Source organism: Boleophthalmus pectinirostris, unplaced genomic scaffold (genome assembly GCF_026225935.1).
Source record: "Boleophthalmus pectinirostris isolate CB_2022bp ecotype Guang Dong unplaced genomic scaffold, ASM2622593v1 HiC_scaffold_19, whole genome shotgun sequence".
In the NCBI taxonomy this organism is placed as follows: domain Eukaryota; kingdom Metazoa; phylum Chordata; class Actinopteri; order Gobiiformes; family Gobiidae; genus Boleophthalmus; species Boleophthalmus pectinirostris.
The window spans coordinates 30102453-30163826 of record NW_026571140.1 but is presented as its reverse complement, the minus strand read 5'-3'; the positions used below and the strand labels follow the sequence as shown (position 1 = coordinate 30163826).

Here is a 61374-nt window from a genome sequence, read left to right as displayed (position 1 = left end):
CACAGATGTAGGTCGGAGAGTGCTGTAGGGCTTTTTTGCGCGTGTGTGGGTGCATTGCGCGTGTGTGGGTGCACTGTGCGCGCTCAGACGCAGACAGTGGGTGCGCTGGAGCAGTGATTGTGGCGCACGAGTTCACCGTCAAGGACATGTCCCGGGGCGGTCCGTCTCCCGAGCTGTCACATCACATCGGTTTGGACGGGACACAAAGAGGCCAGGCAGAGCGCGAGACCAACATGGTGATTTTACACATGGCCATAAATAAATTAAGAGCGTGTGTTTTTGTTTGGCGTTTTTTCAAAGGCTATAATTGTTTTTTGCCAACTAACGTCACGCTGGGCACTCAGAGGTTGCATAATTAATATTGTGGTGGTCGGTATCTAAAGGTATTTCCATGGCTTTTTACTGCCTTATAATGCAGAGAAAGTTATAAGAAATGGAAACTCAAAATAATGGATTGCTACTAATTTGGAGGGCGTTTTCTTTGGAGACATCAGAAATTCTGTCTCCTCACGTGGCTTTTAACATGTTAAATATAGACTGTGCATGTGAATTATACAGATCATTTCATTTTCATGGTCCCTCTTATTACCCACATCAGATTTGGCAGTTTGCATGTCATTTGGATCATTTTAAAGGTTCAGAAATCAGATAATAGCCAGATTTCAGTGTGCATGTAAACAATGCCAGTGTTGTTGTTCTTGAGCTTTCAATAAAAGTTATTTATATCTAGAAGTAGGATTATTGGCAAATACTCATTATGTGCCTTTTTATGTTTCCTTTCCAATAAGGAAATCTCCAACTAGCGAAAAAAGAGGCTAAAGAAGTGCTTTCTCTTTACATTGAGTAGAAAAACCGCATCACCATTTTCATACGATTGGCCAGCAGATGGAGCTAGAGCATTAATGTTAAGTATTTAAAGTATAACTTTGCAAACTTCAGTAAGTGACATCCTCTGAGATTAATTTATTTTCAATGGTGTCTTTAGCGTTTATAAATTACAGCATCAGGTACCAATGGTAATGTTCAATACAGATATGTAGAATAACAATGCCAAAAACAAAAGACATCAGTGCACAGTGAAATTTATCAACAAAACGACAAATAATTACTGGTATGGCATCGGTTGACATACAGTGAATATACAGTTCAGCCCAAATTTATTTATATCTTTGATCAGCACAAAAACTAAAGGGTTGGGTGATGATAAAATAAATACAATTTTAAAAAATCCTAAAATTGACTCAATAACACGATGTGGCATGATTTACATTTCAAAATTTACAAGTACTCATGGAAAAGATTTGAATAGTACTTTTTGGTAGAGATACACTGATCCAATACTGGTACTAAATATCAGCACTGATACTGACAAAATTGCTGGATCAGATATCTTTGTAATATTGGTTCAATCTATGTCCTGGTTGGACAGATACATTGATGTAATTAGTCAATTTACTGGTCATAGTCAGCCCAGAAAGACTCATAATGTTTGAAGTTTTATTTATACAAAGTTTATCTGTAATTACTTGAGTGATAGCATAATAAATAACAGATAAATAACACATTTGGATCACTTTTGTCTTATGTTAATTTTGTTTAAAGAAAATAAATACTGTTTTCAGTCATCAGTTGTCAGGTATCTTCATTTACTTAGAGTCAAAGTATCAGAATCAGTCTCAAAACTGACAAAGCCGGATCAGTGCATCCCTAGTTTTTGAAAACAAAGATTCATTTGTTTGTTTGCCTTCCACTAATTCCTTTAGGCGTCAATTTAGACACTGCTAACCAACCATTCCTTCTCACATTTATCCACTAGGGGGCAATACAGAATCATAAGTCCTCAGCACACGCCTGCAATTGTTTGGTGAAAGCAAAGAGAACACAATTTTGTACAATTTGAAACCTGAAAATAAGAAAAGTATGAATAATTTTGGGCTTAACTGTAAAGACAGAATGAGGATCCTGTGTGTTGTACATATAATCAAGTCTGCAAGCTTTAACATATCTATCTATATTTGTCTGTACAAGGACACAGCACATACAATCTAAAGTCCATGGGAGTATTATTATCATTTTCGATAGTGAGGCACTAAATTTCCAGCAGTCCAGTTTCTCCATTCTCTCTCTCTCTTTGTGAGGTCTTCCTGGTTCAGTCAATGTCCAGTTTGCATTGGATTTTAAGAGTAGTAAATGATTTCTGGGATCTGTCCGTCCTCCACTGAAGTGCCGTTGTTGTTGCCAGGGGAACTGAAGAAGAGGAACGTCGTCTTGGTCCCGTTCACCGACTCCTGAGTCACTTTTTTCAAACCTTTGGTGCCGTAATGAGAGTCTGGACCCTACAGAGAGTTATGGGAAAGATAAGAGTGGAATAAATCAGTGGTGTATTAGGAGTAGGGTTACCAAAAATATCAATATCCAAATACAAATTTATAGGGATGTAACGGTATCCTAATCTCACGGTACAATATTATCACAATATGGATCTCATGGTACGATATTTATTGTGATATTTTGGAGAGGCTGATATAATTGTAGATGGGACACTTTTTTGCTTTTAAAATACCCTCACAAGATTTTGGTGTGAACTATTTCCATCATAGTAGAATTCAAGTAAAAACATATTTCTGCGAGTTGTTTGCACTGAAATGAATCATGGGATATGCAGTTCCCTATATTTATAAACTGTTGCTACTATAAAACCATGTATTTAAGCAAAGGAACTTGTAATTCGATATATTGTGACAGCCCATGATATTATTGTGAGACTTTTGGCGATATGATATCACAATATTTCGGTTATTGTTACATTCTTACAAATTTATACTAAAACTAGTACTGAAAAAATATACTAATTTTCAATACTAAAACAATGACACTAAAGAACTAAATTTAACTTTCCTGAATACTTTTGGAATGTTGTTTTTTGCTTAATCTAAGATTATGTTAATCAAAATAAAATACAATTATGTTGTGTAATGAATTACTTTATTGTCTAAAATGTTTGCTACACTAAATAGGAGTGTGCAATAGTAACATAATTTTAAAAGTTATTTTCTACACAAGGTTTGGAGTTGGAAGATATTTAAAAAAAAAAATAAAAAATGAAGAGGTAACACTGGAAAAGAAATCAAATAAAAATACTGCCCTTAAGGGAGGAGGTGATAACTTTTACTTTTGTTATTATATTATCTTATTCTGATATCACATTTAAAATTAGGAACTGTGCAAAAATCCATCATAGTATAATGGTGCCCTAAAGATTATCCTGCATCCGACAACAAATGTATGTATAATAGTTTAATGAACTAGTTTAAATAGATCCAGTATTATATATATATATGTATTGTAGACTGCTTAATTGTGTGGCATAATTAACTATATAAACTGACCTTGAGAGTGGCACATGCCGTGTAGCTGATGTTGGGCAGGATCTCCACAGGCTCTTTAAACATGACCCTGAAGGTGGTAGCCGTTCCGTCACAGCTGAACCCAGTGTCGTTCTGACCCAGAGTCACACGTTTATCGCTCTCCATGATCTGAGGGACATCAATAAGAAACAAACAGTAAAACAATATGTATTTTACAAATCTTCTAAGATTTTTGTGCCTTTTTGGTGACAGCACGTTCCCCTTTGCCAATGAAACACAGTTAATTAGTCATTTTATTATCTTAAAAGTGCACTATGTAACTTTTCTGGTAGAGAGTCTGCCACCTGCTTGACTCCATGTAGAAGTTATTGTTTTTTCCTGGAATGTTCACCAGTATAGCATTTAATTGAACTATCTCCATGGAGACGAGCAGGCCACATCACAAGGCCAAGTTACTGGTCAGATTTGTGGAGAAGCGGGCCCACTCACAGTAAGAATGCATGTCTTTGCTGTAGTTTTGATAAATAAAAACACCTGTAACTGAATAAATACAAGATATATTTGTTTAATGCCATACTGCGGAACATCCCAGGCAAAGCTATGACATCACCAAGAGACAAGCAGATGGCAGGCCCTACACCAGAAAAGTTACACAGCGCACTTTTAATTCATGTTATGGGTTACTACAGTACTCCCCATTTGAAAAGTAACATTTTATACAATATGTCAATGAACACAAAAACTATTCACAAAATGTGCACAGACTCAGTTTAATACTGACTCTGATACTGACTCTGTTGAACGTAGGACAAAAAAACTAAGGTTAATAATATAACTTAGATTACATAATTTTCAGTTTTAGTCAAATAAGGGTGGTGCAAAAATGACAAAAGTTGACTCATTATGCTAAGCACTGTATGTGGGCAAGAGAAACTGAATTATGATTAAAAGAATAACATAAACAGCTTGCTCAGTGTTTCAATTACCTTGCTGTAGGGACTTCAGTTTAGAAATGTGCCCTCTCAGTCGAGTGTGTAGTAAAAACAAGATGTGACTAGAACCGTACCTGTATGTTGACCTGGTAATCCGTTGGCCCGTGTATTGAACCATATAAGCCGAAACCAACTATGGATATTCTTCTATTCACATTAAACCTAGAGACAAAAAAACAAACAAATCATGATTATTATAATTATTAGAATATCCTAAAGGCATGCATTTGGAACTTTTCTTACTGTGTGTATGCCAAGATAATCACAATACCCTTTACAAATATTTATACTGTTTTGTTTCTTGAATTTCCCTTGGGATCAATAAAATATCTCTCTCTTGAGACAAGCACCAATTTATATACATAGGTTATTCAAATTGATCCATTCAAAAGGCCTAAGAATCGATTGGAAAAATATGTAATGTATTGCGAGATTTGCAGCGTTTAAAATATAGGACTTCAATCAAGAGAATTTACAGTCTGAGAGAAGACTAATATAAACTGATTCCACTGATAAAGGGCATGTTACATAAATAATTTAATACATTTCAAAGGGCCTATATTGCACGTGTTGTTTTCTCATCACACACATATCTGGAGTTGTGTTTGGTTTCATTCACACATGTTTAACACACAAATCCTGCATATATGTACTGAGTTCTTCTCTCAAACTGAATACACTTTGTTCTACCTTGTGATGCAGGAAATGCACCACTGGCTTTTTGAACTCCATACACCTTCACTAGAATAATTTGGATAATTTCCTCCCTAGACAGGTAGCCGTTAACATGAAAACTACCACTTCATAACATTACAAGGTGGAACAGAGCATTTTGAGCTTTGGAGATGTAGACAGATTTATAATAAAGGATTACTCAAATCTGTGTGAATGAACATGATTACTTAAACATGTGTGAATGAAACAAAACATAACTCTAGGTATTTTTATAATGATGTAACAGCATTATAACATGACTTAAAGCTCACAAGTTAGTCATTTTGCATAATATAGGATCTTTAACAATACCATCCAAACTGTATTTCTGATTCAATTGTGATTAAACCTGCACACACATACACTATAGTAACAATCTAATACTAGACACAATAGACCATCTAAGACTGACCTGATTCTGTCGCTGGTGCCGCTGTACCCCCATCGGCTCTCCACCTGCTGGAACCTGTTAATGCTACTCTCCTCTCCACGGAGGCAGCAGCGTGGCCGGTCTATGTACTCGACTCTCGGTTTGGGGTTTACTGTAAAGTGTAAAAACAGATTTACCACCTCCCGATCGAACAATATCCCAGACTGGGCAGGCCCTGTTGCACAAGAGAGAATATGTGTGTCTGTGGATATTGAGCTGCAGCACTTTGGTTATAACAGTGACTTTGAGGAGATGGGCCTCATTCACAAAACCTCAGACAACACCAAATCTAACTTCCAGGACTGTGTAACTTTTTGATTAGAGGTCTGTCGCCTGCTTGTTTCTATGGATATGTCATTCGTCTGCCTGGAATGTTCCACAGTGTGACATTAAACAGCTCTACCTTACGCTTACTCAATTACAAATGGTTTTATAGCTCAAAAGTACCTAAAAAAAAAACAGGAATTCTGACTATGAGTGGGGTTATCTCTCCACAGATCTGACCTATAACTTGGTCTAGTTTGATCTCCATGAAGATAGAAATGTTTAATGCCATACTGTGAAACATTCCAGACAAAGCAATAACATCTCCAACGAGAAAAGCATTTAACGGAGCTCCACCAGAAAAGTTACACAACACAACTTTAACTGACAAGGTATTGATAATAATTTAATTCATAGTTTATTATCAAACTCTTTTTATTGGTTTACATTGTTTAGAAAAGGGAGTAACGGAAAAAAAAATATGCTAATAATTCAAAATATCTGACCCCCGTGGAAGACAAATAAGCAACAATGTAAGGCAAAAATGTTAAATGTGCACTGTGTAACTTTTCTGGTGAGATGCCTGTCACCTGCTTGTTGCCATGGAGACAAACGAGTAACACAACAGCTGAACTGATGAACATGGGGCAAGACAGACAAGACTAAAGCCATACTGGGGAACATTCTAGGCATAGTAATATCGTCGTCATGGAGACAACATACAAGCAGGTGGCACACTCTCTCCGAGAAAAGTTACATAGTGTGATAATGATGGAATGGCAGAGCTAAAAAAAAATAAAAAGGTTTCTGATGATAAATTAAAAAAACAAGAGAGCTTTAAATGGTGATGATGAAACTGGGCTTTGAAATGGATGGAGAATGAGTCGTGAATGAGGCCCATTACCTGAAATTAAACATGAAATGATTGTTAAACTTACCTGCAGCGAACTCCTCCACGGTCATGAGCGGGAAGCGAATGAGCGGCAGAGCTTTTCCTAAAACCTTCTGTTTGTTTTCGGAGGTGAGGGGAAGCTGTTGTCTGTAGCACTCGGCCTCAGCCCAGCGCACCACTGCCCCAAAGAGACGGTTCTCCCTGATGCTCAGAGTGTCCCTCTCCAACACAGCACATAAAGTGTCTGTACAAAGAAAAAACAAGAAGAAGAGAAGATATAAGCCTTAACCAATTAACAAAGACAACACATACTGATACACATGTCCAAGTAGAGGAGGCCAATATTGTTTATAAAAATAGTAGTTAAAGGAAGGCATTTCAAGTATATTGTCAAATTAAGCTACAAGTGATATTTTAGCGCTTTTGAGGTCATTTTAACAGTAACATTTACGTGATAATAGAACCTTCACCAAAGCATTTACTACCACATTTAAGCAACTCTCTTGTAGATAACCAAAATATGATGACGATTTGAAATAACATTTTACCAAAAAAACAAGGACAAACCAACACATTTAAAACATGTGCCAAGACTATATCAACAAAGTTATAAACAGTTTAAAAATAATATAATGTAAACATCTTAAGAGAAAAAACAAACAAACAGAAACTTGCAGAGTAACCTTCCAAAACACAGACATACTTCCATACCGACTATGAGTCAGTCAGTACATGTTCACATGATGTTGACACTAATTATAGTAACGCTCTGATGGATTGCTAATATGATAAAATTATAATCTGTACAGTAAAAGAAACAATTTAAACTGTACCCCTACCTCAACCCAAAACAGATGCTCAAAGAATAAAACTCTTACCTAGGTCAATATCTGTGAAGCCTTCTGCGTTTATTGCATCTCCAGTGCTTTTGTCTATAGTGTCCAAGCAGAGGCTCGCCAACTGAGGCTCATCAAATAATCTGGCCTATAGAAAATCACAAAAAACAGGAAAGAAATACACAGTTAAATACACGTAACTGTACAGTTTTTTATGCTGAATTCACAAAGCATTCACTGGAAACATATGAAAATATTTTACATAGTTGGGGTAAGCACAAAACCGGCTCAAGGCAGAACAATAGTTCAAGCATTTGAGATTCAAAACAGGTACTTACTACAAATATTCAAGACAGACATTGATACTTTAAAAAAACTGCATAGGACATGATATAAAAATGTAAAGCTAAATTTCTATCATGCTTTAATTAATTAATCGTTGCATTTATATGGCGGCTTTCAAAGCACCCAAAGTGCTTTACAGAGCATTATTCATTCACTCCAAACTCAGTGATGGTAATATACTATTGTAGTCACAGGTGCCCTGGGGCAGATTGACAGGCCATTGGCCCCTCCGACCACCACCGTAACTCACACACACACATTACTTTCATACTAGGCAACATGGGTGAAGTGTCTTGCCTAAGGACACACCAACAGTTTTGCCACTGGCGCCTCACTGTGGCACCTGGAATTCTGAGGCTCGGCCCTGCTTAGCTTCTGATGTCTTTGTAGTATATTTTTGCCTCCAGTTTTAATAAAACACTATGCAATAAACAATACACAGGATTATTATTGTTATATTTTAATAAAGTCTAAGCTGTGAATTACCTGAGTAAGAAGCATGAAAGCATTATCGGCTCTGAGATGTTTGGTGAGAAACTCCACACAGTGACTTTCCAGTGCAGGGACGGCGTACTTCTTTGCCGTGTACAGCGTTGTCATAACAGTCTCCGGACCAATATGGACCTCGTCAGAATACAGAAACCTAAAAGACAATTTATTATGTCATTATCATTTCCAATAATAGGTCTATGCATGAAATGGGAGTTGAGCAGAGGGAGAGACATACAGCAAAACTGACATAACTGGAAATTAATTGTCACAGCACTTTTCAACCTTCAAAAACTCAAAAGGCTTTACATCAAGGAACCACTCACCCATTCACACACACATTTACACACCAGTGTACAGAGACTCTGGGGGTCAGGTGGGTTAAGGATCTAGTCCAAGGACACAAGGACAGCATTCATCTGTGTCAGCTCCAACATGTTTATGTTGGGAACCAGATTCAAACAGCCATCCTTTGGGTAAGAGGACAAATATTCTACCAACTAAACTACTAAGACCTGTTATAATCTTGGTTTAGTCCCAGTTTTTATATGGTGTGTGGGTATTACATATTTGAAACCACTCCTTTAGGACTCCCGGGCTGAACTAGACAGAAATTATATTTTTTTCCTTTTTCAGGGTCATGAAAATCATATCAGTCTACCTGGGATCCTCTGCATCCCCCTGTCCTCTCTGTAAAGAACCTCTTCAGTATTTCTTTAGGTCCATAGTACAGTTTATAATCTCTAATCATTCTTCTACTCATGCTTTCACAGTCAGTTTGTCCACTCCGATTTTGTCACTCTGGTAAAGGTTCTCTTCTGTTATCTGATTTGTCAAAACATCTAAGACATTGAACTGCCTGTTTTGTTGCCATCCTCACCAGATAATCAACATCTCAAGCTATGCCTCCTGTACCATACATACACAGTCTTATTTACTTACTTTTTGTTTTTTTAATGCATTTTCAATTTTTGCTATAACTTTGACACACCCATCCCTAATGAACTTGACAAATATTTTAACAGCAGCTGTAAAATATGAGTTGTACAGGCGGTTCATAAGTTATTCATAAGAAATGATTTATGAGGGTAATTTCTTGGCTGACATAAAAAAATGTGACAGCTGCAGTCTGTAATTCATATAATACTGGTGAGATTTTCATCACTGGGTGGAGAATTACTGTCTAAGAAAACTTATGGAGCCAATAAAAAACACATCTGCGTGGAGAAGGAGGAAAACAGTGCCAGTACCATCTTGAGTTTGACTTTTCTCATTTACACAGTCATTGTAATTTCAAGTTTATCCGGCCTCTCAGTTGAGAAATTGTGCATTTATTGAAGCTCACTATAACTAGCTGTGGTTATGCACACTCTAAATCTGATTAAAATGACATGTTGCAAAACCATCGCACTCTTTCTGAGCATGTTTACTTGCAGATTTTGTAGTTCAGTTTGTTGTCATTGAAATAATCTTAAAAGGTAAATATTACACAAAATTTACTCATGTGAGCTTTTAGCCATGTTATAATGCTCTTACCTCCTCAAAAACAAATGTTTGAGTTAACCATGTTTGTCTAAAATCTCCAAAGCTCAAAATGCTCTGTTCCACTTTGTGATGCCATAAAGCGGTACTTTTCAAGTTATCAGATACCGTTCACCTTTAGTCCAGTAGAGATGAGCAATTCCAGTGCTGAAGTCATCCAAATTATTCAAATGAAAGTGTACGGCGCTTAATAACACAGTGGAGGACTTCCTGTATAACCACATGACATCACAAGGTCGTCAGAAATCTTGTGGTTTTTATATATTTAATATTTATTGTGATCTTAGCCAAGTGCGATGAATGAATTTTATTAATTGTAATGTTTATGGAACAAAGCCATTCTGCACTGGAACACTGTAACACTTTATTCTGTAATTGTGTTTTTATACATGTCTATTGTACATAATGTGGATGAATGAAATGCGGGACCTGCATCTCAAAACTGCAAAACAAATTTACCTACGGGTACGAATAAAGCAACCTAACCTAACCTAACTTAAGGTGGAACATTGTTTTCCGTTTGAGAGAAAAAGTTTGCGTGTTAAACATGTGTGAATGAAACAAAACACAACTTCAGGTATGTCTGTAATGAGGAAACATCATTATAACTTACATCAGAAAGTTGACCTCCTATATAAAGATGAAAGCTGAAATTTTCTATTTTATTACTTACTTTTCAATTTTATTTTTACTTGTACATATGCAGTACATTTATATAATTATGTCTTATTTTATACCTGTCTCTTGCTACCTTTTTTGCAACTTATTTAGAATGTATTACTACTAGGGATGTAACAATAATTGAAATATTGTGATAATGTATCGTCAAAAGTTTTACAGCAATACCGTGGGCTGTCACAATATATTGAATTACAAAATCTTTTGCTTAAATGCATTGTTTTATAGTAGCTTATAACAGCTTATAAACATTGGGAACTACATATTCCATGATTAATTTCAGCGCAGACAACATGAAGAGATATGTTTTTACTTTCATTCTTGGGATTATGACAGAAATAATTCACACCATCTTGTCAGGGTGTTTTAAAAGCAAAAAAAGTGTCTTGTCTACAATTATATTAGCCTCTCCAAATATCGCAATAAATATCGTACCATGAGATGAATAATCATATCGTGATAATATTGTACTGAGAGATTTGGATATTGTTACATCCCTAATTATTACCATTGACACTTTTTACTCTTTGTTATTATATTATATTGTGATGAGTAAGCTACCGTGTCCAAATATGTGGATCAATAAAGTTTGCATAAGTCTAAGAAAATAGCGTAATATGGGTCCTTTAAATGTGAATAAATCAGATAATAATAGATTTTGATGTGCATGCAAACATACCCAGTGTTGTTACAGTGTCGTACCTGAGCAGGGCTAAGAAGGCGGCGGGCTCCACATCGGGCAGCTCTATCTCGGCTGAAGTTGTGGCCATGCCTCCGTTGAACATGGCATCAAACACGGCACTGCCCGCGGCCAGCACGAACTTATGCGCGGGTATCCTCTGGGCCTGCCTGCCTTTGCCCACTATGAAGCGCACATCACTGAGCAGCTCGTTGTTGAAGAGGAAAGCAAAGCGCTCCTTCAGAGAGCTCTTCGTGGCCTGCCAGTTGTACATGGGCTCCCGGTGAAGGCCGTGAGCCGGGGGAGAGGCGGGCGGCCCGGGAGCAGCAGCAGGAGCCTGAGCCGCGCTGGAGCCGCAGGAGCCTGGGTCACTGTGGTTGGAAGCTAAACCGCTAGCTCCATTGCCAACGCCCCCGGCTGTCGCCATTATTATATTCTGTCTTTATCCAGAAAGTGGCGGAGACACGAGTCGAGCAGTGTCCTTAAATCTGATCTTTATTTACGTCGCGTCCATCGCAGCAGACGCCATCACTCCTCGATGTTTTGTTAACGCACCCGGAAGAGCGCATGCGCACAGGTCTTTAGGCAGTTTTGAATCAATCTTTATTTGTACCAAGAACAAAAACAACAACAACAAGGTGACAGAACATAGATGGTCTATGTGACAGACAGAAAATAAATATTAAAATAAATCCAACTGTTAAAAATAATAAGAGCAGTAATATCCCTAAGAATTGTGTGCATTTATTTATACATAATTCTAAATTACAGTACATAAAAAACAACATTAATTTACTATTAGTCTATATGCTTACCAGTTCCAATCCATAATAATTAGCCTAATTAAAATGGAAGCAGCGACGCCTCTGGCCAAAAGTATATCACATCCGTAGTGGTTTAACACTATAGCACCATATAGAGCAGATCTGGCCCTTTAAGGACTTTGTGGCCACAGAGTTCTTCCAGACGGAGACACAAGAGTCACGCTGTACAATATATTATTCAAGTAAGAGTACTGTCTGTCTGTCTATAAAAGCATTGTCTAAAAACTCTAACTACAGTTCTTCATTACAATTACGCATTACATTAATAATAATAATAATAATAATAATAATAATAATATCACTATCACTATAATATTACTATATGCAACTGACACCTGGTGCAAAGTTTAATGTAAATACTTGTAATTACATACACTGTGAGGGTGACATCACTGATTTGTTTTATATTTATCCTGTAAATTGTATATCTGATTGTCTATGTAAATATGAGTATATCTTATAAATAAATAAACTGTGTCTGAACTGCATATATATTTTGTTTTTCATTTTTAACTGTAATTAAATATTGTTTAAATTATTTGTGTATTTTCTTTCCTGCATTAATATTTTATAAAACTTTGTTAAAAAGTGATAAAAGAGATACATGAGCACTGATTACAATAAAGTATAAAACATAGTGAATAAAGTGATCAAATGGACAGAGAGGCAGATGGGGGTGTGGTGAACAATTTTGTTCTCCAAAGCGTAGTAATGCGATAATGGAAGTGAGGCTATTACATTGTTGCTGACCCTCTGAAAAACCTCTTGTTGACCCTCCAGGTTTATTTGGCTGTGTTGGTGCAAAGGTCCCTATCTGTGACCTGAACTGTACAGTATGAGCCTTTTTAGATCACAAACAAGGCATCACCTGTCGCAAAATGTAATAAACACAATGCAGTCTGTCACAGCATCAATTGTAAACTGTTTTATGATATAATGATCAGCTTAGGGTGACAAGATGTCCCTGTTTACCTGGAACAGTCACAGTTTTGAGCCCCGCGTCTCCTGTCCCAAGAGATTTATCGGAAACCAGTGATTTGTCCAAGAAATGTCCCAGGTGTCCCTATTTTTGACCAATCTGATCCCTGCCAACAGTAAAGACAGGCATAAGTTGTAACTTGTTTCAGTAAAATACAGAAAAGCTGCTTAAAAATGACCAAAACACAAAGAAAATGTGATTATACTAACTCATATGTTAGTCATGAATGGTCTATGCATAACAGTTTTCCTTAATTACACACTTGTTTCACAGTTTTATTATTACCAACCACCAAAAACAGGGCATGTCCCAATTTTTTATTCACCCTAGATCAGCTGTATGTGATTGTCTAAATAATTAATGCTCTAATACTTAATTTGGCCTTTTTAAATGCACAAACAATGATAACTAACTTAAACTTTTGATATCATCTTAGTTTTTGTTCATGACTGCAATTTTGCGTCTTCTGATCCAGGCAGGGTTTGAACCAGATCCATGGTTTGAACCCGGGTCTGGAGCAATTATTTCATGAACGAACACTAACCTCTGCATTCTGATTGGCTGTGCTTTTTCCCAGCAGTGCATGGCTCACAGGCTCATTTTCATTGGCTGACTCTCTGTGCTCACTTTACGCGACTGGAGGGGGGAAAAGTCACTGTAAAGTCAGTCCAGACCGACGCGCTCATCAAGACCGAGCATGTCTCCCGCTGGCACAATTTCCTCTTTCTCCTGTTTTTCACTGCGACTATGACTTCTGCCACAAATCCGAAAATGTCATCGATATTCTTAATTACAGGCTATTAGCTATTATACTTTTTATTATCAAAGCGGAGACGAATCGGCTCCGACATGAGTGCGTCTGCGGGGACCGGAGTTTTTGTATTGTCTCTTACGTCAATCCCAATTTGTTATTTATCTAATGCACTCATTTGCAACGACAGGTGAGTTTGACATCTATAAAAAAGCTTAGTGTTGCGTATGCTTTGGTATTCACTTGTATTATTTTAGTGCCGAGGCCCAGTTCTACGCTGGATGTGCCACTTTTGTAACTTTGTGCATCTCAGGACAGTTTATCCTCAACAAGAAGGCTCCATCAGATCCTCTGTTTTATGGTATGATACAAACTTTACTACTTGTATTCAGTTTAACAGCATGCACCTTTCAGAAAAGCAGAAGGTATTCTCTCAGTCAAGTCCCATTCACAAAATCATGAGCAATGGATGTATTTACTTATGACACAACCGCAGAACTGTCTGTGTTCATTCCTGGATTTAGTCCAATATTTACTTTAAGGCTTTATCTGTGTCTAAGAATGGTTTAAAAAGCTCATCATTTAATCCATTTTAAATACAAAGTTTGCTTTTGTTTTTCTTTGGTGAAATCCTTATTTACTTTTTAAAGGAGGTAAAGAGTTTGAGATTAGACTTGTTCTAGTTTTGCAAAGTTTTCACATTTGAAACGCTCCTTTTACATTGAACAGGTTCATAAGAAATTCTAAGCTTAGATGTTTACATTTTATATATTTGATAATAGTATTTTGTATTCATTGGATGTTGTTTTGTAGTGTATGCTGTCTTTGCTTTTCTGAGTGTCGTCAATCTTATAATTGGCCTGGAGCAAGACAACATCATTGATGGATTTGTGACATTTTATCTCAAAGAGGCAAGTATCAGATTTGCAGGTTCATAAATTGCGTGCATGTTTTATTTCAGCTAACTGACCAAAACATGTTTAAATATTTATATTTTGCATTCTAGGCAGATCCACACATTAACACAGCCCATGGTCACATGATTTCCTACTGGGATGGTTGTGTGCACTATCTCATGTATCTACTAGTGATCGCTGCTATAACATGGGGGTGAGTCAGCATCTAAAATAATCTCTCTCTTTCTCTCCCTCTCTCTTTGTTTATCTCTTCCTCCTCTTCTCCTGCCATCTTCTCTCTCTCTTTCTCTCTCTCTCTGTCTGTCACCATGTGTCTCTTTCTCTCTCTCTCTGTCTGTCACCCTGTGTCTCTTCTCTCTCTCTCTCTGTCTGTCAAGCTGCTTCTCACCTTTCTCTCTTCTCCCTTCATCTTCCCTCTCTCCCTCTGTCAGTCTCTCTTTCTTTCTCTCTCTCTCTGTCTTTCACTCTCTCTGTCAGTTTCACCTCTCTCTATTTGGTTGGCATGGGTTTTTGTTAATCCCTTTTGTCAACATATTGTCCGTGTGCCTTTGACAATGGCAGGGACAGTTACCGAGCCATTGGCCTGTACTGGGTGGGATCTTTTCTCATGCGTGCCATAGTCTACATTCTTGGGAACGCTGTCGGTAAGAACACTAAAAATAATGAGATGTATTTAGATGGAGAGCCCGTAGAGACCCTTCCCAAACCAATCAGGCCATTCTCACAAACATATTACAATAGACTCAGCTAGTATTTTATTTTTAGAACTCTGAGAAAGTGGTTTATCTGTTACATTAAACATGCACTATATAGGCTGCAATATTACTTACATAATGTATTTCATCACACATTATTGTACACATCCCTACATACATACTAAACTTTCAAACTCGAGTTCAATACTAAGTAAAAGATTTGATACTCAATACTGATTCCAATACCACAATAATAAAACAAACACTTTTTCTTTATACAGTAGAATATCATTTTCAACATTAAATCATACTTTCTTTTATATTACCATGTTGTCTTACATCTGTGTAATCCCTCAGTCGTCCGTGGACATATATACAGTACTACTATGTGGTTTTACACAACTCAAGATCATTTTACAAGGTTCCCACGGTCATGGAAATCCTGGAAATGTCATGGAAATTAAAAATTCAATTAAAGTTCTGGAAAAGTTTTAGTATCTCTTTCACACACATCTACAGTGTTCTGTTAAGTTATCATTAGGCTATTAAGATTATTTCCAAACATATGCGCCTTTTTGTTTAAAAGAGATGACAATAAATGCACTGACAGCATTTTGAATGTTAAAGTATAGTAACAAACCATAAGGTGAGTGGAAAGGGTTAACATTTCATATTTAGTCCTAAAATTATGCTCAATTCTACACATGTAGGGTGCTATAAAGTCATGGAAAATTGACTTTAGGTGATGAAAAATCATGGAAAAGTTTTGAAATTTTGTCAGTGAAAAAGAGTGGGAACCCTGATTTTAAACGTATTCAGGAAACGTTGATTTCTGTCCTGTGAATGTTTTTAGTACATCGATACCTGCTCAAGTACAAGCTTTAATATAGTTTAGTACTTGAATTTTGATACTTTTGACAACCCTACTAAGTATTAGACACAGCAATTTTTTATAAAACATTTTTTGTCATTGTTTTGTAATCTGGAATCTTTGGGAAATCCAGCTGTTCATTTAGCTCACCATAGCACAAGAGCAAAAAGACACATAAACATTGTGAGCTTATGATTTTTGCTGATGAGTATAAAACTATAACTGGGTTTTAGATTACATCAGCATTTCTCTACAGGCTTGAAAGATTTATGAGAAAAACACAACTTAAATGCCCATTGTTGATTTATTAATTTTGAGATGTTTATTTTTTCTTTTTAAAAATGCTGCAAGATAATTGTGTCACTATTATAGTAAATGAAGAATCAAATGTCAAAATGTGTGTGTTTTTATTTTGTATTTTTATGTAAATGCTATGCTAACTGTAGTCAATATTTGTGATCTTTTTTGTAGGTAAATATGGGTTTCGTGTGGGCCCTCTCTCTCTGCTCCACGGGCTGTACGTCTCTGTCGCAGTCTGGACTTGTTTCCGCATCTTCAGCCAGCCGTCCAGCCAAGAGCCTCTAAACTCTGTAAGAACCTTATACAAAAATGGGATCCTTACACTATTAAATACTAATATTACTCATGAAGATGTGCTTTTTTTTGTTTGTTTTTATTAATTAATGTATAATTTAAAGGTGCACTTCTGGAAAGGGTCCACAACCTGTTAATTGCCTTTGGATTAAATTATCCACAGTTTGGTGTTAAACTAATCTGTCTTGCATTTATTCAACTACAGGTGTCAATTGCTCAAAAATATCTTAAAAAAACAAAATTCTTATTGTGAGTGCGGACACCTCTCCACAAACCTTACCTGTAATTTGGCTTGCAAGTCTCAATGGAGATGCTTAAGTATATGGCCATACTGTGAAACATTCTAGGCACATCTCCATGGAGACAAGCAGGTGACAGACCCTCTACCAGAAAAGTTGTGCAATACGTCTTTAAAAAACATCTATACATAAAATATTTAGCAGCTCATTAGTTTTAGAGTTCAAGCGTTCAACTAAGACAAGTCTTAAACTAAAATATGAAAAATATAATGAAAAAAACATGCCATTACATCTGAATATAGACTACTCAACCAAAAAAATAAATAATTATAAAATAAATAAACTAACATTGATCCCAGTTGAAATGACTTCTTATTGCTGTGGCCCTGATGGATAATGATAATAAAGAATCCTGTTTATTTTATTTTGCAGGAGACTCAAAGAAAAAGTTTGTCCCAGAGACCAATGGACCTGTTATTTGTGATCTACCTCATTCTTGCCTTTGCTTTCTGTGTTTTTAGAGGCCTGGTAAGAAACCTTAATTTAATTTAATTTTAATGTAGCTTTTCTAGTGGGGCTTGTCTCCATGGAGATGTCATTGTGTTGCCTTAAATGTTCCACGGTATAACAGTGCAGCTTATAAACGTACCTATCTTGAATTTATAGTTATCAATAGGCTCACCTCTCCACAGATCTGTAATATTTCCTGATGGCAATGTACATACTGTGGAATATTCCAGCCAAAGCAAACACATCTCCATGGAGACGAGAAGGTCCCTCCATCAGGAAAAAAGTTACTTATTGCTACTTTAACCTGATAAGTACCTTTTTAATGTTGATAATGCTTAAGGTCTGTGTATTTTTAGATCGTCTTGGACTGCTCTGGTCAGTGGTGCCAGGACTACGCACTCCAGTTTGAACCGTACCTCAAAGACCCCACGGCGTATCCAAAAGTGCAGGTACAGTAAAACATTAACCAGCTGTGATTTGCTTTGCTTTGTCTAAAATGGTCCTTTATTTATAATATTGCATCATATCACTATTGTAGTAACACACTTTTGTTTTTATTTGGTCACATGTGCTCTATTGTTCAGCAGAGCATTTTCAAATATTTGTACATTTCTGTTGAATTTTTCTGCCAAGGGTTCACACATTCACGTTTAGGGTATTTTCAGGTTTCTTTATTGCAATTTCTGTGCAAACTAAACATTCATAAACTTGAAGTGAAACAAGATAGGAAACAAATTAAAATATAAACTAGATTAATGAGTGCAAGCTCTAGCAAATACGATATAGATTTTAATAAATGTACAGTGTATGTTCTGTATCTTTGGTGACTTTTTAGTGCATGTAGTTGATATAGTTTTAAGATTTCTGTGTATATTTTGTGCATGTACTTAAAATTTTCTGTTAATGGGCACCATTTTGAGTACATTAAACCTTTCAAAAGAGATATATTATGACAACACTCTCTCGCATCAACCCATGAATATTGTCTTTAAAAGTGCATTCTGTGTCTGTCAGATGCTGGTGAGCATGTTGTACTCTGGTCCGTACTATGTTCTGGCTATTTATGCCCTGGTCGTCCCTGGCTGTGGGTGGATGCCTGATCTGACTCTGGTTCATTCTGGAGCATTGGCACAGGTCAGTGACTGCGCTACATTTTTATACAGGTGGCAAAGACATTCTGAGTTTTGTTTATGCCATAGAGCTCAGGATTGTAACTCATCTAATGTTAAATTAATGGAGATTTGATGATGCGAACTATTATCCGTAATGTCCATTCAAATGTATTCGGACACTAGATAAACGTACTTACTAGTAGTGACCCAGCAGTTTATCAGGCTATCATTAAGTAAGGCTAATATATCTCGATAACACTATCATTAAATGTGATGATACACTATCAATATTGTGGGCTCCTGTATCGATATTTCGCCAAGAGTATTTTTTTGTATATTTTACTAAATTATTTTGTTACAGTGCTACAGTTTTGTTGCTTGTTTAGTGGAAGGAAACTTGTTTATGCAACACAATTGACATATTCATAGTTTTTGATTATTAAAATGGGTGTGTTTCATATTAACTTTGCACAAGAAGTGGTTTAATAAAGACTTTTAGAATCACATCCATGATTTAGCCTTTATTTTTTAGCTTTTGTATCGATTTGAAATATATCATATTGAATCCAAAGCTCACTTTATTACAGTATGTATTGTAGCCTATGTATTGAGATATGTATTGTATCGGCAACTTCTCAGTGATACCCATCCCCAGCTGCCATAATCACAGCTGATTTCCATGGTAATGACCATTATGTCACTTTCTATCCTGAGCTCTGTTGGGGATCTGACTGATAACGTTTGAATCGGACAACTGGCGCTACAGCAACCTCATGTAGACGGAGAAGTTGTGAGAAGCTGTGAAATACTGAAATAAATGATAGGGTAATCTTTGGATATAATGTTACAATATCAAACATCACTAGTCATAAAAAAGATAAATAAAGACATGACAAAGCAGAATGTTTAAATACCTTCATTAATTAGGAAATTAAATCACAAGAACAACATCCCTCCCTCTCTGTCTCACGCTCTCTCTCTGCCCCCCCTCTCTCTACCTCTCTTGCTCTCTCTCTCTCCCTTCCTCACCTCCTCTCCCTCTCGCTCTCCCTTGCTCGTTCTCTCCCTCTCCCTCTTTTTCTTCTCTGTCTCTCTCCCTCTCTCTTTTCCTCACTCCCTCTCCCTCTCTCTCTCCCTCCCTCACGCTCTCTCTCTCAGACCCCCAAATTACACAGATACAGATATACCATGTATTGATTGAATATTAAAATGAAGCGTTGCTGTGACTTTACCAAATGCTTCACAGTCATGAGTAGGACCTCGTGTTGTGGTTAAGGTGCTGAAGAGGGCCACCTGCCTCCTCTTGCCCCCTGCCCTTTTAGAGAGGGGTGACCTGGTGTTTACTGCCCCCCTGCAGACCCCTCTCTGTCTGGAGCAGGGCTGTGAAGGCCACTGACACAGGTGGTGGTCTACAGGCGTAAACTGTTAACATTAGAAACACACGACCAAACATTCCTCTGCCCGTTTTACGTGATACAATATTCACTGAGAGAGTAAATATAGTGGCTACACTTGAGTACAGTACAATATATTTAAAGGTGCACTGTGTACGTTTTCTGATGGAGGGTCTGCTATCAACTTATCTTCATTGAGATCTACAGTATGGAATTAAATTTATCCATCTGCATAAAGACAAGTATGTGACACCACCATGCCAATATTACAAGTCAGATCTGTGGAAAGTCAAGCCTGCTCTCAAAGTTCAAATTCATGCTTTTCAAGGTATTTCTGAGCAACAAAACGGTGATAATTAAATCAATGCAAGATAGATGATTTTAATGCCATACAGTGGAACATTCTGAGCAAAGCAAAAACATCTCTGTAGCTGTTTTCAGGCCGGTCAGAATTGTGCCATGCCGGTTCCCACACCAATTACACTGGGAGCCAAAATGCTTACCAGTGAACAACCCGTGTTCAAACCATTTAAGTAAACCCATGATGTGTCATCGACAGACGAAAGCGGATGTCACAGCAAGGAAAATATCAATCATAAACTGCATCATCGACACCAGCAAGCATTTGTACGCATACAAATCATTTTTTATCTGTGCCAAGCTCTGCTACAACATCTGCTGTGAAGAAGGCGGGAGCGACGCTGAATCCAAAGATATAACCTTACCGGGTGAACACAGATATAGTAAATATTTGGTCTCCTCCACTGACCACTGCACAATCTTCTCATCACTTGATGTCTCCACCATATTCCACACACACTTTTTTCTTACACATTGCACCTTTAAAAAAAAAAACATGGACTATTGTCTGTAATCTATAGTCATTTTATACTATTGATTATATTACATTGTATTATTTTTGATGCTCTGGGTTATTGGGAGTGTTTAGTTTAGCTTATAATTGTATACTGGTTTGCTATATTTTATACTCCATACAAATTATCATCATGAAAAATCTTTGGATTAGTCTTTCCACAATATATCTTATATTATACCTCAGTAGAGCAGGTACAGTATTGCTGGGTTTCAGATGACAACACAACATTTTATAGGTCCTTATTATTTAATACAGATGAGGAACAGCTAAAATTAATATTGCTATAATGCAAATTTTTTTTTATTGTACTATAGAGAGTTTATGGCTCTATAGTCACGGTTAGAAATGATCAGGTTTAACATTATTGTATTTACCTTTTGGATATTTCATGGCAAAGTACATTGTAATCATTTGAGACATCTGTCTGTTGCCCAACATCTGTGAGAATGACATTATAACATTTGAAAACCATCAATACTGCTGATATCAAATAGTAAAACTTAAATAATTTGGGATCTACTGAATGGGTTAATTTTCTGTGTTTTCTTTATAGATAGCCTTTTCCTTAGTTGAAACAGTTACTCCTAAAAATACTGCCTTGTTATTGAGTACACCCTTGGACTCGGACTACAGTATAAACGCACAAAGGTGGTGTGTGGTGCAGACCTGTGTGTCACTCAGCAGTGGGATTGGGGATGACTTCAGAGCAGGAGGAATGGAGCTATTGGTGGTATTCACTTAAATGTCAGCTGTTCAGAAGAGATAAAAATAGAGACAGAGTGATGGCCTGACAACAGCGGCTGCTATGAGACATGTGGTGCGTTTTCAGGGACTTTGGATGAAAAGGTGGTGAGAGAGAATGTTCAGTATTTACAAAAATGAATATATATTTTTTTTCCTGGTGATGATAATAAGACAATGCTATTAAAAATCCACTCAGAACTGTTTGAGAACTAAAACAGTTTCTCAGACTGTTCTACGTGAACTTCTTCAGGTAGTACTTGGATAACTACAATGATGTAGTCCATGTTATTAGGTTCTTTTTTTCAAACCAAGAGTTCGATTTCATACCAGACAGTTTCGACTGCTCACTAGCACTCTTCCTCAGAGTGGTCATGTATAACCGGGACGAAGGGGCTTTTTTACTCTCACACACCTGGGATACTGTCGCTGGCGCTGTCATCCTGCCTCCATCAGTAGGAAGACAGCGCCAAAACCTGTTTAAATCAGCTGACCGGAAACATCACAGCAACACCACATGACCACAATAAGAAAGACCACAGTGAGCAGTCGAAACTGTCAGGTATGAAATCAAACTCTTGGTCTAAAAAAAGAACCTAATAATGTAAATTATCAGAAGACCAAATGAACCTCATTGGACTAATGATGTAGTCCACTTTTAGACCTGGTTTAGCCCTAGATTATACCTGGAATAGTCCTATTATAGATCTGGCTTGGATCTGGTGGTACTTGGAAAGCCAAATCTTTTCTTTGGTAGTACTTGTGAAACTAAAAACTCACCTGTTAATATCTTGGTTGAAGTTCAGATATCGCACAAAACATTACTTTGACTTAGACTTAGACTTAGACTTAGACAAACTTTATTGGTCCACAAGGGAAATTACTTGGACATGGTAGCTCACACATCACAATATAATATAATAACAAAGAGGATATAGCATAATATAATGGATATCTTCCATAACATTTTGAAGATAACATTGCAAGATTTTTTTATTGGCCTTTTTGCTGCTTTTTAAAATAGTTTATATTACGATTATGAAAAATAGTTGGGGCAAATAGTAAAACCTTTGTTGAATGCTTCATTATCCCACTGAAGTATCAATATAATTATAGTTCAGTATTATAGGGAGTACTTACAATGAACCAGCCCTCACTACGGGAAAGATACTGTGGTCAGATTCAAATGATCTTCTATTAAAATCCAAGTAAACTTCACACATTTGTTTTTCGTTGACTCTTTGTGTATTATAGAGTTAGTATTTTTCAGTATTTCATATTTTAGCACAATCCACTTAACCTAAAACCAGTGTCACTGAAATCTAAACCTATTGTCCAGACTCCAGACATCTTTCAGCAGAAGTCAGCAGCTGGACCATTACTCGACGAACAACCTGCGCACAGCAATCTTAAAAAAGAAACTAATGTATTACACTATGTCTAAAATGTGTTTTGGATTAACATTCACAATTATTGGCTGCATCATGAGACACACATTTAATGAATTAATTTGTTTTGAATTGTTTTAGTAATGAGAAAAAAGCTATCTCTTGAATGATGAAAACTAAAGTCCTCAAAATTGTGCCTATGAACAGGAAGTTGAAAGCCATTAATAAATAACAATAAGAAAATAACTTAAATGTGAGTCAGAATTAATTTGAGATCAAGACACTTCCAACAACATTTTAATTTTTTTATTTTCTATGACATGTTTATTCATCGCTTTTAACCTCCTGTTTACATTGGTGACATTTTGAGGACTTTCACCATTCAAAAGATGCAAACACTCTTACTAAGTGTTGTGATGGTAATGTTGCAATTTCCTCACTCTGAAATTCATGGATTTTCCTTCTTTAAAGGGCCAACATTATGCTCTTTTTTATGTATGTTAGGATGTTGTTTCCTCATCACAAACATACCTGGAGTTGTGCTTTGTTTCATTCACACATGTTCAACACATGTTTGAGTTTTTCTCTCACACTGAAAACACATTGTTCCATCTTGTAAAGTCATGTGGTAATACAGGAAGTTCAGTGTTGTGTTTTTAAATTCCATACACTGTCACTAGAATCATTTAGATAAAAAACTTGAGGGGGCAGGAGTGCTACTTGGATATACCGAAATTGTGTAGAAATGTCCTTTCAGTGCTCTTCAATGTAGGGACCAGTCTCAAATACAGAGTTGAAAAAACTGAGGCACTCAAAAAGTATAAAAGCCTTTAATAACACATGACAGATAAAGTTAAAATCACACCAACGCATTTCGGCCCTTCAGCCTTCATCAGGGTAAACTGATCTTCATCAGGACAAACTTTCAACTTGGTATAATTTAGATAATTTCAGCCCTGGAATCGCTACTGAACAAAAGGTAAAGCCTGTTAACTTGAAACCACTATATGACATCACAAGGTGGAACAGAGCATTTTGATCTTTGGAGATGTAGACAGACTAATAATAAAAGGGTTATTCAAACATCTGGTCTGTTTTTGACGAGATAACAAAATTATACCATGACTTATAGCTCACAAGAGTCAATTTTGTGTAATATATAAAAGCTAAATAAAAGCTACTATTTTATAATAATTCATACAGCACCATTATATTATTTGCTTGTGTGTTTTAGGCCCAGTTTTCGCACATTGGCGCATCTCTCCACACTCGTACCCCCTTCTCTTTTCGAGTTCCTGTGAGCAGCCAGCCTCTGTTCCTTCTGGTAAATGTGATCTACGCTCTGGTGCCTCAGCTCCTCTGCTACCGCTGCGCCACCAGGCCTGGGTTTTTCCTGTCAACAAGAACCACATCTGACAAAAAGACTGAGTAAGACTGTTTTAACAGTTATTTGACGGTTGGTCAGACTCAAGGCTTGACTGTAATCTGCCAACTGTAAAGTTATATGGTGTTTAGTCCTCTTTTAAAAGGTTGGTTCCATGTGAATCTGTAAAGCCACAATATCTTTAAGTTTAATTTTCTCTGACTATTATTTAATTTTGTTTGTGTTTGTGGATTACATTCTTGCTTTTTGTGGACTCATAAACATTCATAGTTTTGTATTGCTTCTATTCCTTTGAAAATAGTTTGTTTGTTCTAAAGGTATGTGAATACTATTTATAGCTAATTTGAACAATTAAACTTTTTTTTTCAGCACTGTTAAAATTGTACCATATCTAAAAACTGTGATGAGCCAAAGATAAGCTAAGCAACAAGCCCTGGATAAAGACTTATGCTATCAACATAAAAGGCTAAATAATAAAACATTGTACAAATGAGTGTCCTTAGCTACATCTTTTCTCAATCAAGCCATTGTTTGTAAACTAAAAGCTGATAAAAGTTTATGTTTGCACTTTTTTGGAAATAAATATGTTTTCCTTCCATTTGTCATTATTACTTCTATACAACATTATGGCATTATTATATAAAACTACTGAAGTTAAATGTTTGGAGGTCAGTTTTTGTTTTTTGTCAAGGTGTGGCGCTGTAACCCCTGTTTTCACATTAGTAGAAGAAAAAAAGAACCCAGAAGTGCTTATCACGTGACTGTTGTTTGTGTTTCCCCCCCACAAGATTCGATCTAACAAATTAACTAAATACTTAGAACTTGTCATTTAAAGTTGCCTGTAACATTGTCGGATATTCACGCGCTTAAAAATGTATATTAAATCACTGAAGATGTGTTAAAAGAGTTAGGAATTGATGAAATAAGCCGAGCTAAACCAGGTTAGCCACTGTTAGCATCGGTCCCCATGGCAGCTCCTACTGGACCCACTGCTCCGGTTCTCAGGTGCGTCCTATCTTCTGTATTCTTTCTGATATCTTTTTACTATTTTTGTATATTTAAGATCTTGAAGACGTTATAATAAAATACACTGTGCTTGTTCTGTCTAAATAAATGGCAAAAATGTATTATTCTCTGAAGCTAATCGTGTTAAAATGAATCATACATTATAACTAGCGAGCTGTATACATGTTATATTATGCCAAATAAACTTTATTTTTGCTACATTTTTTTTCAGCCAAAAACAACGTCGTTCTGCATTGAGAAAAGAAAGAAGAAAACGCAAACGTCAAGCTTTGGCACAGTCCAGAGAAAATGGTATGTAGTGAGTGATATTACTGGTTTTCAGTTAATTTCAGCAGCTCAAATACTCAATGTTTATGAATTATGTGATAACTTTTATAATGTATAGGCGTCACTGATGAAGCAAATGAAGAGCTCGAAGAAGATGGAGACGATAACGAAGAAGCTGAAATTGCAGAAGTGGAAAGGTATGATCATATTATGCTAAAATAATAAATAAACACATTACAGCTTTCTTATTGTTTTGATGCTTGTTTCAGGCAGCGACTTCATGAGGAGTGGTTGGAGAGGGAGCGTCTGGCTCAAGAGGAGTTCAGACTGAAGATGGAAAAAGAGGAGGCTGCACAGAGACGAAGAGAGGAGGAAGAGGTGACTGTTTTTAAATAAAAAATATATATATCTGTATTAGATTAGATAGACTGGGCTTAGAAGTTTGACACTTAATGGTATTGTCAACTATTTTACAAATTTTAAGGGTTTGAAATTATTTAGACATTCTCATAATAGTTGTTTTTCATTATTGTACATATCATTACATTATATTTGACTATACTTGTTACATTTATGTACACAGCATGCAACATTATAGATCCAGTTGCCATTGTTGATTTTTTTTTTTCACTATTGTTCATTTAAATTTTATAACTGACACTCCCTGGCATACGCTGACCTTTTCGACTGTTTTTGTTTTCTATTTGCAGCGACTGATCAAAGAAGAATGGGAGGCCCGTCAGAGGAAAGAGGCGGAGGATCAGGAGCAGAAGAGGCAGGAGAAGAGAGACAGAGAGGTGATACGTGCCCTGGGACGCTAGCACTGAGAAACATATCCTCCTTTGTACAATTTGGAGTATAAAATTAATTTTGTAAACATTCTAAATTAGGGTTTTTGATTGTTTTGCTTTCGATAATGTATTTTCAATGTGAACTGTTGTAAACTACTCCTTAACTGAGCAACACAAAGGTCAAAAACTTCTCCTTAACTAAGATGCGCACTAAAAGAAACATGAAATCGCCTCCTACAAGAGCGTATCTTTTACAGTGTTTAAGATGGATCTGAATGGTCAACAATGCTATTATAATAATATTTTTCACTTTTTTGTGTGGTCTTAACTTTTGGTGAGCAGATATTTCTTTGTACAGACCATTTTTACAAGCCCTGTCTTTGCACCATTTATAGGAGGCAGTTCAGAAAATGTTGGACGAAGCAGAAAGTCAGGTAAAAACACAATGCCTTAAATTATTTCTTCTCAAACTTTTGAAAGTGCTCTATGTAAACTTTCTGGTGGCTGCCATGTTCTTGTCTCCATAGAGATCAGATTATATGCCTAGAAAGTGCCAATGCATGGCATTGAAGTTAACCATCTTTGATTTATTGGTCGATTGCTCAAAATTATGGAGATACAGAACTTTAATGTTGTACTGTGGAACATTCCAGGCAAAGGATTAACATCTCTATAGAGACAAAGAGGTGGCAAATCCTTCACCAGAAAGATTACATATTACACCAGACCGTAAATGGGACTAAAATATACCTAAGTATGACACAGCTACTAAGAATTAACTGACAAGCCAAAACCTGGACGCAAAACTGAACTATAAAGCAAATTATATCTTGAATATTATAGTTAAATAATTCTAGTTTTCACATTAGTCAGTTATATCTAAAAATAATAATTATTTTCTCTCTCTTCTACACAGTTAGAAAATGGAGGTGCCTGGAAAAATCCTGAAGCTCCAGTGACTGAAAGCTCAAAGAACTACGGCACTGAGCGAGACGTGGCAAACTGCCCCTTCTTTCTTAAGACTGGAGCCTGTCGATTTGGAGACCGGTACTACACAAGTTATTTTTGTCCTATCTTTATATACCTTACTAAAATAAGTTTCCAACCTTTTTTATTTCACATACTCACATTCAATAGACCGTGTGACCTGGTGTCATTTTATATTACATCTGTTAAAAGTGTTAGGATACTCACATTTAAATCTTTTTAAAATAGATGTTCCACAGAAAGAGTTTTGTAGCTAAAAGAAATCCGCAATCTTACAGAGTGTCCAATGTGTTGATAATGGAACCAAAAACAACTGAATCCAATCTTTCATAGACTAGGGAATAGTACAAGAACCTCTAAATATGATGTGTCAGGTTCAGGTTTCCTTATTGTCTCCTCACTAACAAATTTCAACAGCATTAACATACAGACGTGACATAAGACATCAAAAGTCATTTTTTAAAAAGAACTGTACTACTTTATAGAATGTCAAAAGTATGAAATTATGCTGCCCATTTGACTAGTTTCCCCTCTCACTTACTGTAGATGTTCCCGTAAGCATGTCCATCCCAGCAGCAGCACGACACTCCTGATCCGTGCCATGTTCTTCACTTTTGGGATGGAGCAGGCGAAACGGGATGATTACGACATGGATTCATGCTTGGAGTACAGTGAAGAGGAGCTGCACGAGAGCTTCATCGACTTTTACCACGATGTCCTGCCTGAGTTCAGGAGTGTCGGGACAGTCGTGCAGTTCAAGGTTTGGCTTTAGGCTCATTTTAAATTTGTAAAATCGACATTAAAGGTGCATTGTGTAACTTTTCTTGTGGAGGATCTGTCAAATGCTTTTCTTCATGGACATGTTATTGCTTTGTCTGGAAGATTTCACAGTATGGTATTAAACTGTCAGAATGCCTGTTGTGTTTTGTTTTGTTTTTGTATTTTTGAGCTATAAAACCACGTGTAATTGAATAAATGTAATGTAGACCTGTTTAATGTTTAATACTGTGGAACGTTCAAGGCAGAGCAATGCCATATCGATAGATAAAAGCAGGTGATAGACCCCCAACCAAAAAGTTACATAACCTTTAAAGCGCTTTTCATCATGTCTGAGGAATACTCAGAAATAAATGCATGAATCACTTAAAATACAATTCCAGGTAAACTAACCCATTGACGCCTGATGCTGCGCAGCGCAGCACTGAGTCTCCTGCCGGTGAGCCGACACCGACAGGAGACTCAGTGCTGCGCTGCGCAGCATCAGGCGTCAATGGGCTAATGATAACAGAAAACTATTAAAACATGTTTGAGAAATCATAAAATAATTTAAATGTATTTGTGCATAAGTTTGTAAAGTAGAAGAGTGAATTTCCTTAATTTAAGAGTATATAAGAAAAATGCTAATAAATGTCTTTTTTTGGTTACAGGTTAGCTGTAATTATGAATCACATCTGAGGGGAAATGTGTATGTCCAATTTGAAACGTAAGCGTCTGCTTTTTTTTTTTTTTTTTTTTTAAACACATACCAACAATTGTATAGGCTCTATTCATGCTTACGTCACAAACCTAACCTAAATAATATTTTGTATTTTATTTTCTTATCTCTCCAGGGAGGAGCAGTGTCAGGAGGCCTTGATAAAGTTCAATGGGCGCTGGTATGCAGGACGGCAGCTTCACTGTGAGCTGTGTCCTGTAACTCGATGGAAGAATGCAATCTGTGGTAAGCGCTGTTATTGGAAATCACTCAGTCAATAGGTTTACTTAGATTTAATCATTTCTCCTTAAACTGAATCACCTTTGGTCTTTTTCTCATTAGTTTGGTTTGATGACTAAACAAATACAAGATTGTGTTGTTGTACACTTTTGAGTAACTCACATAAAAATTGACGATTCCCAATTTATTCCTGGGTTACATCTTTATGTTTGTAGGTGGACTTTTTACCGCGAAAAGTTTTTTAAACATTTTTTTAAACTACCGGTAATTGCTATGGCAAGAGTGCTACATGTTCAACACTTTGAAACCCATGGATTGTACTACTACCACTCTTTCAGCAGTACATTAAGCAATTGAAAATTACAAATAGCTTAAATTGAGAAAGAACTGTTTTTACAATTTTGATTCAACTTATTCTATTTAATCAACAATAAAGTTTAATTTAATATATCTATCTTTTATATCTTGTTTTCAGGTTTGTTCGACAGACAGAAATGCCCTAAGGGGAAGAACTGCAATTTTTTACACGTTTTCCGCAACCCAGGCAATGAGTTTTGGGAGGCGGACCGGGACATGTCACCCGAAAGGAGGAATCGCAGGGAGGGGTGGCATTCGGAAAGACGAGGCGACCGATCATGGAGGCAAAGAAGCCCACCCAGGTCGGAAAGATCGTTTAGGGGGGAGAGGTGGGAGGAGGAGAGGGGGTCCCGTTCAAGGTACAGTGAAAGACGACATAGTAGAAGTATAAACAGATCCAGGAGTCGCAGTAGAGACCGGAATAGAAGAAGAAGTAGAAGTAAAGATAGGGTTAAATCTAATAGAACAGATAGGGATTCACGATCTAGAAGCAAAAGTAGAGAGAGGACCAAACGCAAGCGAAGTCGGAGCCCAAAGGAAAATGAAAAAACTAAAAGTAGCCCTAAAGAAGGTGATGGCAGCCCGCAAAAACGCCACAAACATTCGAAAAAGAGCAAAAAGAAAAGTAAGAAAAAGCATAAAAAGAAAAGCAAAGAATCACCAAGAACTAGTTCAGAAGATTCGGATAAAGAAAGTTCAATAACAACTCCCAAAACTGAGGACAAAGAGGAAGTATGTGTGAAACAGGAAGCCGAGGAGGTAAAAATTAGTCCAGAAAATGCAAATAAAGATGTTAAAGACGTTGATGAATCTTTAGAAAATAATATAAAGGAGCAAGAGTAAAAATTATAAGCTCAAAATACTTTGGATGTTTTTCATGAATTTAAGTTTGCTACAAGTTTCACAAGATTGCCCCTTCAACCTTGGGAATACAGTTTTTGTTTGACTACAGGATCTCAAACTAATAATGTAAAATTGTAAATAATGTTGCTTTGTTTTATTAAAAAGAAGAAAAACACACAAATGGTCTTTTTGAGTACATTTATTAATACTTAAAATAAAATGTTGTGGCAGTGTAATAAAAAAGTAACTTCATTTTGCACTTAACATGAGCCGAGTACATCTTTTTTCAATTATATCCAACAAAACATTATTAAGTCATTTCACCTTTTATATCCTATCTGAAACTTAGGGTGGGTCTATAATACTTTAAGCTTTTTAATAGAAAATATTCCCAAAACACAGTGATCTTTGGTCATAAATGTTAATTTTAGGCATACTTTATAGGAGGTGTAATGCCTTTTTGCATACCTAATATACAATGCCACAAGTTTCAATTGGATAAGGCGCTTGATCAATTTGTAGTTAGAATTTTAAAGGTGCATTGTGTAACTTTTCTGGTGGAGAGTCTGTCATCTTGATTTTTTTCCAGTGGGGATTTCATTGTTTTGCCTGAAATGCTCCACAGTGCAGCATTAAACATGTGTATCTTGCATTTGCTTCAATTACAGGTGTTTTTATTGCTTAAAATAACATAATCTGAACGTGTAACTTGGCTTAGTGGTGTCACTTTTTTGTCTCCATGGAGATAGATACATTTAACGCAATACTGTAAAGCACTCTAGACCAAGCAACAACATCTCCATGAAGACGAGGAGGTAACAGAACCTCCACCAGAAAAGTTGCACGTTAACTTGCAAAAATCTTGGTAGTAAATCTGTTTCTATTTAGTTCCTACACAGTATGCCCTTAGCCAAAGCATTATAAAGCACAATGTTGTGTTTTAATATATTTATTCTCTCCTTCATAAAGCTATGGGCATTTGGGATGTGACCTGAGACTTTCAACAGGCCAATTAAGACAATTCAGGAACAAGAATAATACAAGACATTAGCTACAGTTAGGCAAAAAGAATACTACAATTAATACTGTTTAAAGGGGACATGCTAACTACACTTAGATTTGATTGTGGGTGCTATGTCTAAATGAAATCTAAATAAATCTTAGTTGCTAGTTTATATAAAAATTTAAGTAGCACCTTTTAGGCCATAAAATTTCACAAATCCAAGAGTGTTGTTGCTACATTGTCAACTATGGTGGTGGTTCTCAAACTGCAGTACAAGTACCATCGGTGGCCCTTTATGTGAAGTTCAGACTTAGTTTTAGTTGTGGTTTGGTCTTAGTTCTGGACTAGTAATGATTAGGCCAGGTTTATGTTAAGATTTGTGTTGTTTTAGTTAAAGTTTAGTCCAAGTTTTGAATTGGCTGTAATTTTGCCAATTTTTATATTTGTTAGACTCAAACACAATCAGAGCTTACCTGTCTCAGTTTGAAGACAATTCAAACCTGGAATTGATTTGGTTAAGCTTTTTACCTTAGTTAGTCCTGGTTTAGTCCTATTTGAACTCACATTTTACTTCAGATGCTAAAGCCAAATGATTGTGATGGGTGGATGAACACCAAAAGTTATTAAAAGCATCCATTCTTGTGCAAAATAGATGCATTTCATTTTTTCCTGTAATACATTATTTATATATTGTTTATCTGCACATATTTGATTTTTAGAACAGTTCAAGCAAGACTGGAGCAAAAATAATGATCTGTAATAGTTTAATTTGTCTTAATAGAGGAGTTTCAAAGGATTTTAATGCAAAAATCAATGGTATCTCTATCAGAGCAATACTGCAATACTTGCCATAGTATTACTTGTATTGAATCAAAAACAATAATCCCTGGTTTTGCCCATCACTATCAAATGGAGCTTGTTCTGAACAGTTTGAGAATCACAAATACTGTATATGGAGTTTAATGGGAACTTGGCTAATTGTGCTGCTTAGTCATAGAGAGAAAGGTTTTAGTTTTTACACAGAAAAGACAACAAAACCACAATTGGCACCACAGCAAAAGACATCACAGGGGATTGGGAACACAGTACAGAATATACAGTACGGCGATGATCAAAATATTCACAACACTTGACGAGAAAATGGGGGAAATGTGGGGGACGTGAGATATGATTTTATACTGATGGTTTATGTCAGGCCAATCTCCTCCAACACGCTGCGTGGGGCCTCAGCTTCCTGTAAAGAGAAGAAGAAGATGATGAAGCAGTTAAAATATTACTATACCTTCTACATACACTCTATATTGTGTTCTTGAACTTTTTTTTTTTTGCAGAGTAAGCTATATATGTTGGATACTTCCTGAAATAGGGCACAGAGTACCTATTCTGTCAGGAACAATGGGGCAAACAGAATTTCATCAAAGTGGGGCAGAAGTGGCCCTCTGCAGATATATTATAGAGCAAAACTCAAACCAGGGATCGCATTGTACTGGGGTAAAGGCTTCATCTATTTCAGTATTGAAAATGTCACTCGTGTAAATTGAGTCTGGAGTCGCTATCTGGCCCCATTTTCAAATTATACTGATTCATTAACTATTTTCGTTATTAAAATATATATATATTTTTTTCATATTTTGTAACAGCACTACCATTCTGTTGCTTGTTTAGAAAGGAAACTTGTTTATGCAACGTGTATTAGGTATTTGGGCAGCAGTAGCTCAGTTGGTAGAGCATTCGCCCACTGATCTGAAGGTTGGCGGTTCGATTAAAAAACATCACAGGTTGAGCAGTCAGATCCACTGACCCACAGGTTGGCTAGTGTGATTCCAGCTCCCACAGATGAATGCTGCTGTTGTGTCCTTGGGCAAGACACTTAACCCACCTTGCCCACAGTGTCTGTGTACACTGGTGTGTGAATGGGTGAGTGGTTCCTTGTTGTAAAGTGCCTTGAAGGTGGAAAAGCGCTATAGAAAAAATGTGACCATTTATGATTTTTTTTTCAAGTTTATCTTTATTGTACCTGAAAGAACCGGTGTAAGGATCCATATAAGAATAATAAAACATTAAGTCAAAAGTACTCTTTTTTTGTGAGTTACATTTATATTTCATATTACATTTGTGCAGCTGGTGGTTTAACAAAGAAATACAATTGTTAAAAGGGATAGGTTCAATTGCATAAAATAGAAAAATGCATGTAAGCAAAATTTAACCCAGTCTCTTGCTGTTTTTTTATTGCTACTTATTTAGAAGTTTATTACCATTTTATATATAAATAAATATATATATATATATATATATATATATATATATATATATATATATTTTTTTTTTTTTTTTTTTGCTCTTTGGTATTGTAATATAATGTGATATGTGAGCTACTGTGTCTAAGTAATTTCCCTTGTGGATCAATAAAGTCTAAGTCTAAAATCATTTTATCATTGGTCTTGTGTGTATGGTATTGAGTTGTGAGGGACCCTGTGATTCCCAGCCCTAGTATACATACAGTTATATTTTTGTTTTAAATTGAAGCTATCATAAAATCAATACTAAAATACTGGCCCCTGCCCCCATCTGACACTCCATAAATGTATTACAGCTTTAGTAGTGTACCTCTTGCAGCAGATCGGCCTGTTCGATTGCCTTTAGCACATTCTTCTTGGACGTCTCCTGAGCCTCTCCTCCCAACAGGAACTCGTCCAGGATAAAGTAGGCTTTCTCAAAATTGAAAATAATGTCCAGCTCACAAACCTATGACGTAACACATACAGCATGGGGTCAGACAGGTCTAAAAACAGTTAATTTTGGTGTAGTTTGGAGTCTTGCAAAACTCACACTGCCAAAGTATTTGTCCAGCAGCTCCACATATCTGTGAATGATCTCCAGGGTGATCAGCTCATTGTCCTGATCTTCAACAGCGCAGCAGAAATACAAACTTGCATATCTGAAAAGTCAAAAGGGCAAAGAAATAAGACAAAGGGTTGAAGGCAATCTTTACATTTCCACAATCTAATCTTACATAAAATTTGGGAGTACACCTGGAACTAAACCTGGAGTAGACCAGAAATAAAACAGGACCAAGCCAAATCAACATTTGGACTGTGCCCAAACCAAGACCAAACCAGGACAAATGTGGAGCAGTCTTTTTTCTTTTATTGTAAATGAAGAGCAACAGCAATAGTGTACAGTGCACATTGGGCCAGGATGTGTGTGGGTGAGTGGGTGTTCTTTTTTTTTTTTTCAAATATAACAAATTTTTGTTTTCACAGTGTGACCACAGTCTTAAAGTGTACATCTTGTTTTATTAGTTGATATATATTAAGTTAAGTCCTTATTTAACATTATATAAGTACATTAGAATTACAAGGAGTCACTGGAAGGTTAGTTATATGTAGATTTATTGGAGAGGTCTTCACAATTTGGGAGACTTATGTCAACTGTATTAAAATTAATTTAGATATTTTAATTCGGTTTAGAGAGCACAGCCCAGTACATGTTTAGCTCTGCTTTAGTCCTGGTTTGGGGTTTGGTCTATTTGAAGATAAACTAGCCCTAATCATTGTTTAACCCTGGTTCTTTTAGCTAACTTTAGTCAGCTGAAAATGGTTCCTCCAAAAAAGGCAAAACATTTTGATGTATTATTTTTTTTCAATAGCAATAACCAAGAACTCAATTACAACTCCTCACTTCAATACTCTTTATGGAATTAAAAACATGAACATTTGGCTTTTATTTTAATTAACATGACATTTTCTAAACCAACTGTAATCTTTCACTTTCTGAATCATGGTCTCTACTGGCCTCTTTGTTTTTGTTGTGTTCAGCGTCAACAGTACAATAATATTCAGCATTTTCAGTGCATGTCTGAATCATTGTTGCCCATTGTGGAGCTGTAAATTGTGAGGGGGAGGCAGTTTGGCTTCAAAGCTCAACAGACTGTTTCAAGTGAATATGAACAAAAAAATCTTCAGAGATGAGCAAATTTTGTTTTCATCTTTTTCAGTCAGACATAAAAGCTATAAAATTAATGCAAAAACATTTCAATGTACAGTATTAGTTACACAGGGGTCTAATCTGACAACATCGCCCCTATTCTTTCTAAACACTGCTTTGAAAACAATATTAGTGTGTGAGAATGTTTATTTTACAGGCTTTTATGTTGACTAAGACTTTAACACTTTGTCTATTGATAGTATGAGTACTTCCATTGTAACAACAGACTGACCTTGAATTAGATACTGTACAGTTTTACTCACCTCTTGTAGACAATTTTGAGGTCCCTCCACTCCAGAAAACTGCACATTTTGGGTTTTCGGGCCAAAATGGTCTGGACCAGATCCCTGGAGATCTTCTTCCGTTCTTTGTCGGACAGAGGCACATACCATTTCTGTAAGCGCAGTTTCCCCTGACGGCTAAACAACAGCATGAACTGCATCTACAGGAAAAGGAAAACAGCCCATTTATGCAATTACAATGAGTCAACAGGGCATGCAATGAAACAGGAAGGCACCCACTAGAAGAACTATAAGGTAAGGTAAATCTGTAATAATAAAACATATAACAGAAAGTATGACTGTATATAATCATTTCTCCCTGAGCTACACATTTACAATATTTAAACGTGTACTGCACAAAATTAAATATTTAACCAAAAGATGACTAGACAGGAAAAAAATAGCTGATCAGCCTTGACTGTGACCACTTTTAACAACAATACACAAACGTGCCCGTGTTATAATATGGCTAAAAATACAGCCAGCTCGGACCACTGATTGATTATATTGAGTTGTATGCAATAATCTAATTAAGCACAATAACAACACAAGAAAGTGTAATTTGCGCCCCCTCCTGCGACGCGTGGCGGCGGTCTATCTACAAAAATACAAATCCTTACCATTGATGAGGGCTTGGCGTTGTCTTTTGGCTTATTCTCTTACAATTCAAGCGACAAACATGGCAAAAAATAGCAGAAAATGTGAGGAGCAGAAGTCAGTATTGTCTCGCCTGTTAGCCTGCTGATGCTAACAGCACGACGGTGGAGACAGGGCGCCTCTGATTGGCTGACGGGGCCTGAGCGCTGCGATCTGATTGGCTAAAAAATCCCGTTATTCGCCAAATCATCAAAAATACTTTTTATACTTTAATCAATAATCATTTCATTTTCCATTGTTTATTTAATTGATTTTTTTCATTATATTATTATTTTACATAAACAGTATGGTTTTATTTGTTTTACTCTTTCATTTAACGTTCTTTTTTTTTTTTTCGTTGATTTGTTTTATTTATTATCTTAGCTTAATTTATTTATCTGTGGTTACTGAACCGGTTAGATATGATGTTATTTGTTGGGATAGAGAGAAATGTAATTTTGATTCCTTTGAATGTCTAGTACAAGTGAAGAAACTGACAATAAAGCTAACTTCGAACTTTTTAAGTCAATGTCTTTTTTTTTTTTTTTAACAAAATGAATTATAATGTTTATGCATTATTGTTATTATTATTATTATTATTATTATTATTATTATTATTATTATTATTATTATTATTATTATTAACTGCATTTTATTATTGATTATTATTGTATTGTACATATATAATCAACCTTTTAATAAACAGATATATATATATTTTTTCTGTTACATTTTAGTGAACTAGCCATGGTAACGAAAGCCTTTACTTTGGCGGCCTCTACTGGATCAACATAGAACTACAGGTGAGAATTTGCGATCACCTGATGGAAACCCGTCAAGATGCACTCCTTTCTCATTTAGAGGCCTTACAACGTTTTAAATCGCTTTTTACTTTACACTACAAGCGATATGGATGTAATTACCGGGCCATTTATCTTGAGTGTTGCTGAACGCTAGCATACGGGCTAGCATACTTCTCTAGCAGCCTCCGCAGTGAAGGTGCCCTGCTAATAAAATGGACTGCAGAGTTTAAATGATGAACCAAGGCACGGTAGGTTCCTACAAGATTACCCTGCATGTCTGACATTTTTGCAGTGACCGTGTGCTTGCGTCTCGTTGTCAAAATGTAAAATAACACGTTTATTTGTTTGAACAGTGATCATAATGAGGAGTCGCAGTAACTCGGGAGTACGACTTGATGGTTATGCCAGGCTGGTACATGAGACGATCCTATGCCATCAGGTTTGTTCAGTATTTCTACAAAAAAAAAAAAACATAATTTCCTCCTCAAAAGCCATTTTATGCAAAGTATGTGTAGCACATGTTAAGTTCAGTGTGTCACTGGCTAATTTGGCTATGGGCCATAGTGGAAAAACGGGTTTGACTAATGTTTTTGCCAGCATTGTGCTAAAATAAAGCAATCTGGGAAGTCATTTGAACGTGCCAGAACTAGCAATGACATGTTGGTTAATAATAAAGATGAAAATTTTCTAATACAAATGAGTAGGCAATCAAGTAATGTGGAATAGTAATAATCAAGATACCACAACTGTACTTTTTACAATAATTTCACTTATAGTAGAGTTATACAGTTTTAAATACTAAATATATAACATGTTTTATTTATTTTATTCAATTTATTCATTATTTTAACTTAATTTAAAGTATTAATAATTAGTATTAATACCTAATTATGCACTCTCAGTTCACACAAACACCTTTTACATACCAGCCGCAGACAGCAATCTATTTCTCAGATATAGACACACAACACTGCTATGTTTACGGATTCAACTAGCATAAACTGTTTGTGAACGGACACGAGAAAAGTTTGGGGCAAAGGTCAAAAAACAGCCATGTCTGTTACTGATAGTTATTTGTGTTTATATCAGCTGCTGTCTACTCTAAGTATAAACTAGGAATCTAATGTCAGCAATGTAGCACTTCAGATTATGCGGTTGTAGAGTTTCCATAAGACTGTTGTTACATATAATAGTAGGCTTGAGTTTAGCCTTGGTTTAAATGAGTCTGTGGTGTAGTTACGGCCAAGCTACTACTGCTTTATAACAATATGTGCTCCAAATGTGCTACAGGATAAGCAATTTTGTTTGTGATAGGTTGACAATAATTGATTAAAATAGTTCTTATAAACAAAATCATGTCTGAATTAAGCCGAAAGTCTTTTTTTATTTAAATAATATGACTATACAGATCATTAGCGGGATGCTTAATACTTTTCAGATGCTACAGACATTTATTCATGAAACATACCAAAATACCACTGTTACATTCTCTTAACATTATCATTCTAAACCCAAACATTATTAATGCTATTTATTTGTTGTTAATACAGTTAATTCACACATTGCATATTCTCTGAAGATGATGAAAAAATTACGTAATATTTTCAGAACCCAGTGACTGGCCTGCTTCCTGCCAGTTCTCAGCAGAAGGATGCCTGGGTGCGGGATAATGTGTACAGCGTCATGTCCGTGTGGGCGCTGGGAATGGCCTATCGTAAAAACGCTGACCGCGACGAGGACAAGGCCAAAGCGTATGAGCTGGAGCAGGTGAGGCTACTGTACAAGAGGAGTGTGTTTGTTCTTGACATGTGCGCTCAGTATTTGACTGTACTATGAGTACAGCTGTGTGAGTTTCATTCAAGGGTCAGATTATCACATACTCACATTACTATCACAGTTTTTTGTACTTTTTTCAGATTTTTTTCTTATTATTTTTATTTTGTTCTCTAGTAACACTTAGTAAGTCAAACCTGCAAATCATTTGTAAACATTTGTTAGCCATTATTAACTAAGTACATTACAATACAATATATACAGTACAAGTTGTTAATAATTTTTTATAATTTTTTAAATTCCTAATAAAATATTTATGAAAGTTTTATTAATCAATAATAATACTTTTTATCTTGCTCATGTTTGTAAATGATTATTAAACACCTGTTGATGTGTAAGCAATTTTTAGTAAATGATTAGTTAACGGTTGATACAAATGATTTGTAGGTAGGCATTATTAAAAACTGTTACCTATTCTGTATACATTATAACACACATGAGTTACCTTTTAATAGTTTAATCTGCATATAAGAAATTGGTAATAAAAATAGATTAAGTGACTTCACATGTTGAATTTAACTTTAAAAGTATAAAAAGCATTTAAAGTGTTTAAATATCTAACATAACTACAATATTAAAGCATTGTTACCTGTTGTATTTGTCATTTATTTGACAGAGTGTGGTGAAGCTGATGCAAGGTCTCCTTCAGTGCATGATGCGGCAGGTAAGACTCGCATGAAATGTTCTGTCTTTGGGACATTAGCCTTTGGCTATAATCCGGGGTGTTTACATTCCTGTTGTATCATGTCTGTGTAATAACATGCACTGTCCCAATCAAATAAATAAGATTAATAAAAACAGATAACTGCAGCAAACTGTTTACAGTATACATTTCTATTGGCCTAAAGTTATTTTGGCTTATTTCAAGGCTTATAGCTGATGTTTTAGGCAAAGACGAACACATGATAACTAAGGTAGCAATGCTGCTTTGGGTAAAATGTGTATATGTGTATGTATAAACAAAACTAAATAATGTATATATGACATTTGGCCCTAAAATGATAAATAATACACCATTAGTAAGGTATTAAATTATATTATTTCACAATATTTACAGGAATTACATTTGGAGATAGGTTGGGAATATGTTTCGAAATCGATTTGTGTTTTTGCTTTCTTAATTATTAAAGGTACAGTTTGTAACATTCTGGACGTGGCCTGTCGCTTGTATAATTCCATGAAAATAGAGAGTTAACAAACTTCAGAACATTCTCCATGGAGATAGATACATTTTTATTTGATTCTATTCCTTGGCAAAAAATGTACATATTGTAGCTTTAAACTAATTGTGTTTGTCAGTTTTGCCAGTGTATCCTTGGAGATCACTTTAATATGTAGGGCACAGAGCTATCAAGTTTCTTTCCTATAATCCTTTTAGTAATGGTCTGTGCAGCTAAACCATGCTCCACCCTGCCCTCAGGTGGCCAAAGTGGAGAAGTTCAAACAGACACAGAGCACAAAGGACTGTCTTCATGCGAAATACGACACTCCCACCTGCGCCACGGTGGTGGGCGATGACCAGTGGGGGCACCTCCAGGTCGATGCCACTTCCATCTACCTGCTGACTCTGGCTCAGATGACTGCCTCAGGTACAGTGTGGTAGTTAGTAAACATTGCACACATTTTACACTTCCAGAAAAAATACTGTTTATATGTGATTGGTACTGATAAAACCAACTATGTTTATTACTAGTAATACTAACTCATAGTAATATAATAGCACCATTTGTCAGATAATTAGCTTGTTGTTTTTTTTGGGACTCATGAGTACTTTTAAAGTTACCATCTATAACTAGACTGGCCAACCCAACCCTGTGTATTCTCATATGCAACCACTAGATGCTATCTACAGTACTTCTGGCTGATAGTGTGTAGTGCTGGGTATCATTAAGAAGTTGCCAATACGATACATATATCAATACAGTGCACTTTCGATTCGATACGATATATTTCAAATTCATTCGATAAGGTTCAATAAAAAATAATGGCTAAATCATGGCTGTGATACAAAATATCTTTGTTAAACTACTTCTTGCAAAAGGTGAATATGAAACACACCCATTTTAATCATAAAAATAGTGAAAAGGTAATTTTTTTTGCATAAATAAGTTTAAACAAACAACAAACCTGTAGCACTGCAACAAAATAATTAACTAAAAATTACTTTTTAGTTAATTATTTTTTTAATTTACATAAAAAAAATACAGGAAATAATGACTGGAATCGATCGATTAAAATCACAAAAATGTATTCCCTATTCAGTACAATTCTAATACAGAGCTCTGGGTCAAATCACTGTCCCTGATGGCCTACAGCTACACAGGACTTAACATCAGGCGGTCTGAACGCATGAGTTTCCCTCAACCCAGAAATATAAAACAACAACATGAATATGCAAATGATATGTTGAGCAGGTTCACGCCTTGGATCCTCCCTGAAGCATCTCCGTTGTCCTTTACCATAAGGGGATGAGTCTATTTAGGCATGGTGCCAGCCAGGATGACCCCACTGCAGCTGCTCTGTAAAGAATTTCTTTAAAAATACACAACCTTCTCAGCAGTATCTTTAAACATATATATCAGATTTCAGTGGTTAAGAATTAACTCATTGTGTGACTTCATTAACAATATTTAAACAAATATATAATTTCAGTATTTAATAATTGCATGTGGTACACACACGATCCTTTATTAACAGAAGATACAACCTTCACTACTCTTGCCAATATATCGATACAGCTGCCCACGATAACGATATTGTATCATCACATTAAATAATACGATATATCAATATTTCAATATTTTTGAACACCCCTAATAGTGTCCCAGTTTTGATCTGACAGAAGAAAAGTGCCCAGGTGAGCCTAAACAAAAGTCAGGTGAGGTGAGGGGGGAAACAGGATCAGTTTATAAAATAAAATCAAACATTTTACCTTACATGAAATTCAAGCACTTGTACATGTCAAAAGTTGAACCAAATATTACTTGTTGTTTTGTAGGTCTTCGGATCATTTCGAACCTGGATGAAGTAGCTTTTATTCAAAATCTTGTCTTCTACATTGAGGCTGCATATAAAGTAGCAGTAAGTTAACATCCTTGCTCCCTCTTTTTTTGGTTAGACAATTTTAACTTTAACATGTTTTTTTGTCTTTTAGGATTTTGGGATGTGGGAACGTGGGGACAAAACTAATCAAGGCATCGCTGAGCTGAATGCCAGTTCTGTGGGAATGGCCAAGGTATGAAATGGCTCAGATTAAAGTAGTTTTATGTAAAGAAAGACACACAATGGCTGTATTCATATTGCACAGGGAAATTCAGATAAGACACATACCTCTACTTCATATCTACCTCATAATATCAGTGAGAGAGAGAGATAAATAGTAAGTAAGAAATAAAAGGAAAAGATAATAATTAAGTAATCCTCATATAAAATTAAAAAATCTTCTTCTACATCATAGCTACCTCTTAAAGAGCAAAGATAGAAAATCAAAGTAATTATCATTTATAAACCATTCTGACTAACCTTATTTATTCTAACAATGTCTGCCTTCATTTTTTGCATCATATTATTTGTTAAGTTACATTTCTTTCCTGTTAAGAATCTAGATCATGTTAACTGTTCTCATTTATCGCGAGTAGCTTTTAGTGGCCTATTTGGCTTTAGTTTTTTTTTTTATAGTATTATTAACTTTATTAATATTATTATTTTCTGTCCTTTTAATCCCCAGGCTGCTCTTGAGGCCATAGATGAGCTGGATCTCTTCGGTGCACACGGAGGACCCAAGTCTGTGATCCATGTTTTACCTGATGAAGTCGAACACTGCCAGGTAAACCAGACTAAACAAGAACTCAGAATCGAGGACCAAACCAGGACTAAACCAGAACCAAACCAGGATATAAACCAGATCCAAACTGGGACTAAACTAAACCAAAACCAAACCAGGACTAAACCAGGACATAAGCCAGAACCAAATCAAGACTAAATTAAACCAGAATTAAATCAGAACTAAACCAGGACTAAACAAGGACTAAACCACAACCAAGGCAGGACTAAGCTAAACCAGGACTAAACCAGAACAAAACCGGGATATACTAAAAAATAAGAAGGCAACATCTGGACTAAACCTGAAAAAAATCAAGACTAAACTAGGACAAAAGTGGGACTAAATCAGGATAAACTAAACGCTAGCTCTAAACCTGGACTTAAACCAGAACTAAACGTTGATTGACTGACTGAACAGGATCCTCATCAGAACTGATGGAAGACTATATCAGAACAAAACAAAAAAAAGAGGATTTTGTGTACAGTTTCTAATCATCATAATTTTAATGCATTTTTCCCAGTCCATCTTGTGCTCCATGCTGCCGAGAGCCTCACCTTCAAAGGAGATTGACGCTGGGCTTCTGTCGGTCATTTCTTTTCCTGCTTTTGCTGTTGAAAACGCAGAGCTGGTATCGATTACAAAGTCAGAGATCATAAACAAATTACAGGTAACTAAAACAATACAATCACTGTGTTTAAATTTAAAGTGTAATTTTGTAACTAATATGTGTTTTTATTTTTCTCATAGGGACGTTATGGCTGCTGTAGATTTATCAGAGATGGGTATCGCTGTCCCAAAGAGGTAATAATCAACATCAAAATGAACAAAACATCAAAATTTCAGAGCTGTGTTAGGAAATTTATCTACCACAAATTTTGTTGTATAATGTAGTATGACAAATAGCTATGTTATGCTGATAATTACGTATATTTTCATTTAAAATGGCATGGGATACAACTGCATTAATACACGTTTTATAATACAATGAGATATTAAGGCCTATTATTGTTTTGTTCAGGATCCCACACGGCTGCACTATGACCCTGCTGAGCTCAAACTGTTTGAGAACATCGAATGTGAGTGGCCTCTTTTCTGGACCTACCTGATCCTGGACGGGGTTTTTTCTGGAGATCTTGGACAGGTAATATTCTCTTTAAAAATCTATTTTGTGTTTGTGAATTCACCTAAATGTTTAAGATAATTTTGTATTGTAGGTGGAGGAGTACAGAGAAGCGTTAGAGGGCATTTTGATCAGACAGAAGAACGGCATCAAACTGCTGCCTGAGCTGTACTCGGTGCCACATGACAAGGTAATCTGTGTGCAAAAATAGACCAGGAGAGCACTTCAATGGGCTGATAATTTAATCTGAAAATAGAGGCTGCTAACAGCTCAAGTGCAAATGGTATTAGAAAATCAATGTCAAATAAGATGTAGTAGTTTAGATTTAGTTTTAAACCAATGCCACTCATTTCAAATTCTCAGAAATAATGGTGTCAATATTGGACACCTGCTTGTTTCCATTGAGACTGATACATTTGTACAGTGAAACATTCTTGGCAAAGCAAGCAGTGACATCTTCATGGCGATAACAGGTGGCGGACCCTTTATCAGAACTGTTACATACTCATATCATTGGTTTTCAGAATCAAAGATTCTGATTGGAGATGTCATACTATCAGTGAGCAAGATCCAGTTTCCTTTTCATTAAATTGTATTTTGCCATGAAATATTAAAAAGATAAATGCACATATGTTGAACTTGATCTTTTGTGTTAGTAAGTAGACCTGAAAACCAAAATTACAACATAAAGCTGCTTTTTAATAATATTAATTTTAGCTACCCCCATCTGTATTAAATATTATAGGCCTGTAGAGTATTATGATGTCATCTGAAACATGATTATATTGTAAAAATCCCTTGTGTTGTGTCTGTTTTCAGGTGGAGGAGGAATACAGAAACCCTCACACAGTGGACCGTGTGTGTTTGGGGCAGCTGCCTCACATGTGGGGCCAGTCCCTCTACATCGTGGGCTCTCTGCTGGCCGAGGTACACCAACACAGACACATGCAGCCAAACCAAACCATTCACAGTGTAAAATATGTTTAAACTATGAACGGGCACTTTTTGCTTGCTTCCTGTTAAATAAAACAGTTGATCGTATCGTATTATAATACAGTGTAATATTGTCACTTTTATTTAGGGTTTCTTGGCTCCAGGAGAGATTGATCCCCTCAACAGGAGATTCTCTACAAACGTGAAACCAGATGTTGTTGTACAAGGTAACAGTTGCCCAAAAGACCCAAGTTGATTAGATTGGTATTAGTATATGCTAGTTTTTATTCACTTTTATTTGGGAAAAACAATTTTTGCCCACAAAATTATTAATTATAATATAGCACCATTTTTATTACTTGTTACATATAGTCAAGTGTGATTGTGCCTAATGTTAATGTTTTTAAATTTAATCTAATTTGTTGTAGCTGTCTAAGTTGTTACAAAGTACAGCATCTTGTTTCAGTGTATATTTAAATAAAAAAGCATGTCCTCTATTTTAACACATTGTTTATATATATTTTAAAAATAATTTGTACAAGGTATTATAATGTATCACCATCAGTGTATATAAAAGTACTTCTCTTGTTGTTTTTCCCTTGTGCAGTTTGTGTTTTGGCTGAGTCGGAGGAGATCCAGGAGCTACTCAATGACCTCGGGTTTAATGTTCAGAAGATGTCAGATGTTCAGCCGATTCGAGTTCTACCCGCACGAATCCTCAGCCACATCTACGTCCGCCTCGGTAAAGACTGAAAATAATTTACTATTAGGATTTATGTGAGGAATAGTTAAAGACATTGGAATAAAAATACAGATTGTCCTTAATAGGGATGTAAGAATAACCAAAATATTGTGATATCGTATCATCAAAGGTCTTCAGTAATATCATGGACCATCACAGTATATCAAATTACAACTCTTTTTGCTTAAATTCATTGTTATAGTGCAGCATGAACTAGAAAAACTGAGGGAACTACATAGACCACGATCCTTTACTCCATTTCAGTGTCACTACATGAATAAATATCTAGTCGTTAATACAGATTAAAAGAGCTCAACATATTCTCTTTTTACTATATGCCATTGTCAAAACTGGATTTATTTATTTATACTATTATATTTCTGTTTCAACAATGATTCACAACGATTAAACGTTGTGCAACAGAAGAGATAAATCATGAAATCAATACAATTTTGGCACTTCACAGGAATAAACTTTCTTTTCCTTCACAGTGACACAGTCCTTATTCATCCTTAATCCTTAGTACTATTGTCTTTATTTTCAGGGTACAGTAAAAAGCTGAATTTAAGTGGGAGGCCTTACAGACACATTGGAGTTTTGGGAACATCCAAGTTTTACGAAATCAGAGACCGGTCTTATACATTCACTCCACAGGTACTTATTATTTACACTGAAATATAGGGCTATGTATAAAGTGTCTCTAATGCCATCCTCTCTCTCATAATTAGTTTTTGGATCAGCACCATTTCTACCTGGCTCTGGATAACCAAATGATCGTCGAAATGTTACGGACAGAAGTGGCATATTTGTCGTCGTGTTGGAGGATGACCGGACGCCCCACTCTCACCTTCCCCATCACACGCAGCATGTTAGGTACAACTTCATTTCATTTATTATCCAGTTTGTAATATATAATTTCTGTGCAGAATTAGTCTTTTCTTGAGGCGGTCTTTCAGAACACTAACCTTATTTTGTAATGTTGTTGAGTGTTAATGACATATTTGATTTTTCATTGTAAAAATGGCTTTTACTGGTAACACTGTGAAACATTTCAGGCAAAAAAATGTCCAATGTTTAGTAGAAGGTTGTGAAAAGTTACAAGATGCAGCTTCAGTGAGTAGGCTAGTTGGTGGAGTGTTCGAAGGTTGGGGGTTCCAGTCCCGCACTCAACATAAACATAATTGGTTGAGCAGTCAGATTCACAGGTCCACAGATTAGCAGTGTTACTCTAGCTCCAAAAAATGAATGGTGTCATTGTGTCTTTGGGCAAGACACTTAACCCATCTCGCCCCCCGTGTGTGCGTATACTCTTGTATGAATGTGTGTGTGACTGGATCCTTGATGTGGAGCATTTTGAATGCCTTACGGTGGAAAAGCTCTATATAAAATTGTGACCATTTATCATACCATTACCATTTAATTACATATTTACTGCAACTTTTTGTTATTTATTATGGAGAATGCATATACATTTACACTTGCTGTGGAATATATCTATTATATTATATACTGTTATGTATATTGTGTACATTATGTGTTCCATTCTAATGTTGAAATGTCCATTTATCTGTAATAGTTGACGATGGAGATGCCATAGATCCGTGTATCATCACAACTCTTCGTAAACTGCAGGACGGATACTTCGCTGGAGCAAGGTCTGTTTGGACTTAAAGTACATTTTGCATGAAAATGAAGTTCAAGTTTTCAGACTTATTACCACTTCCACACAAAAATAGGTTTCCACAAAATTATGAAGTAGCCTTAATATTGTGCTTGATTTAAATTTTTAGGACATGCACCCAGATTAATGAGTTAACAAATAGAAATCTACATTTACTGCTGCATTTTAAGATTGCCGTAGGACTATTGCATACATATTTTTTCCCATATCATCTGGAGACATTGTAGAGTTTGGATGATGACATTGGTGACATTGTTCCTGTATTTACAGAGTTCAGATGTCAGACCTGTCCAGTTTTCAGACCACGTCATTTCACACTCGCCTCAGTTTCCTCGATGAAGACAACGATGATTTTGAGGAAGAAGCCGATAATGACGAGGAGTTAGGAGACACTTATGACACCTATAGCTCTTCAGGTAAAGGTTTTAGATGTGGGTTTTAAAGTGATAAATCTCAAATAGGGTTGTCAAAAATATTTTAAAAATCCAATATGAATCAATACTAAAACTAGTATCAAAACTATATGCATTCATTTGAGAAAGTAAAATGTAAATGTAAACGAAATCTGACCTTTTCGGAACAGTTTTATGATGATCGTGAGCTAATAGAGAGCTGGTATAAAACCTCATGGTAACACAAGGGATGTACTATCATATTGTGATGAAAAGTACCACCTATTTTTCATTATCATGGTGATATCAAAATCGATATTGAATATCAGTCCTATTCCTTAGTCCTCGAAATCAAGTTTGAAATTATTGTGACTGTTGTGACTGATTATTCAGTTATTGTGTTACAGTTATGGTGCACCAGAATCTTATCTAATATTTTGGTAGATTTACATTTAAAATTTCCATATAAAATTATTTCTGATCACTGTAACACTATCAAGCAATTATTAGATCAAAACAAACATGCACATGTCACATAACAAAAACACCACAGGCGACCATACCCTATCTTGTTGCTATGGTAACTGGTGATTTTGAGCTTTCAGTGCTGTTTTTACCTATACATAATACATTTTTTGTGTTACCCAGAAAACACAGACGACATCTTTAACCAGTACTTGACCCAGCTTCTCCACAGCACTTCTACAAAGAGCCACCTCCCTCCCATCCAGAGGGGGCAGCACCATGTCTTCAGTGCAGAACACACCACTAGGGACATCCTGTCTCTGATGGCCAAAGTCCAAGGCCTCAGCATCCCTCGTGAGTTAAGCATTTATCTTCAGCCTCCATTTGAGAAGGTTTGGCCCATAAACCACTGTATGAAAATCACAATTCACATGTAACAGCATTCACATACCAAGTATCATCTTCTGAGTACAATTAGTAAAAGAGTTTAAAATGTGGACTAAACCAGAACAAGAAATGGACAAATGGATTCTAAACCAAGACTATGCAATCAGAGCAGAACTAAGCATAACGACCCTAAAAAAACTGACCTAACCAGACCCGTTTACTTTTTGTTTGAATGAAGATGGGCCTGGAATCGGACCATAGAGAACAGAAAACCTCTCTAGCTTGTCTGACCACAGCAAAGACATCTCCTCTCTTAAGATTCTTGTAACATTCAGAACAAAATATATAGCTTATTTTGCCTCAAAAAAATAAAAGCATGTAAGAGAGTCAGGTTCTGGCTGTGAAGGGTGATTAAAAAAATATTAATAGATATCACCAGAGATACCGCATATATGTAAAAACATATGTCCGCTGTCTTGTTTTTCATTTTCATCTGCTTATCAGAGGCCTCCATGTACCTCCCTGTCACTCCTGCCATGACCAACAGAAAACACAGAAAAACCCTGAACCTGCTGGAGGTGCCCCATGTGCACCACGGACACCACAACAAACAGCAGAAGGTGGGAGCAGCCATCTTTTTACTGCCACAATCTTTTTACCTGTCCCTGATTGGCTATTTGACACAAAGTAATGCACTCTTATTTGATTTTAGTACTTTTTATGTGTACTTTCAAAGATGTAATCCAATTGTTCTGGGAGTTACACATCACACTGATTGGTTAAATCCAATAGAAGGAGTGAGTGGAGAAAAGTATACAGCCTAGTACTAGCACCAGTGTGAAGTGGTCAAATAAGAAAATAGATGGGCCTAATTTAATTTTGATGAGGAATAAATCATGCCTATATGTTTCAGAGTATAAAAATTATTTGTAATTTTTAACATTCATGTCCTATTTCTGTTATGTTAACATGTGTCTACTTTAAAGCCATATGATTAGTGTACATGTTTAGTCTGACCCTGGTCTCCCACAGCCCCACAGTATAGCCGACCTGCACCTGCCCCGGGACGCTCAGGGGAACACAGACTTCTCGGCTTTAGTCAAACAGTTGAAGGAATGTCCGACTCTACAGGACCAGGCCGACATCCTCTACATTCTCTACATGATGAAGTAAGACCCCAGTGGCAAATGAGTGAATGAAAGGGACATACTCCTTTTAGATTAGGTATTTTTAGATTTTGATTTAAATTGTCATAAACTTAACCTATCTGTGTCCCCAGATATGAGATAAGCATGTTCAAATCAAATGCAGGTTGTACTGATATCTGATGTCCCATTTGTTTATCTTATAATTTGTATACTGAAATCCTGTTGTTTTAAACCTAAATGCCTGTATAATTGTTATAATTCTGTTGCTCAGAGGTCCAGACTGGATGGTGGAGCTCTCTGGTCCTGGTCAGGGGGCTGTGAGCGTGCGGGTGCTGCTGGAGGAGCTTTATGTTCAGGCTGGCGCCTCCAAAGAGTGGGGCCTCATCAGATACATCTCTGGGATGCTCCGGAAGAGAGTAGAAGTTTTGGCTGAGGTATATGTACTATATACTTTTTATGTTTTTTGTTTTCTTTAAAGCTTGACACCCATGAATACACTACCTGTTTTTAAATTATTTCTTGAATACCTTTAACTCAGTTTTACAATTGCTGAGTTGTTTATTTTGTGATTTATATGTGTTTTGTTTGCATACCTATATGGTATTTGCATCATTAGTCATAGTGTATATTTCTGCCTCTTCACACAGGCCTGCACAGACCTTATCTCTCACCACAAACAGCTCACAGTTGGACTTCCCCCTGAGCCAAGAGAGAGAATAATCACTGTGTATGATAAATATATTGAATAAACATTATTAAAGTCATTTAAAGTTAATTAAGTTTTTCTTCTCCTTTTCCAGGCCCCTTCCTCCAGAGGAACTCAACAATCTTATTTATGAAGCCAGTGGACAGGACATTAGCATTGCTGTGCTCACACAGGTACAAGTCTAATTCAGCTGTAGATTTTTAAAGTATCTATTAATATTTATGTTGCTGTAGAGCTGAAATATTAATCACAAATGAAGTCGCAATTTGATAATTTGTGTGTAATCCCTCAGTCATCCAAGTAGGAGCCATATCAATTCTGTCAAATGGACAACTGGACTTTGCTACCTCTATGAGTTTTAGTGAATGAAATCTGTTAACCCTGTAGTTTAGGCCTCAAACATGCTCTGAAATGTCCTTTAATGTGTGTTTTTGTCACAGGAGATCATGGTGTACTTGGCCATGTACGTACGTGCTCAGCCCTCTCTGTTCGGGGACATGTTGAGGCTCAGAATTGGCCTCATTATGCAGGTGATGGCCACAGAGCTCGCACGCAGCCTCCACTGCTCTGGTGAGAACTCTGATGTTTACAGTTTTTACTGTTACATACTAAAACGTGCACAGTAGGCTTGCCTTTCATGTAGGTACTTCTAACAAAAGCTCAGCCAAGATCTGCCCTACATTATGGCTATTCAGTGCTGAGTCAGTGCTGATTTGTTGCCCTAGCTGTGTAAATCGATGGGTCAAATGCAATGTGCTGGGGCTGTTCTTCATGTATCTCTACACACAACACACAAAAATTTTTAAGATGGACTGAGTAACAGAGCTTCAGACAGAGCAGTGTCTTCAGTTAGCTTCACAGCCTCAGGGAATGTTGATGAGATGACAAACTTTAATGAATGTTTTCAGGTGAGGAGGCGTCTGAGAGCCTGATGAGCCTCAGTCCTTTTGGGATGAAGAGTTTGCTCCATCACATCCTCAGTGGGAAAGAGTTTGGGGTGGAACGCAGCGGTGAGTTTCATTTACAAAACTATAAAACGTAAATTAGGACTGCAAGATTAATCACTATTGAATTCAAATCGCAATTCAAATGGACCCAATAAGCAAATCATTAAGGCTGCAATTTTTGAATTACCATCGTTTTCTCCACAGACAGTTTAATATTCTGTTTGTATAAAACCTGCTAGTAGGTCTGAACAAACCACAGACTGTATAAGCAAGTGGTCTAAGGAAGTGTGACTTCACCCGTACTGTTTGGCTCCAGTCAAATGAAGCTCACAGAAGCTGCAAGTTATGGGGCGAATTTGGAGCCAAGTTTCATATTAGCAATAAGAATTGATTTACGGGCAAAAAAGCAAAATAAAAACACCAGGATCATGTAGAACAGGTTAATACAAACATTTTAAGACCAAATAATGAGGCTCACTGCAACAGTTAAAGAGAGGAGTGACAATTTTTCATTTTAAAGCCAATTGGAACAAGAGTCGATTGCGCCAGAAGCACCCCCATGCTCACTTCTTATTTGGAATGTGGCAGCTAGCAGTTTAACTTTGTCCATTTATCTATACAGTCAAAGGTACAAACACATCACTTTAGTCACAAGAGACATGTGTTATTTACTTTTCAGAAGCTAGAAGGGAAGTTGAAATCATTTGTTCTTACATGCTGTATTTATGTTGATTTTCTGATAACGTTCTAGTGCGTCCAATCCAATCCACTGCCACCAGCCCGGCCATCTCCATCCGGGAAATCGGCCACACTGGAGCCACCAAAACCGAGCGCTCCGGGATCCACAAACTCAAGAGTGAAATTAAACAGGTGCGGCATCAAACAGACTAAAACAAAAAAAATATGAGTTTAGAGAAGGTGCATTGTGTAACTTTTCTGGTGGAGGACCCGTCATCTGCTTGTTTGTATGGATTGCTCTGCCTGGAATGTTCCATGACATTAAACAGCTCTACCTTACATTTATTCAATTACAGGTGGTTTTATAGCACAAAAATACCTAGAAAAACAGGCATTCTGACTGGGAGCAAATTGCCTCTCTACAGATCTGACCTGTAACTTTGTCTGGTTTGGTCTCCATGAAGATAGAAAGGTTTAATGTCATACTGTAGAACATTCCAGACAAAGCAATAACATCTACATGGAGAAAAACATTTGACAGACCCTCTACTAAAAAGTTACACAATGCACATTCAAATAAAAACCTCTAATGTTGTATCTAATATAAACTGTCTAAATTTGTACCTGCTTCTGGTTGCAGCTCGATGGCTCTCGTCCGATCAGTGTGCGTTAGGTTTGATGACGTTTAGCATGTGGTGATTTTTACAGTTCAAAATCCACCGAGCTGGATTCATAAAGTGTACATAATATTCATGAATTTACTTTTATGCATTGTGACTTTTCAGTTTTTCAGGTGTTGATCCATTATGGGAAACTACATTTTATTTTTCAAAAGTGGAAGTTATAACATTTAAAACTTATGAGGAATGCCATTAGGTCACTTTTATGCACTTATAGGCCTATACGCATCTTTTCTGAATAAATTTGAGCACTGATCCATAATTAATACGGAGATTTAACCTTGATGTAACCTGATATGTGCCCCACTATAATGTAAATTAAGAGGAAGAATTTCTAATTTTGAGCCCCTTTAAAGTTACTATTAAACTATTAATTAATTATAAATAAAAATATAGACAGTTCTGACTTGTATTCATGTTTTTGGAAATAATAATAATAATCTAAAAAGTAGTATATCATTTGTACTTCCTGTTTACAGTTATTTGTGAAGGAGTACAGGTGACCTCATGGCAACATTGCTTGTGATACATCTAAAATGTCATTTGAACAGTATTTGCCTTGTTTTCAGATGGTGTACTTAAATTTTTTAAACATTTCTAACAGCATTTTCAAATTTCCTTTTTGAAACCGCCTTTTTTCATCAAACCTTTTAAGTTAAGGTTTCAGTTGAATCATTTTGAGTAAAGTCTGTTTTCTCCATCTGTGCATATATGTTGTATGTTGTTGTATATATGTGTATAGATCATCAGCGGGGGTCATTCGTTGAGTAGCACTGTCACGTCTCCTCGGTCAACGGTAAAACATCTCATCTGCGTCTGAACCCGCTCCACTTGTCACTTTTCACTCATGTTTAATTCACACTGAACAAAAACACACTAAACTATTAAAAAGGCTTGTATGGGACTTGATAATAGTGTGTAGTTTTAGGTCAATTTCTGATCAATATAAACATCCCAAGTCAATTTAAACATCTCATATTCATAATAGAAAATCTCTCTCTATATATACTACCAGTCAAAAGTTTTAGAACACCCTCATTTTTTGAGTTATTTATTTCAATTCAAGTCGTGCAAGTCCAGTGAATAGCTTGACATGGTACAAAGGTAAGAACTGAACAGCCAGAGATTAAAACAGTGATAAAAGATATAAAACACAAGTTCAAGCTCTTCCAAAACTACCTGAGGAATGGAGTGTCCAGCACAGTCTTAAACCCCATCGAGCTGGTTTTGGATGAACTGAACTGAAGAGTGAAACCCAAGCAACCTTCTGCTTGGGAAGAACTTTATGTAGAATACTTGATTTCCATTGTAAAAAGGACGAGCCACGAGTGTGTTCAGCTGTTATATCTGCCAAAGATGGACATTTTCGTGAATCAAAAATTTTGAATACGTTTTGGTCAACAGTTAACAGTAAAAAAACTAGTAAAAGTGTTCTAAAACTTTTGACCGGTAGTGTATATACAAAACAACTGTATTACTCAGTAGCTGCCTTGATTAACCAGTCTTAATGAATTTAAAAATAAACTGAGCCTTTTCCTTTAGTGTGTGTTTGAACCTGAAGTCATGCATGACATCACTGGGAACCAATAATTGCATGACTTCTGTGGGAAATGTCCTCAACCTTATCTATATTTACCGCCCCCTTATCGTATAGTGATGGTCACTGCACTAAGACACCTGTCAAGTCACATGAACTTATATAGTAACTTGCATGATATTATAGCTCACCAATCAACCACTTATAAGATTAGGTATGTATGTTGTTATATAATTCTCTAAATCACTAAGTATTAACTTGCAATTTTAACACGATTTTTATTATTTAATGCACTTAAGTATAAAACTAATAAATATTCTTGGTTATATTGTCTGCACCAAGCTCTGTTGTAAAGTCTAAGATCTTATTTAATAATTACTAGTAATAAAACTATAATTCAGACTAAGTTAAAGATGCCCTGTGCAACTTTTCCTGCTGTTGCCACTGAGATGTTATTGGCTTGTCTGGAATGAGCCTCAGTATACCTTTCTATCTTGCATCTGTTCAATTACAGGAGATTTTATAGCTCAAAAAAGGTTTAATGCCGTATTTGAGAACATTTCAGGTCAAGCAATAACATTTAAGTAGGTGCCATATCCTTTAGAAAAGTTACACAATGCACCTTTAAATAAGTTGTATGTCTATGAATTTGTTTCTGAAGGAGACTTTGCATTTTCCAGATGCATATTATTTGTCACTGGATTGTTAACCCCGCCTAGCAATAGTCTAACAAGAAAGAAAATCATTATTCACTTGACACATCCCCAACTATTTAATATAATAATATCTGCACATAATCAAAATTGTTTAGTGGTGTAATGTGTAACTGGTATTAACGTCCCTTCACTCCTCCCTAAATGTACATAAGGTTGAGTTTAATTTACATATTTTTTCCTGAACTTGTTTAATACCCCTCTCTCTGTCTCTCTCTGCCCCTCAGCGCTGCAGCAGCCCCTCCACCCCCAGTGGGATCCTGTCCCCGGTCAGCTCTTGTCCAGGGGAGGGGCAGCTGATCTGGGAGGATCGTCAGGGGCAGTGGCTGAGGCGGCGCAGGCTGGACGGGGCAATAAACAGAGTCCCAACCGGATTCTACCAAAAAGTCTGGAAGATCCTTCAGAAGTGCCACGGACTGTCTATAGATGGATATGTACTGCCCTCCTCCACCACCAGTGAGGTACATGGAGTTACAAGCATTTAGGATTGGTGTGTTTTAATTTAATTTATACTACTGACAAAAAGTATGTGTAAACCTTCAAAAAAAAAAAAAAAAAAAACTCTATTATTGACTTACATTACACCTCATGATTGAAATGACATTGTTCTCTTTGTGTTTGGACTTTTTTTTTTTTTAACTGGGAAAGCCCATGGGAGACCATACTGCCCCCATCTATAAGTCTTTATGCTAAATTAGATTACAGTTAGATTACATTTGAACACTTCATTTTCCAAAAATCTGGTGAACTTGCTCATTAATGGACATCTCCCAGTATTTTGTATGTTTTGTGTAGTGGCTATTTATACAAATAGAAAAATAAACAAAAGTATTGAGCAAACTCAGAACTAAACATAACTCAAATAATCACTTTTGAGCACCATGGGTTTGTGGTTTACGCAGTGAAGGAAAAAACAATATCAATATCCATGACCAGAGCTGTATTTCCAAGATTTATTTCCAATTTTTAGGCAAACAACAAGGATACATGATTCTTGCTGCCTCTCCTGTCAACTGGTAAAAAACCATAGACCCACCTAGGTGCACCCGGGTCTATGTGTACCACCCTTCTTTATCCCATAGGTGACCCACAGATTAAACCAAAACAGAAAAGGTGCTAAAGTAAACAATACCAAATTAGACTAAACAAATTAGCAAACATAATATTAACATAGCAAATTAACAAAACTAAATTAGTAAATTAATTGACAAACAAAAATAATAGACTAATTTTAGAATAAACAAAATAAGCAAATAGCTCCTACAGTTTAGCTATATAGACTAGTAATTATAGTTGGGGTGACTAATTAGATTCTGTACTCCCAGACCCTCCATCTAGACACTCTTCTGGTGTTTATTTGATATGGAGTGGTCTTCAAGACAAAAAAGCCATGTTTCAGTTTTACCATAGATTTCTTTCAGAGTACAATGGTACAGCACAGTTTTATTAATATTTTCCTACAAGTATTAGAGTATAAACACCTATCTTACCTATCTATTCTTTACTTTATCTTTTTTTTCTTATGCATTAGTCCACCATAGTTTCCTCTTTTAATGGGATACACTGTTTTGTTGCTTCTAGATGACGGCTGGAGAGATAAAGTTTGCCGTGCAGGTGGAGTCCGTGTTGAACCACGTGCCTCAGCCTGAGTACAGACAGCTGCTGGTGGAGACGATCATGGTGCTGGGGCTGGTCGCAGACGTCGACGTGACCACCATTGGGAGCATCATTCACGTCGACCGAATCCTGCATCTGGCCAACGATTTCTTCCTCAGCGACCAGGTACGAAAAATTACTAAGGAGAAATATACAGTAGCTGACATTTCATAATAACTACACCTTAATTAGACTTACTTAAGCATGAAGAAAGACTTAAGAGCACTGTACTTAATTTTTACTGTCTTAAACACAACAAAAACAGAACTAGTTCATTTTAAATGGTTTGTAGTGGTTCAAAGTTATTCCTCACTGAGTTTATGCATTCCAGGCATCCTAATTATTCCCAGCGACGATTTTATAAGCATTTTTTAACTTTCAAAGACCATCCATTACTGTAATGCTTAGAACTATGATGCTAGCCACACACTTTGATTTACAATTAGGCGATGACTGTGCACAACTGGCATATTTTGACCTCAAGAGCTGCTTATTAAATATGTCTGGATTGGGGCAAGACAAATTTTGCTCAAATACATAAAAAAATCAGCAAAGGCCCTTTTATAAAGAATTTGTTGGTTATGAATTACTTTCTTCATGCTGTATTCAGGGTGTAGTGTTATGAAGAGTTACCAAAATATCTACAGAAATGTGTCTAATGCTAAATCTAAAAGTAGATCTAATTGCAGATGAATGATTATGTGTATTTATGATGTATTTTGCTTTGAAATTCAGAAGTCCATAAGTGCTGGTGACTACTTCTTGGAAAAAGACCCAGCGACAGGCATCTGTAACTTCTTCTACGACAGCGCCCCCAGTGGCAGCTACGGGACAATGACCTATCTGTCCAAAGCCACGGTCACTTACGTCCAGGATTTTCTGCCCAATACAAGCTGCATGGTACAGTGAAGACTCCCCCCATTTGAACATGTGACTAAACTGGTACAAAACTACAAGAAAATGCACTTTTAGTTTTCATAATATTAACAGCTCTGTTGTAGTCATGGCAATTGCTAAAAACAGAAAATTTTAATCTTTGCATTGGTAAAAAATTATATATTTGTGCTTACAGTGATTAGCATGTGTAGTTAAAAGTCTAAAACTAAAATTTTTTTATATGAACCGATTTAAGACCATAATAGGACAAAATCATTGAACTAAGATTATTCATGACTGAGAGCTGTGTAATCCTGTATAACAAAACAGTTTTTATTTATTAATATTTTATTTTAGTGGTATGACATTTTAGACAACCATTATGTGTCCATTTAAATCCACTGTGTTTTACATAATGTTAAGTGAACACTGAAGTGACTCTACTGTTGTTTAACCATGGTAACACTTTTTAATGAATGAAAAGTATTTTATTTTTACTGTGAGCTTTTGCATGGCTGTGATTGTGGTGAGTGAAGTCTACAATAGAAGAATCGTGTAACCAATTTATTTTATTTAAAGTAATATATATTTCAGAATATTTAACTATATAGGGTATATATTAATTTAATATGTGTCAATAATATAACGTATAAAAGAATTTCGTCAAATGATCCTACGATGTCTGTTTTGTTTCTTCAGAGATTTTCAAGACCACATGGCATCAGTTTTATGTTTTTATTCACTAGCAAGGACCACACAATTGAATACGATAAATATATTTATTGATGGCTGATAGATGTGATGGCTGGGGGAGACTTAGGGTGGGGGTTCCGTCTCCAATCCAAGATGCTCACCTATCTGATTCAGAACCCCGGTGTCTTCGGACTGAAGGATGGACGAAAGACACAGGTGGGATGGAGGGGGTTGAGAGAGCTGACCCGCACAGTGTTGTTGGGATAGTCCGTATAAATGGGCTTCTGGGTAATTGAAGGCGTGTTTGAGATAAGCTGTGGTTGGCTGGAGAGAAGGTAGAGGCGTGGTCCAGCTCCTGAATCTTAATTATCAAATCAAATCAAATCAAACTTTATTTATAAAGCACTTTTCATACAAAATGCAACACAAAGGCTTTACAGTGATTAAAAACAGTCCCGCATTTCCAACCACCCAACCACCCACCCACCAACCCAACCCAGCACCCCCAACCCACATAGTCAAACAACCCAAACACACTCACATACACACAAACATGCACACACACACACACACACACACACACACTCACACTCACACTCACACGCTAAAACAAACCGGACACAATAAAATGTGAGGTACAGGGAGTTTAGAAAGCACCATCAGAGGAGGTCTGCACCGGAGCAGAGAGACGTCCACCACCACCAGGAACCCAGAGGGTCCAGGGGAGAGATGAAGCCCAGGCACCTGAGGCCCAAGTACCATCCCTCCACCAGGAGCCCACATGACAGACCCAGCAGCCACAGCTGACCTCCACTCCCGATGGAGGGCTCCTACAGAGGAAACACTGGAAATCCTAAAAATATCCTAAGATAAATAATATGTAAAATGTGTACAATAAAAACAATAAAGTGGATTTCAATCAAAAGCTAAGCTAAAAAGGTGGGTCTTGAATAAAAACATGAACGTTCTCTGCAGCTGAGTCCGGCAGGCAGTTTAGACGAGAGTGCTGAAAAGACGCCTCTCCGTGAGTGTGTGTCCTGACTTTGGGAATGACCAGGGCTGCCAGAGAGAGGGTGCGAGGTAGAGCAGCGTGGTCCAGCTCAATGCTGATTTTAAAATCAATGTTAATTAATTAATCATATTAACTCCATTATACAAAAAAAAATACAAAATAAAAAAAAACAATCACACACAAAGCATTCACAAGATGCTATTGAATTGAATAAATAAGGATTTATTAAGAAAGCTACTACTAGACCACACATATTTGATTGTGATTGACATTTGATCACGTCTGTTTCTGCTTCAAATGTATAACTTTTTGGGAGCCAGAAGACGATTTAGATTTTCTCACAGTTCATGATGTACACTTTGTATTTTTCATTGCTTTTAAGAGGTAAATAAATCCGTCTGCTTCTTCTAAACTGTGACTGGTTAAACCCAATAGTCACTCACTCAACCAGTCAGAGAAATAGTTGGGAAAATGTGTACATGTTTGAGCACACAGCTTTATTAAATCTAGAAATAGTGGATTCTGATACGACCAAAGTAGCATATCACTTCAGGGAATATATCGCAGTTTGATTTTTATCAGAATATTGCTCTGGCCTGCATGGTTCAGTGAATACAGCCCTAAACAGCTGATATCCGTGGGACACACTTGCTCCAGCTGTAGGTGGAGAGGCGGTGGGAGGGGGGACAGGAGCATTTAAACGTCCCTCTTCGGTTTATACACAGATGGGAGCAGCCGCCATTGTTCTCACTGCATTCATTTATATCTGAGCAGAAAGAAACAGGAAAAGTAAAGTTAGATTTTAATTATGTCACATTTGTGCACGGCTTTTGGTGCCGTAACAGGTCCCAGGTGTTTCAGCCATTGTCTCAGATACAGATTACGCCTCTCCTAATTTTCCGAAGAAGATACTGACGGTTGTACACTAATCACATTAAAATGAAAAATCCTATTTAGCCTGTAGGTATCAAGATTTTAAACTTTGTAAAAAAAAATTCTCATTCATCGGTCTTTCATGAACAACATTTTGATTAACCAAAGTGAGTAATGGTTAGTTGCAACTTAAAGGTGCAATAATGATACTAATTCTTTTCAATTTCATATTTGGATTTGTGAAAAGGGTTGTTAATTCACAAGTTTAAAAATAAAAATAAGGTAATTCTAATTCCTATTTGTCATTCCAGATTCCAATTGGTTGAACAGAACTGAAATACACAAATAGATCATCTGTTCAATTCATTACAGGTGAACTACGCAACATTTCTAATGAAAAGTCTGCCCCCTGATGTCTCCATGGAAATGTTATTGCCTAAAATGTTCCACAGTATAGATTAAACCTACCTATCACAAGGGAGGTGAGTAGGTTTCAGCACTATGCTACATTACAGTTCAGATCTGTGGAGAGTTGCTCCTATTCACAGAAGGAATTATTGTATTTTTGAGCAACAGAAATACCCGTAATGAATAAATGCTAGACGGATATGTTTAATGCCATACCATGGAACATTCCAGGCAAACCAATAACATCTCCATGGAGACAAGTAGGTAGTGGACCCTTCAACAGAAAAGTTGTGCAGTGCAGTGCATATTTAATGAATTGAACAGATGATCTATTTGTATATTCATTTTTTTTCTTGGAACTCTGTCTTTGTTTAATCCGGTTTGGCATTATAAGTACCTTTTACTTCAACCTAAACCCTTTCGGTCATGATCTATGGGACTGTAGTCTTTGTATTGTTTTGTTTTGTTTTTTAGTACTATAAAATGAGGGAATAAACTACTACTACTACTAATACAGTTTTGTCCAACCAGTTGAAATCTGGAATGACAATTAGGAATTAGAATTTTTATTTTTAAACCTGTGAATAAACAACCCTTAAGACAAATAAAAACATGAAATTGTTAAGAATTTGTATCATTAACAACGCAAGAAAAAAAAAGTCTGACCTCTGCACCTCCGTCCATCTCGTGCTAGAGTGTACCCTCTGGGGCAAATGCAGCGGTATGACCCGGGCAGATTTATGCACTTCCATTCACACCAGTCATCTTGTTCCTCACATTCATTTATATCTGCAGGAATAAGACAGGAATACAGTAAAAACTTTAGTATTTTTTTCCAAGATTATGCCAGTGTAAAATGTGCAACATAAAC

At 36.4% G+C, this 61374-nt stretch overlaps 5 protein-coding genes across 11 annotated transcripts; 3 read left to right on the top strand and 2 right to left on the bottom strand.

Moving 5' to 3' along the window:
• Positions 1-1066: 1066 nt before the first annotated feature.
• Positions 1067-11797, bottom strand: LOC110172860 (BTB/POZ domain-containing protein 1). 2 transcript variants are annotated; one of them, XM_020938808.2, is made up of 8 exons: positions 11253-11797; positions 8328-8484; positions 7539-7644; positions 6707-6904; positions 5487-5679; positions 4435-4522; positions 3390-3536; positions 1067-2336 (listed from the first exon to the last, which is right to left on the bottom strand). In XM_020938808.2, the coding sequence occupies exons 1-8, from the start codon at positions 11654-11656 to the stop codon at positions 2178-2180; spliced, it is 1452 nt and encodes a 483-aa protein (XP_020794467.1). In that variant the 5' UTR covers positions 11657-11797; the 3' UTR covers positions 1067-2177. The 2 variants fall into 2 exon arrangements, with proteins under 2 accessions (XP_020794467.1, XP_020794468.1); XM_020938809.2 differs by having other exon boundaries at positions 5487-5616.
• A 1885-nt stretch (positions 11798-13682) lies between these two features.
• On the top strand, positions 13683-25070 carry LOC110173043 (transmembrane 6 superfamily member 1). The gene is made up of 11 exons (XM_020939014.2): positions 13683-13973; positions 14041-14144; positions 14597-14698; positions 14794-14893; positions 15262-15344; positions 16738-16856; positions 17532-17627; positions 17966-18058; positions 18624-18743; positions 24356-24549; positions 24875-25070. Exons 1-11 carry the CDS (start codon positions 13882-13884, stop codon positions 24921-24923), a joined length of 1152 nt encoding a protein of 383 aa, XP_020794673.2. The 5' UTR covers positions 13683-13881; the 3' UTR covers positions 24924-25070.
• A 185-nt stretch (positions 25071-25255) lies between these two features.
• Positions 25256-30681, top strand: zrsr2 (zinc finger (CCCH type), RNA-binding motif and serine/arginine rich 2). Its single transcript, XM_020938927.2, has 11 exons — positions 25256-25510; positions 25743-25822; positions 25917-25995; positions 26068-26176; positions 26509-26595; positions 26985-27023; positions 27506-27636; positions 28123-28336; positions 29004-29059; positions 29187-29296; positions 29766-30681. The coding sequence occupies exons 1-11, from the start codon at positions 25473-25475 to the stop codon at positions 30488-30490; spliced, it is 1668 nt and encodes a 555-aa protein (XP_020794586.2). The 5' UTR covers positions 25256-25472; the 3' UTR covers positions 30491-30681.
• A 742-nt stretch (positions 30682-31423) lies between these two features.
• On the bottom strand, positions 31424-36542 carry LOC110172835 (AP-1 complex subunit sigma-2-like). The gene is made up of 5 exons (XM_020938776.2): positions 36382-36542; positions 35744-35922; positions 34323-34431; positions 34101-34238; positions 31424-32727 (listed from the first exon to the last, which is right to left on the bottom strand). Exons 1-5 carry the CDS (start codon positions 36382-36384, stop codon positions 32680-32682), a joined length of 477 nt encoding a protein of 158 aa, XP_020794435.1. The 5' UTR covers positions 36385-36542; the 3' UTR covers positions 31424-32679.
• On the top strand, positions 35893-58188 carry phka2 (phosphorylase kinase, alpha 2 (liver)). 6 transcript variants are annotated; one of them, XM_055155031.1, is made up of 34 exons: positions 35893-36016; positions 37135-37200; positions 37303-37448; positions 37554-37639; positions 38809-38967; positions 39650-39697; positions 40454-40622; positions 42032-42114; positions 42188-42268; positions 42761-42859; positions 43377-43523; positions 43604-43657; positions 43875-43997; positions 44071-44166; positions 44796-44903; positions 45058-45136; positions 45517-45651; positions 46196-46305; positions 46380-46524; positions 47228-47306; positions 47603-47748; positions 48373-48543; positions 49081-49196; positions 49609-49745; positions 49996-50158; positions 50372-50451; positions 50525-50603; positions 50871-51000; positions 51339-51440; positions 52129-52247; positions 53478-53531; positions 55213-55446; positions 56567-56767; positions 57377-58188. In XM_055155031.1, the coding sequence occupies exons 4-34, from the start codon at positions 37562-37564 to the stop codon at positions 57548-57550; spliced, it is 3699 nt and encodes a 1232-aa protein (XP_055011006.1). In that variant the 5' UTR covers positions 35893-36016; positions 37135-37200; positions 37303-37448; positions 37554-37561; the 3' UTR covers positions 57551-58188. The 6 variants fall into 6 exon arrangements, 5 of the variants coding, with proteins under 5 accessions (XP_055011006.1, XP_020794436.2, XP_055011005.1 ...); XM_020938777.2 differs by lacking the exon at positions 37303-37448; XM_055155030.1 differs by having other exon boundaries at positions 37135-37448.
• Positions 58189-61374: the final 3186 nt, after the last annotated feature.

Coding starts and splice junctions, on each gene's coding strand:
- LOC110172860 (XM_020938808.2), bottom strand. CDS start 11,656: ATGGCGACAGCCGGGGGCGTTGGCAATGGAGCTAGCGGTTTAGCTTCC. Junction 7,645..8,327: donor CTTTCATGCTTCTTACTCAG/GTAATTCACAGC, acceptor GATTTTCTATAG/GCCAGATTATTTGATGAGCC. Junction 2,337..3,389: donor CGGCATGTGCCACTCTCAAG/GTCAGTTTATAT, acceptor AACTCTCTGTAG/GGTCCAGACTCTCATTACGG.
- LOC110173043 (XM_020939014.2), top strand. CDS start 13,882: ATGAGTGCGTCTGCGGGGACCGGAGTTTTTGTATTGTCTCTTACGTCA. Junction 18,059..18,623: donor CGGCGTATCCAAAAGTGCAG/GTACAGTAAAAC, acceptor TGTGTCTGTCAG/ATGCTGGTGAGCATGTTGTA. Junction 18,744..24,355: donor ATTCTGGAGCATTGGCACAG/GTCAGTGACTGC, acceptor TGTGTGTTTTAG/GCCCAGTTTTCGCACATTGG.
- zrsr2 (XM_020938927.2), top strand. CDS start 25,473: ATGGCAGCTCCTACTGGACCCACTGCTCCGGTTCTCAG. Junction 25,996..26,067: donor GAAATTGCAGAAGTGGAAAG/GTATGATCATAT, acceptor TGCTTGTTTCAG/GCAGCGACTTCATGAGGAGT. Junction 27,024..27,505: donor TGGACGAAGCAGAAAGTCAG/GTAAAAACACAA, acceptor TCTTCTACACAG/TTAGAAAATGGAGGTGCCTG.
- LOC110172835 (XM_020938776.2), bottom strand. Junction 34,432..35,743: donor CTCAAAATTGTCTACAAGAG/GTGAGTAAAACT, acceptor TTGACTTTTCAG/ATATGCAAGTTTGTATTTCT. Junction 32,728..34,100: donor AGGCCGATCTGCTGCAAGAG/GTACACTACTAA, acceptor TTCTCTTTACAG/GAAGCTGAGGCCCCACGCAG.
- phka2 (XM_020938777.2), top strand. CDS start 37,562: ATGAGGAGTCGCAGTAACTCGGGAGTACGACTTGATGGTTATGCCAGG. Junction 39,698..40,453: donor TTCAGTGCATGATGCGGCAG/GTAAGACTCGCA, acceptor CCCTGCCCTCAG/GTGGCCAAAGTGGAGAAGTT. Junction 47,307..47,602: donor GGATACTTCGCTGGAGCAAG/GTCTGTTTGGAC, acceptor CTGTATTTACAG/AGTTCAGATGTCAGACCTGT.